We start from the raw sequence: 72,089 nt of genomic DNA on the forward strand, positions 1-72,089 counted from the left end.
ATACACTGCAGACCAAGTCAAGGATAGTATTACATATTTAACAGTTGTATCATGTATCAAACTCAAGTATCAGGGAAAGGTTTTCATAATTCCTTGTTGTAATGTTGTAAGATCTGAATGACGTGATCAGCTTTGTTTGAGGCTCTCATTGACGGACATGCTGCTCCCACGAATGACGACGTCATGCTGGAGATGAGGAAGGAGACGAAGACGAGCCTGAGGAGGTATCTGAGCAGACACTCGAAAGCCTAGCCGAGTTAATGCGAATGGCAAAGACCGGTTAGAGTTGTCCTATCTCTCTTCGGTTCTTTTATCACTGTCAGAGGTTTATAATCAATAATCAATTATTCAGAAGTTTAAACCTTCAATAAATACAATTCAGATACAAGTTGGTGAGGAAACCAGCACTGAGGTTCGGTCGCTGTCTCTTGTCTGTCCACAGATCTTCACTCTACTACTTCCGCGGTGCTCCTCCCTTGAGGGAGGGTGTAACGTCAAACCCTCTCTGTGTCGCCGCATTCATCACCTCCATCAGCGAACTGCACGGGATGTCCTGCATCATCATCATCATCATCAACCTATCGACAGAAAGGAGGTGAGCCTGCTTGTGTTTGTGTTACCGGTTTGCTCTGTTTTTAATATGTAGTACTTATAACTTTACAATTATGCTGCTCCTCATTGTGTTCATACGTCCCTTAACTGTCGTAGAATGTGGGTGTGCCCTCCGAGGGACAAGCCAATAAAAGTGCAGTAAAGTGAAGTGAAGTCCTACATCATCATCATCAACCTTCATCTTCAATCATCGTGTGTCTTGGTTAATCACCTGCTGACTTTGTGGATATGTGGCATTTATATGGAGCATTCCTGGTTTTATTGTTCCTCTGCACCTTTATCAGGTTGCGCTGGAGGACAAAGATAAATGATTGTGTGCCAGCATGACAAGCCACAAATCAGAATGGGTACCTACACACTGTACACACAAAAACAAACAAACAGTACAAATATACAAAAGTTATAGAAAAAGGAATAAAATAAAATAAAAACAAATATAGTAAAAAAATTAAAATTAAAAATAAGAAAGGAAAAGGCCAACCTCTACAGGCATACAACACCTTGATTTAAATTAAGTTAAGAAAATCAAAAAAGAAAATGATTGTCCCATCATACTATAATTATAGCGGTCTACAGAAATATACTTAATTTAGTCATCTTCCGCGTCTTCTGTTAAATTTAAATGTTCCACAAATTCTTGAAATGGCCCCCACACCACGCGCTGATGTATTTTAGTTACTCAAATAGTCTTTCGTTACACGATCTCGTCCTCCTACCAGCCGTGAGACGTGACATGAAGCAGCGCATTGCCGAAGCTGTCATAGCAACACGCTGTCAGGCTCACAGGCTCAGACTCAGCTGGAGTCTCTGAGCAGCCGTTCGTGGCTGAAGGACAGACACGTGGTCCCTGGAGGACCCTCAATCCTAAAAGAGATCCTTCTGAATAATAGCTGATGGTTGGGGGGAGGACTGATCCACCCCCCAAAGAGAGCAGCCTCATCCTCCTCTCTCAGACCTCGGCTGGAGCTCTGCTGTGAGCTGAAAGCCGAACTGGGCTTCTTATAGCCTGAAACAGCGCCACCACCAGTTAGGTAGAAAGACAGAGAAAGGGAGAAATCATGAAATGGACAAACAAGCATGAACTTCAGTAGCAATTCATAAAAGACAAAACGATGAATTTAAGATGCAATGTGTGTGAATCTTCAGCTGAACTGCATATTTGCTCAACGAGTCCTTCTTTACAACAGTTTGAGTATAGATTCATTTCAGGAGGCGACGGGGGGACGTGGGGGACGGGGGGACGGGGGGGATATGCGCCCTTTGCTGTGACAGTGTGGAGGGCAGGACTGCGAGTGTGGGGCAGCATTTCAAAGGTCTCATGTTTTACTTAAAGTTAATGCAGCTCTCAGACACTTATAAGAACTATCTGAGCCAGTCTCTGGTCAAAATAGCAAACAGATGCTGCAGGACAGCGTCCCTCATTTCTGTCTCAGACAGATGCTGCAGGACAGCGTCCCTCATTTCTGTCTCAAGCAGATGCTGCAGGACAGCGTCCCTCATTCATGTCTCAAACAGATGCTGCAGGACAGCGTCCCTCTTTTCTGTCTCAAACAGATGCTGCAGGACAGCGTCCCTCATTTCTGTCTCAAACAGATGCTGCAGGACAGCGTCCCTCTTTTCTGTCTCAAACAGATGCTGCAGGACAGCGTCCCTCATTCATGTCTCAAACAGATGCTGCAGGACAGCGTCCCTCATTTCTGTCTCAAACAGATGCTGCAGGACAGCGTCCCTCATTTCTGTCTCAAACAGATGCTGCAGGACAGCGTCCCTCATTTCTGTCTCAAGCAGATGCTGCAGGACAGCGTCCCTCATTTCTGTCTCAACCAGATGCTGCAGGACAGCGTCCCTCATTCCTGTCTCAACCAGATGCTGCAGGACAGCGTCCCTCATTTCTGTCTCACACAGATGCTGCAGGACAGCGTCCCTCATTTCTGTCTCACACAGATGCTGCAGGACAGCGTCCCTCATTTCTGTCTCAAACAGATGCTGCAGGACAGCGTCCCTCATTCCCGTCTCAAACAGATGCTGCAGGACAGCGTCCCTCATTCCTGTCTCAAACAGATGCTGCAGGACAGCGTCCCTCATTTCTGTCTCAAACAGATGCTGCAGGACAGCGTCCCTCATTCCTGTCTCAAACAGATGCTGCAGGACAGCGTCCCTCATTTCTGTCTCAAACAGATGCTGCAGGACAGCGTCCCTCATTTCTGTCTCAACCAGATGCTGCAGGACAGCGTCCCTCTTTTCTGTCTCAAACAGATGCTGCAGGACAGCGTCCCTCATTTCTGTCTCAAACAGATGCTGCAGGACAGCGTCCCTCGTTTCTGTCTCAAACAGATGCTGCAGGACAGCGTCCCTCATTTCTGTCTCAAACAGATGCTGCAGGACAGCGTCCCTCTTTTCTGTCTCAAACAGATGCTGCAGGACAGCGTCCCTCATGTCTGTCTCTATTCAGATGCTGCAGGACAGCGTCCCTCATTTCTGTCTCAAACAGATGCTGCAGGACAGCGTCCCTCATTTCTGTCTCACGTTCATAGCGAGCACGCTTCCATGGTAACCGTGAGGGACGCTTTACCACTTCTTCTGTCCTCTGAAGCCGGTAGCTGGAGTAAACATCGTTCAGCATTGCTCCTCTCTCCTGCAGAACAATTGATGCAGCGACCCAAACACGACCCACAGGAAGAGCGAGGACCCGCAGAGCAGAGACTCAGGGACGCCCGCACACATGTCATCGGTGATGGACGCCCAGGAATCTGAATGAGTGGACCCTCTCTTTTTTTTATATATATATTTTTTTACCTCGTCTGCATTCATGCTCCACAGTAACAACGTACATAACGTCAGTCTCTGCTAGAGTTCTATGCTTTTTATTCTTATAGTGATTGTGACCGTCACCTGCCCTCTTGTCAGACTAGCCTATTCATATTTTATTGATTTTATTACCTGCTTACCGCCGTAGAGGGCTGTGCACACTGCAGTGAACACACAACATGGACAAACACAAAGTGACAAATACACAGTGTTCTGAGGAGAGAGTGCAATGGATTTATTTGTGCTCCTTAATTCTTTTAGTGACACCCACAGCCACAACACTAGAGGGAGCTCAAACAACAACCTGATTACCCCCTCCTATAGGACTAACATGGGTAAATCATATTTTTACAATACTGCCCCCCAATGGTGGAACTGTTTGACTCCTGCCCTCAAAACATGCACCTCTTTGGCCTCCTTCAAAACGGCCCTAAAAATACACCTTTTAGGGGACAGAAACGGAGATAGTCATCACGACTCTCTCCGGATCAACCCCCCCCCCCCCCCTTTTTTTTTGTCCACCTACGTTGCACATATTAATTGCCTTAGTAATTTATTGTAATTTATGTAAGTTATTTATTGTCATTCATTGTCATTTTGCATCAGTGGTGTAATTTATTTTAGATTAATTGTTAGTTTGCACTGGCGGTGTAAAATCATTTTATTTTTGTTTTTCTAATGTTACGTTGCATCAATTGAGTAATTTAATATTGGTTTTATTTTTATTTGTATTGTTAAATTTGTATTGTTAAATGTGGATGATTTATGTACGAAGGACTTTCAACGGAAACAAGACCGCAAGGGCTTTTTAGAAATGCTCCTCTTAGACAGGATGTTTGACTGTACTTGTACTGTAATACATGCTACTGTGTGACTGTACTTGTACTCTAACATCCTATCTAATAAATATATACATCATCATCATCACCCCTTCCATCCAATCATCACCAAGAGTTGTCCCAATACACCAGGTTCACATCAGCCTCTAGAGGAAAGTCTGGATCACCAAGTTCTCAGGAGATCTGAGGAAAAAGAGAGAGAGCTTAGTGAGAGCCACAAACACTGAACCAGCAACCTCCACTGACTCAGAGATCTGTGGGCGGAGTTAACTCTCAGATCGAGTTTTGATTGGTGCTGGAGTGGTGGATCTGGCATGCGTGAAACCTCCACCTAAGAACGGGGCAGCCATCCCGGACCCAACAATGGCGACATGAGCCCCCAGATCACCCCAAGCAGCCACAGCAACCCAAGAACGACCACCATGGCCCCCCCAGAGCCACACGCAGAAGAACCAGCCCAGGGCCCGGGAGCGACCTACACCAACACAGCCGACAAAACCTAGGCCAGCGCAGCGGCACGGGGCACAGCGGGCCGGCCCGGCGTCCCACCAGCACCCAACACCACGCCCCCCACAACCACCTGTCCCTCTCGCAGCACCCTCCTGGTTCCTGTCAGAACCCGAGCTGCTGCATTCTGGATCAGCTGGAGATGTTTAATAGACCTTTTTGGGCAGCCGGACAGTAAGGAGTTGCAGTAGTCCCGTCTGGAAGTCACAAAAACATGGACTATTTTTTCTGCATCTTTTCGGGTTAGTAGGTGCCTGACCTGACAGTGCCTGACAGTTCCAGGGATCAGCCAAAGGTCAAAAACCGGGCAGGGGCAGGCACAGATACAGTTCCAGGGATCAGCCAAAGGTCAAAAACCGGGCAGGGGCAGGCACAGACAGTTCCAGGGATCAGCCAAAGGTCAAAAACCGGGCAGGGGCAGGCACAGATACAGTTCCAGGGATCAGCCAAAGGTCATAAACCGGGCAGGGGTGGGCACAGACAGTTCCAGGGATCAGCCAAAGGTCATAAACCGGGCAGGGGCAGACACAGACAGTTCCAGGGATCAGACAAAGGTCATAAACCGGGCAGGGGCAGGCACAGATACAGTTCCAGGGATCAGCCAAAGGTCATAAACCGGGCAGGGGTGGGCACAGACAGTTCCAGGGATCAGCCAAAGGTCAAAAACCGGGCAGGGGCAGGCACAGATACAGTTCCAGGGATCAGCCAAAGGTCATAAACCGGGCAGGGGCAGACACAGACAGTTCCAGGGATCAGCCAAAGGTCATAAACCGGGCAGGGGTGGGCACAGATACAGTTCCAGGGATCAGACAAAGGTCATGCACTGGGCAGTCAGTACGATCAGGCAGACAAATCTCAAGGAGCAGGCAAGTTGACAGAATCTTGGAATTAGACAGGGTCAATGCACGGGAGTTTGATCTGGAATGCTGGAAAGTAGGAATCATTGCTAACAATCTGACAGTGAGGTGTGGCATGAACAGAGACTAAATAGCGTAGAAGCAGATGAGAGATGAGTTGCAGGAGCACAGGTGACGGGAATGAACTGAATGCAGGAGTTGGATGCGAGAAGACAGGAGAAGTTAGTGTGGAAAGGACACAGGCTCAAGCTGTGACAGAAATGTCTTTTGAGTTTTCGATTGTTATGCTGAAAAGAGGGAAATATTTAAAAATGACTCGAAGCCACTATTCTTCCAGAAGATTCAGCTCGTTCCCTGGAAGGTTGCAGATGTGTTCAATTCATAAACGATGCTCTGCATAACAAATATTGCTAAAGGTAGACTTTCCTTCAAATTTCTGTTGTATTCTCCAAAATGTAAACGTGAGCTCTGCACCCTGAAACATATCATACCTTGATTCAGCACAGGGCTAAACGTGGCTGCTACTGAAACAAATTGATTTGACATTTCCCGCCTCACATTTTGAATTGATGATTCCCGTTACATCCTTCTCACATAGTTCAAATTACCTGCAGGAAAATGGTTTAGTCTCGACATTAGAGACTTCATCCAGAAAGATCACTTGCACCTTGAAGTAATATCTAGTATGCGGTTTGTACTTTTTTATGTATATAGTTGGTCCGAGCTGGTTCCAAGCTGATCTGAAGACAACATCTGAGTGCGGTTAGCGTGCACATATTTAACCCCCCGGTACACTGGTAGCTTTGATCAAACGTATACCTCAGCTATTTAGCCATGCTCGTTTTTCAATATTCATATTAAATGCGTCCAAAGATTAAAAATTGACAACGAATGATTGGAAACCTTCCCAGAAAGCTTTTATTATGTCCTCTGTGGTTTTACGGAATGTCGGTAACCTTGATCATTATAAGTCATTGTAAGGGTGTGTGTGTGAACGCTTGTTTGTCTTCGTGTGGCCCTGCAATGAACTGGCAGCCTGTCCAGGGTGTACCCTGGCCCGTTGACCGTGGGATTGGCTCCAGCACGGCCCGGTTACGGACCAAAGCGGTCAGGGAGATGAATGAATGAAGCAACAATATCAATTTACATACAACGTGTTCATTTATTTTGCATTTCTCAAGCAATCATAATCAAAGCATTTCAACTTGGATATCAATGTCTTATTTTCATCCATCCAACCGTCTTCTTCCCCTCTATCCACCTAAAGGGCCCCAGATGACTACGGGCAACAGGGTACACCCCAAATGTGTTGCCTTCAAAAATGCATGGACATTTTCAAGTATTTACTAACATCAACAACATCATCATTTATGGCAAGGTGATATGAAGAGATTTATTTTTTTTACCTCTTGTCTTGCCTACATTGTTCTTCTTGTCTCAACAGGAAATGCACAAACAGCTATTAAATAAAATGACTTCATTTTATTCTGCACAGCTGGAAACCGATGAGATACAGGTCTTTATACATTTTATTATTACAATACGATGTAATTTAGCTGTCATTACTAACAATAAATCACCAAGCTAATTAGTTTGGTTATGATAGAAATGTGTAGCTAATTATTCGAGGTTTGCTAAAGTAAAAAGGGTCAAACACATCTGTAAATAAGATGTCCCATTTTTAAAATGTTATATTTTGGGGGTTTTCCATCTTCATTTTCCGCAGAGGTGGACATCGTCAAAGGGCCACCGCCAGAATCGAACCCCCAGCTGCCGCTAGACGACTTGGCCTCCTCGCACTGCATCATATGGTAAAAAAGTACTAACGATTTAAAGTTATCCAGGAAAATGAGCGATTTCTTTTGCAAGGCAATTGTTTTGAAGGATCTGTCACACACTCATTTTGAAGTAAAGGGCCCCTTGAACGTCTGAACCTAGAAGCCCCCCCTCCTGATCCTGAATCCTTGACAACCACAGCCAGTTGTCTTTTGATGTTCACATTTAAGGTCAAAATCAGTGCCTCCCACCAATAGTGCCTGATGGACGTCTTCTAAAGTCAAGGCCACGTGTTATGGCGGGATGAGAAACCCTTTTTGTTTCTCTCGTCTAAAAGCCGGGTGTGACCTCTGCTCCTACAGTTTATTGTGATGTTTGCTGGCGTTGGCTTTCAAACACTCCCTCCTCGTCATGACAGACACCCTGTGAAGCTGAAGAGAAGGAATATTATGGGTTGCATGTTTGCATACTTGCGCCAGACGTAGCATCCATGTCAGTTTCGACACGCCGCTCCACATCAGAACCATGTGACAAATAGCATTCCGAGATATTTATGGTATCACATTTAACACAGGAGCGTTGTTTCGGGAACAATGGCGCTCCAGTTTCAACGACTGAACATCGCACGTGTCATGGCAGACAGTCGGGCTTCCCCTTCTGGTCGCTTTCTCTGCTGCGTGACAAACCTCGGCGCCCTCGCCCTCTGTCTGTGCGTGATGTCATCCAGATCTTGAGAAAGCTTGGACTCTTTTGGACTCTGGGCAAACTTGTGTGCCGGCGTCAGTCGCCATCGAGTCGCCATCGAGTCGCCATCGAGTCGTCATCGAGTCGTCATCGAGCTGGGCGACACACACATTCTGCTTTTAAATCACTGGAGAAATACTTTCATGCTTCCTTCATGCGACCCCCCCCCCCCCCCCCCCTTTCATCGAATGTTTTGAGGACGGCCATAAACGGCAGCTGTTTGTTGTTCCTCTCAAGCGCAGAGACGTTCATTGCTGACTCTGTGGATTAGTCTAAACCAAAAAACAAGCCCACAGACGAGCCACCGGAGACGTGGGTCCAGATAAACAGACGCATGAATACAAACACATGACTCCACTAGTCCATTGGAGCCCCGCCCACGCAGCCTACTGTCGTTTGCAGCTCTGCTCGTTTCGTTTCTACGCAGAGTGAATGAACTGGTGCTTATGTCACTGAGGAACTTCTATTGTGGGTTTAATCGGTCTGTCCTGATTGTAAAGACATGGGGAAACAAAACAAAGTCATGGGAAAGATTTTCTCCAGGCCTGGCACGAGATGTTTAATCACTTTAGCTATAAATGTATAAAACAAAGCTAAGACTTAATTGATTTTATGTAAGAAGTGAGTTTTAGTCAGAATTCAATTCACTGAAATGTGTGTGTGTGTGTGTGTGTGCGTGTGCGTGCCGGGACTGGGTATTTCATGTCAAATCGTGTGTGTCACTCTTCAACATATTCATTCCACTTGTCACCCTGTGCAGTTTTCCTGTTGCAAAAGAATTTCAGTCCAACACGTTTTGGTAATATATCCAAGCGGGACAAATACAAACAGTCCATCAAGAAGTAACGGACAAAAGCAGACAGAGAGGGGGGGGGGGGGGGGGGGAGAGACAGAGGGAGAGAGAGAGGGAGAGAGAGAGAAAGTCCTTCCTGGAGTTTAGTTTGACTTTTGATAGTCACTCTGTTCTCGAACCGGACCTCTGTGTGTGTGTGTTTCTCAGTGTGTGTGTTGCTCAGTGTGTGTGTTTCTCAGTGTGTTTGTTTCTCAGAGTGTTTGTTTCGAGAAAACAAATGTCTACAACATCTGAATTTATCCAAAGAAGTGGAAATAATGTAGAGAACGAACAAAGAGCTGCTCGGAATGAGACCCAGCCAGACGACAAGAAGGTGGAACTGGGCAAAAAGGTGACCCTCCTCAGAGGAGTGTCCATCATCATCGGCACCACCATCGGAGGAGGAATCTTCATCGCTCCGAAGGGCATCCTGAAGAACTCGGGCAGCATCGGGATGTCCCTGGTGATGTGGGTCGCCTGTGGCGTGCTGTCGCTCCTCGGTGAGTCGCTTGGGAAAGCTGCTGCAGATGTACTTTACAGAGAAAGTTTCCTTTCTATGTGCGCACGCACACACACACACACACACACATATATATAATACAGGAACGAATAATGAAACTGAATACAGCAGTAACAGTTTTAATCACAATAAACAGTCATTTTGTAAAACACGATAGAAAGGGTCGTTTCTGGCACTCGGCGTTGCTCGAGGATTCGCTTCTGCAGGAGGGATTTGAGCTTCTTTGTGATGCAGCAAATATGGTGGCCGTATCCTAAAAGCCCCCCCCCCCCCCCCCCCCCCAGTGTCTGTGCCGTCATTAATGTCACAAGTAAAATATCCTTTTCCTCAATCCATTTCCTGTTCCCATTCCACATCCCCTTAAATTGTCTGTAAAACGTTCCGCCTCGATCTTTCTCTTTGAAAGTGAGTCGAGACCCTGAAAGGCTCTCCTGGTGATATATCTGGGGGCCCATTGGGCCCTCAGAAGGACGATGTAACGCTACGGATGGGGCTGAGACAGTTTAACAGCCCAGAGACTGTTGTGTGTCTGCCAGAGCTAATGTGCCAACTCTGTCCCGGCAGGAGGCCTGTCCTACGCAGAGCTGGGGACGTGCATCAAGAAGTCCGGGGGACACTACACATATTTACTCGAAGCCTTTGGACCACAGATAGCTTTCATCAGGCTGTGGGCTGATCTTGTTGCAATAAGGTAATGTCTTCCTCTTGAAGTAAGCGGATTGGCCTCACCATAAAGCGCCATTACGCACTATTAGCACTAGGGCTACTCATTGTGATGGCATATCATTGTGTGTCTGAACCGTTCTGCACGGTGTGGCTGCCGGCCCAGAATATTAGCTGCCTGAAGCTGATCACTCATGTGTTGCAGCTTTCTGTTAGTATGGGACACGAGCCCAAAGACACGCCCCACGGCAGGGACACGTTCAATGGACTGTGTTTGCATTGTCACAAACAATCATCGTGCTTCACTACGTTAGCTAGCATTCACAGCGCTAGCATTCACCCACTCACTCAGACAGAGGCTAGCCAGGATGCCGTGCTATCGTCGTGCGCTCATAGCGGAGCCGCTTGGTACGTTATATTGGGCAATGTGGAGAAGAAGCCAGGGATCTTCTGAATCCAGTCTGTTAAAGGGCAAGCGTTAACAACACAGAGCATATCATGACATACTAATTATATCAAGAATCAAGAATCAAGAATCAAGAAATCTTTAATGTCATTCATACACTCTCATGCACGAACGAAAAACAGCACTCAGGTCCCAGCTCGAGGCACACAACACACATTCATTCAACTTAAAGTAAATATATACACAAAATTAAAAAGTGACAAAAGTGACAAGTGATTGCACGATCCCCGTTTGGGTCCAACACGGAAGCAGTGCATTTGGCCTCCGAGTTATCCACTGTTCACAACTCTCACAGCATCAGGGAAGAAACTGTTTTTGAACCTGGTGGTTCTGGCCCTGATGCTGCGCAGCCTCCTCCCTATATAGGCTGATAGATGCAACCATATCTATCACGTTTATTTAGGAGTAGCTGGACAAATACAATCTATTCTGATTAAAATACAGCATGTTCACAATACTAAAAACAAACACCCTGAACTCTCTCAAAGAGTTCCTCTCAGAAACCTAATGGAACTCTAAGGAACCCTAACTCTGTTCTCCATGCATGATTATGACCTGAGCGTGCTTAAGTCTATGTCCAAGTCAATGCTGCTTTATTCAGGACATTTCGGAGGTCGATAAAAACATTTCATGCTTTTGGAAATTCAATGTTTCCTTCCAAGTTTAAAAAAATGTCCAAAATGTCTTTTATTGATTCCGATTTTATTTAAACTGTTGAGAGCACAATTAGTTGGTTCAATGCTACCAATAGCAACTTCGTTGCTTGAGCTAATGCAGGGCTTCCATCATTGTTCTGTACACCAGCGAGGGAGCTTGATCTGAGCATCTGGACTTTCAGGGTAAAAAAAAAGTTCTCGAAGGTAATTAATTTAATGTGGACAGAAGGAGAACAGCAGACCTCGTAGAGAAAACGAGTGCAGGACGGGACCTGGACAGTCTCTAGTGCATGCCTGGATTTTCTGATTGTCCCGTGAGGGGTCTTCACAGACAACCCAGCCTTCTCCACTTCACCCTGTCCTTTGCATCGTCCTCCCCAACACCAGCCACTCTCATGTCCTCCCTCACTACGTCCATGTCTCTTCTCCTGGGTCGTCCTCTAGTCCTGTTCCCTGGCAGTTCCATCCTCAGCATCCTTCTACCGATATAGTCCCTGTCTCTCCTCTGGACATGTCCAAACCATCAAAGTTTGGTCTCTCTGACCTTGTCTCCAAAACGTCTAACCTTCACTGTCCCTCTTATTGTCTCATTTCTAATCCTGTCCAACCTGGTCACTCCCAAGGAGAACCTCAGCATCTTCATCTCCTCCACTTCTAGCTCCGCCTCCTGTCTTTTTCTCAGAGACACTGTCTCTAAGCCGTCCATCATGGCTGTCCTCACCACTGTCTCTAAGCCGTCCATCATGCTGTCCTCTCCACTGTCTCTGAGCCGTCCATCATGGCTGTCCTCACCACTGTCTCTCAGCCGTCCATCATGGCTGTCCTCACCACTGTCTCTAAGCCGTCCATCATGGCTGTCCTCACCACTGTCTCTAAGCCGTCCATCATGGCTGTCCTCACCACTGTCTTGTAGACCTGTCCCTTCGTCCTATCACAGAGACACCTGATACTTTCCTCCCCCGTTCCAGCCTGCCTGCACACGATTCTTCACTTCTTGTCTGGAGTGAACCACTTGAGTTAATGCAGATATTACTGGTTTTTGTTTGGAGTCTGTTGCTGCAGCCTAATTGTTTTAGGGTCTCCCACAGTTTTTGTGGGTTGCTTTTGTTTGCCTCAATGTTCTCATTTAAGAAATTCTTTTTGGCATTTTTTTATCATTTTGTTAACCTCATTGCGTAGTTTTCTGCGAAGTAGTTCCTCGTTGTTGGTTTTCCTGTACTCAGAGTAACATTTGTTTCTGAGTTTGATGGCATTCAATATTTCCCCCTTCATCCAAGGTTCTGTACGGGCTCTGACCCAAACAGCTGTTATGGGTGCTATCTTATCAATTACAGACAGAAATGCAGATTTAAAGGAAGACCAGGTCCCCTCGACAGAGGCGGAGTTTAAAGCATCAGACCAATCAGTTTCCTCCAGCGCTGTTGTTAGAGCTTCTGGGGAGTAATGCTTCATGGTTCTGCAGTTGATTGTATTTGCATGTATAAGTTTTATACATATACCGTATTTTCACGACCTTATGACGCACCTGGTGATTCGCCGCAGTCTCATTAACAGCTGATTTTTCGGTATTTCAAACGTACAAAGGACGCGCGGATCAAAAGGCGCCGGCATGATAGGTGCGTAAAATAAAGCAGGAGAAAAACTGAGTTTGGTACTCACATCTTTAATCGTCATCAATCAAACAAGCATACTAGTGCGCGTTTTCAAAAATAGAGCCGGAGCAAAACAGAGTCATTAATCAAACCCATCAAAGTCCTCATCCTCTGTTTCTGTAGTGAACAGCTGCGCTAGATCTCCGTCAAACATGCCGGCCTCTTTCTTCACTGTCAGAGTCTCTTTCCGTGCCGTGCCGTGCGGCGCCTCGGAAATGGAGCCGGCTTCACAGAACAACAATGCTAGCAGACAGTTAGCCGAAGCATCTACACTCCAGTCACAAACGGTGGCGCTGCGCTGCCTTCCACTCTGAGTGGAACTGTGTTCTCCTTCTGTCGTCCAGCGCTCCCACGCAGCTCGCAGTTTAACGTTGCGCGGTTGGAGTTCTTTGGTTAATCCACCGGGGATGATGATGATAAGCTAGTTTGCTAGTTAGCCCGTTAGCGCGTTAGCTAGCTTCACTCCGGTTTAGACCGTATCGGTGAGATCGCCGCGCATGGAGTCGCCGATCGCAGGAGCCGGGCTGCTGCAGGTCGTCTTGTTGCTTCCTCCGCTTCCTCCATTGATACATTAATGCTGGATTCTCTCTCCGCTGCTCTATTCCCGTGTTCTGCTGCGGGACCGGCAGCCTCGGCAGCCACTTCCGTCAACACGCCATAATAGTTTACTATGGTGAAGCGCGTCGGAGCGTATCACTCCGCGAGGCGCCTGACTGAGTCCGCCTTACAACAACAAGTAGGCACATTTTGAAAAAAATCTAAGACTTTTAGGCGCGTCCTATGGGTGTGAAAATACGGTACATATACAACTTGGATGTCTCATAATGGCTATGAGGCCCCCCACCTCTGTTGGTTAAGCCTGTTCAGGTCCTCCTTCATCAGTCTTTAACTTCCAGGCCCAAGATCTTCAGCTTCTTTGTCGTAATCGTGCCGCCGGTCTGGGATCCATTCAGAAGGACTGATTCATGTTGCTGAAGAATGGAAGGACGTGTGAAATGAGCGATTTGTCACCAGAGGAAAACGGCCGCCACGTGACGCACATCTCAGTACCAAACAACTGGAGCGTGACGTAAACTGGATACACGCTCGTGTCCATGAGCGCCATCAGGTCTCTAATGAATACCTCTTCAATGCTGTGAATCAAAATTGATTATTAATTGATTGTTATCCTCCCCGTTTCCATTTCTTCGCAGAGCTTGCAGGTATTTGTTATGCTGAATATGTAACTGTGTTTGGTTGATTAGCAGCAAGAGATGAGTCAGTGATGAAAATGTTTGATTGAGGAAGCTGCGTTCGATCAGGCAGGTTAGCGATCCGTGAGGCGGCGACCTTTTGGGCTGTGCAGACGTGCGTGCACAGCACGCTGGCGGCAGGCGAGTGCGGTTCAATGGAGACCATGGGAAATGAGCCAGAGGCATGAAAGCATGAAAACAAGAAAGAATGGGAGACAGAGAGATTTCCCCGGCTACCATGGCTCAGTGGCTGCCGTGGGAAATGAAGAGAGCGATGATGAGCCTGCGTGAGGCTGGCCAACCTGATTGGGTTTCACTGTAGATAGATGAGCTCTGCCCACCTCAGGAGGATTCTCAGATAGCAGCGGACATCTTGGATTCCTCTGGCTGTTCCATGAAATGAAGTTGGAGTTTGAATAAAAATGGATAAAACTGTTAGCTAGCTACATTTTAGTACAATTGCCACACTCAGTTTTAAGACGTGAAGACGGTTCGATATGCCTGGTCTGAAGCCGCATTCTGTACATGCACATTTCATTTCCCTCAAACTGCCTCGAAACATTTTGTGCCTTCAGTCGTTTGGAGACTTTGCGAATATTTGACACCTTAACTTTAGATTTTGACAAAAGTGGCTGTAAAATGGAAGATTATTATTATTTTAATCCAGTGAATTCATGCAGTTCAAGTAAAAGTACAAGTACAGTTTGCATGTTGAAGAATTAGTCGGACGTTTTCTTCATCTTTCATAGGAAGTGACTTCAGCAATGCTTGATCCAGATGTCCCCTATGTTGTCAACAAGGGCGATGTTTCATTTAACGTATTGTCTTTATGTCCGAGGTGAAGATAAACATAGTGACGCATAGTTCTACAGGACAACATGAAATAAAGAATGTTCTATTGTTCTACATTGTGTGTGTCTCAGGCCAGCAGCGATGGCAGTCATCTCTCTGGCGTTTGGTCAGTACATCCTGGAGCCTCTGTTCATGCCCTGTGATATCCCCCCGATGGCTGTGAAGCTGGCCACCGCCGTCGGTGTGAGTAAGTACACCGACACGATGACATGGAAACCAATGAGAGGGGGTGACACATGGATGTGTTTGTTTGACCCCTGCAGCAGCCTGTCCATGAACTACAAACTCATGTCCCAACATGAACAGGCATTAGAGAAAGCAATCTGGTTACGCAGAACACAATGCGCGAAAATCACATCATCCAAACGGAACAAGGGAAATCATCAGTAAGATAAAAAACACATTCATGGATCAATTTTAAGGTTTTGTTGGCTGAGTTGTGATGCATCACGTCTCAGTGTAACACACTGCAGATACAAAGTTATGTGCACATCCTGTTCCATAGTTACGCCTGATTTCATGGAACAAACCGACAAAAAGAAAATGAGGCTTGAAGTTCCAGAAGCTTCATGTGACTGCAGGGTTTCAATATGTTGAAACTTAAATGGGTGACTTGCATGCTACTGATAAAGATCAGCTGTGGATCATGAGATAGCATGCTATAAGAAAAAGAGCCCACCCACAGAGAGAAAGAACCCACCCCCAGCTTTAATCACACCTTGGATCTGGTTCTCACGTATGGTATTGATATTGATCAATTAATTGTATTTCCACTGAACCCTTTTTTATCAGACCACAAGTTCATCACTTTTACGTTTGTATTATTGGACTACGTTCCATCAAACAGAACAGCCTTGACTAGATGTCTGTCTGATGGTGCTATTGCTAAATTCAGAGAAGTGATCCCGTCAGCATTAAACTCTTTATCGAGCCTTAACATTACTGAGGAGTCGTGTGGTAACTTTAGCCCCTCCCACATAGATCATCTTTAGGTGGTGCTGGGGACTTGATGCGCACGACGCTTGACTCCATCGCCCCCTTAAGAATTAAAAAACGAAAGCCAAAAAGGAAAGCTCCGTGGTTCAATTCTGAAATTAGATTGTTAATGCAGAGACTTTGGTCAGGAATGTCATCCTGCGTAAAAATCAAACATGCGAATCAACGTCAATAACAAAGTCATAACGGATCGGTTGAGACCAACAACCGCCAGCAGCGTTGCTAACCCACGGGACGCTGCTGGAAGATGGATTACTGTGGGACGGAGACAGATGATGATGATGAATATATTTATTAGACAGAATGTTAGAGTACAAGTACAGTCACACAGTAGCATGTATTACAGTACAAGTACAGTCAAACATCCTGTCTAAGAGGAGCATTTCTAAAAAGCCCTTGCGGTCTTGTTTCCGTTGAAAGTCCTTCGTACATAAATCATTGACAATTAACAATACAAATAAAATAAAAATAAATGACTCCACAGATGCAAAATAACAATAAATTAAAAAGACACATAATATGTACAACGTAGGTGGATAAAAACAAAGGGGGGGGGGGGGTTGATCCGGAGAGAGTCGTGATGACTATCTCCGTTTCTGTCCCCCTAAAAGGTGTATTTTTAGGGCCGTTTTGAAGGAGGCCAAAGAGGTGCATGTTTTGAGGGCAGGAGTCAAACCGTTCCACCCTTGGGGGGCAGTATTGTAAAAAGATGATTTACCCATGTTAGTCCTATAGGAGGGGGTAATCAGGTTGTTGTTTGAGCTCCCTCTAGTGTTGTGGCTGTGGAGGTGTTTATTCAGGTATGCAGGGATTGAGGGGACTGAGGGCAGAGCTGCATTGACTATTTTAAATGCCAATCCCATTTTGAGTTGTTTAACCCTGTCTTCTACCCTGAGCCATTTTAGGCTAGCAAAATGTCCAGGAACAAGGTGGGTCATGGGCCCCAGATTGAGGAGTAGCCCAATCAGTTTGTTTTGGGAGGTTTGGAGCCTGGTTTTCAGGGACATGTGGAATACCAGGAGGTGCTAGCATAGTCAAAGAGGGGCTGAACGAGGCTCCAGCAAGAGTCCGGAGACAAAAGCAGACATTCTGCCCAAAAATCTTGTTCTCTGATTGACTTTTTTGATCACCTTAGTTGCCATACTATCACCAGACAGGTATTTGTCAAGAACACAGCCCAAATAGGTAATCTCTTCTTTGCTGGAGATTACTGTATTATCGACTGTGACCTTGAAATCATCAACATTTATCTCACTTAGAGAGTGTCTTGACCCAAAAAGAATAGATCCTGTTATAACGAAATATAACGCTGCTTGTCTGCATGAGGTGGGCGGGGCAGGACTACATTCACACACTACATTGTACCAATCTTTCTTTCTTATCTTGTAGCTTCTGTGATGTACCTCAACAGTATGAGTGTGACCTGGTCAGCAAGACTTCAAACTCTTCTCACCATCTGCAAGCTGCTGGCCATCCTTGCCATCATAGTTCCTGGAATGTACCAGCTGTTCAAAGGTAAGACGACCCCATGTCCATTACCGCTGACATTGTCCTCTCTAACGTCCTCCAACAGCTCATCGTCTAAAGGCCGTGTTTAGCTATTTATTTTTATTTACCTTTATTTTACCAGATAAATAATTGAGATTATGAATCTTTTACAATTGCGACATGGCCAAGAAGACAGCAAAGTTGCACATTAAATTGTACATGTATAAATAAGAAAACAAACAATACAATACAAGTACAACAAAACAAGAACTCATATCCTACAGTGTAGGCAACAAAAGCATAACAGTCTATACAATGTTACTAGAGAAGCTAGAAGTAATGATTTCTGAGATTTATTTTGCCTAAAATTGGTTAAAGAAATGATGGAGACTAATTTGAGTTGAGTCTGCAGCTTTAGGACTCAACATACAAGTTGTCCTGAGTCCTAAAGCCCAAATCTGAGATATATCTCAGTGCAGCATGGTAAAGAAGGTCAAGTTTGGCCAAGGTGGTGGGACAAGCAAATTGACAAACAGTATCTCCATAGTTGATCTGGGACAGGAAGAGGCCGGTTACCAGACGTTTATGTGACAAGATTTTGATTTATATAAGAAACCAAGTGTAAGCTTGAGTTTCCTCGTCAGATTAGCAATATGAACTTTAACATTTTGATTTTTGTCCAGCCAAAAGCCTAGATATTTATATGTATCAACAAACTCAATGGAAACACCTTTGATGGTTTTAATAGAGAGCAAGGAGGCCACAGAGTTACTGTGTACAAACGGCATTGCTTTAGTTTAGAACAGGGGTCGGGAACGTTTTTGACTAAGAGAGCCATGAAAGCAAAAGATTTGGAAATTTATTTCAGTGAGAGCCATATAATGACACATTTACAGTATATTTTACATCCGCGCCTTTAGCCGCATGCTAACGACCTTAGCTCCGTGGATATTTTACATCTGGTTCTGCTCTGGGATCAGACGCGCTGCGGCGTTAGCTTCTGCGCCGATCCCGCCTTTAGCCTCATGCTAACGACCTTAGCTCCCTGGATATTTTACATCTGGTTCTGCTCCTGCTCTGTCTTGCTATCACTTCCCTATCCATCTCCTTGTTTTTGACTCCTCTCTCTCTCTCTCTCTCTCTCAACCCAGCCGGCCAGACAGATGGCCGTCCACCATGAGCCTAGGTTCTGTCCAAGGTTTCTGCCCGTTAAAGGGAAGTTTTTCCTTGCCTCCGTTGCTCTTGTGGGTCAAGTTGGGTTCTGTGTTTCCCTGTTGATCCTGTAAAGTGCCTTGAGATGACTTTATGTTGTGATCTGGCGCTATAGAAATAAAACTGAATTGAATTGAATAATATATTTTAAACGGGAATTCAACTAAATGTCAGTATAATACGCCTCTGAATGTTACGGACTAACGTGAGCGGAGCCCAGAAAGCAGAGAACAGAGACAGTGCGATAGTTGAATTGATCATTTACTGATATAAATTCAACACAAAAAACAACCTGGAGCTGCACACAGGACGAGGGGCGGCTGGAGCCCAACGTAATATATATATAACCAAAATACTGTAACAGTTCACGTTCTGACAGTGTTCATAATTCCTACTCTGCAGAGAGTCAGTGAAGGCATCCAGGGAGGAGGGGTATGTGTGTGTGGGTGGGTGCTGTGAGGAGCGAGAGAGAGACAGAGGAGACGGAGTTGAGACGTTAGAACGCTAACAGTCGACTTCGTGACGTGGTCACGGTCAACAGCGACCATTTAATAAAAGCTTGTTGTGAGAACATCTCGTCCTTATTTCGGCAGCTGACGGACGCTACAGTACACAGCCGAGAGAAAAATCAAAAAGCAAGCTCTACTAACTAAGATCCAGCCACAAGTGAACAAGTTACTTACAACAACAAACACGACACACAACCTGGGAACACGAACAGCTGCGACCAGCACGGGCGAGGCGAGGATCAGAGATGGGGAGTGGCACAGGGACGTTCTGCACACCAGGACCAAAAACACACGACAGTCCGACCCGACGGGGCGCAGCGGGCGGAGCAGAGAGGATGCTCTCTCCACGAAGGCGAATTCTTTGGTCCGTTCGTCCTGAAATGTACGATACTCGTCATCTTTTTTTCTTTTCGCCATCTTCTTCGTCGAAGGGTTATCTTTGAACTTATGACCGAGCAGACTGATTCGAAAGGGGGCGTTTACCTGTTTTACCCAGCAACGGCCTACATAGGCCAGTATCATCCAATTAAAATAATGGACGATCGCTCCTGCAGCCCTGAACAGGAAGGACATGAGCAGTGAAAAATCGATGGATGGATTAAAACAAGTGAGAATGTTTTGTTTTATCGGCGCACGCGCCAGATGCGATCATCAAAAGAGCCACACCTGGCTCGCGAGCCATAGGTTCCCGACCCCTGGTTTAGAATCAACCAGGGCAGAGAGGTAAAACCTGCCTGGAGTTTGGTAATTGCTGCCTCCAAAGATGGAGCAGAGGAATACAAGATCGTATCATCTGCATACATATGATACAGGGAACATTTCGACTGATTACAAATACTGTTTCCATATAACAAAAAGAGTAAAGGCCCCAAAATGGAGCCTTGGGGCACCCCCTTGTCCAAAATAACAGGATTAGAGACAACAGTGCCCAACCTAAAAAATTGCATACGGTCTGACAAATAACTTTGGAACCAACCAATCACATTACAGTGCAAACCAACCTTTTGTAGGATGTTAGATAAGATGTGATGATCTACAGTATTGAAAGCCTTAGTTAGATCGATAAATAAGGCTACCCAGGCTGATTTACTGTCAAGAGCTACCTTTATGTTATTCAGGACTTTCAAACTGTGCTTAGATCTGAATCCAGACTGCATAGAATTAAGGATGCCATATGAGTCAAGGAATAATTTGAGCTGGTCAGGCACCAAGGATTCAAATATCTTTGCTAAAGCGGAGAGATTAGAAATGGGTCTGTAATTATTCAAATCAGAAGGGTCGCCGGCTTTTAATAAAGGTGTGACACAGGCTTGTTTCCACAAGACATGCATTTTTTGTAAAGCAATTGAAAGATTAGAAATATCAGTAACTGGTTGAGCTACCCCCAGTGCAGAAGTTTTTAAAAGAAAAGGATCAAGGCCATCAGGCCCGGCGGCCTTCTAAGAATCAATTTTCTGAAGGGCTTGCAAGACATCTGAGACCAAAAAAGCAGACAAATCAAAGTCAGCAAGTTGAGTGAGTTGGATTATCTGGTACAGGACTAGTACTGTTAGCACCTAACTGAGAATTATGACTTGATTCATCAAAGATGTGCCCAGCCTTTTTAAAATCAGCATTAAGTCAATTCAGTGGCGGGCGGTGCATTTTACTCCTAGGCCTTCAGTGAAGTCCTACTTAGTCCGACTTGAATAAATACCCCTCATACTACCATAATTTATGACACCACAGCTTTAGAAATAATGTACAAACACACACTTACGCACTACTGGGTGCTGCATCACCTCAATCGTGAACAACACAGGATATTTTATCCAGAGCATTTAAAAATCAATAAACTGCATCAGCAATTAAAACTTATACGTGGTACTATCAAAGTTATAAATAAAAGGGAATTTAACATTATTTGTCCAAAACGTTTTAAAGTCCACCATGAATATAGGCAAGCTTTAAATTGCAAACTTGCAGTTTAATATAAGAAAGACTGCAACACAACGGCCACATTTGTCTCGTTGTGTACTTCCACTACAATCACACAGCTGCACATTATTTACACACATTGCATTTACAGTATATCTGTGATTTTATTTCGTTATCATGTTAAATAAATAAAATGTTGGTACTCACCAAAACGGCTGTCCCCCAAAACAGTTATTTGAAAACAAAATCCATTCTCCTTTCTTAAAGTTCCTAAATACAGTGTTGCTCCAAACATTAAATCGATCCCTTGCAAACAAAAGGCATTCCCAGCAGAACAATTTGCAGCGACCCTCAGAAGCTGTAAGCCAAACGTTTGAAGCCTGGAAGTGGCGTACCAATCCTTTCCCCACCTGGGACAGGTTAGCTAGCTCCGGAGTTGGACGACTTCGGCTCACGAGAGCTAGCTTCTCTGTAAAGGTCCGTCTTGAAAATGGCCTTTCAAGAATATCCACAACCAAATTCACACTTTCCCCTCCTTCGGCCATTGTGGGTTAAAAACGCAGGAATAGTTGTGGTTTTATTTTCGGACGGTCGCGCCGTACCGGTGCGCAATAGTTGATGCATAGCGCTGCCCTCTCACACGGAGTATCCAATCACAGGCAGGAAGGCCTTACTTTCACCAACTCGTGATCTGATTGGCTATCGCAACTGTCTATCAACTCTAAGAGCCGATCACAGGACGCGTTATTGAGTTGTGACGTGAGACATGCAGGAAGGACTTGTTTCACCAACTCGTGATCTGATTGGCTATCGCAACTGTCTATCAACTCAACTCTACGAGCCCGTTCACTCACACAACACAGACGGCAAGCAGCGCTGATTCTGAAGGTCTCGGACGGATAGTACTTGTCACTGGTACTATGAAATCCGCCAGGCAACACAAGCTAGCTGAATTCTGATTGAATAAAAACTCTCACCTAAAAATACATCACTGGAATATAATATGACATGAATGTGAAGAATATATATATATATATACAGTAGTCCCTCGATATAATGCAGTTCATTTTCCACGACTTCGCTGCTTCGCGGAGTTTTTTAGTGCAATTTCAGATTTTATTTTTTTGCACTTGAACGCGCCTTGAAACGCACAAGACGAAGGGAGCGCGGTCGAAGGAACTGTGAAATACGCACGAGTTGCTATTAATAACTTCTCATGTGTTCAACCTCGTAGGTTGACCATTAAAATTAAATTTGTTATTTCTAAAAGCTATCATGTTTATTTGTTAAGCGTTTGTTTTATTTTCTGTGTAAAAAGAGGCTTTTATTTTGTAGGAGCATAAACGTGACGTCCCTTTTGGGTTTTGTTTCTTCCTGTTGCTACATGTAGCCGCTGCCGTTCCGCTGTGCTAAGCTATCCAATAAAGCAGCATGAGAGGCTAAAGACAGCACGAGTAGAATATTTGTTCTTCTGCACTCCAAGCGGCTCTTTCCTCGACCTGCACGCCTTAACATTATGAACAGGAAAACGTTTACTGTACGTACTATATATTTATATTTCTCAAACAAATGTTTAGTTCTGAAAAGGTTTTGATCTTTGGTTTCATTCTATAATACTGAAACAATCTATTTAGATTAATGCCTGACTGTTAAACGTGTATTAAGTGTGTGGTGAGGGGTTTTACAGCCTTAAAACATTTATGTACATGTATAATAACTAAAAAAAGATTACTACATTGTGGATTTTACTTATTGCGGGTTGTTTTTGGAACGTAACCCCCGCGGAAAATGAGGGACTACTGTATACATAAAATTAAATTGATTTTATCATAAATATGATCGTGTATTCTTGATTTCTGGTTATGTTAGGCCAGCAGAGAAGGCCTTGCAGGCCCTGACCTCCCGCCACTGAGTCAATTGGACATATTCTTTTTGTCAAAGACAAAATCATTGCCAACTTTAAATTTTTGTGGAAGACTGGCAGTCTTCTTCTTCTGCAGCCCTTTAATTGTTTTCCAGAACCTGGAATGGTCATTAGAACAGTGGTTAAAGACAGATCTGAGGTGTCTGAGGTTTATCTTGGCTAGTTCAATGGGCCCATGTCTTTGGACAAAGTAAAGAACCAGGAAAAGGCTTTCGTTAATTCTCTTAATTATGGTCGTGTCGTCCCTTTTCCGTCAACAGCCAGGTGTGGTTGCGTCGGCTGCTTTGGTCTTTCCATGCCAGCAGCCACAGTCGTCTCGATGCCCGGATCTTAAACTGAAGAACACGCCTCCTCATTCTCAGCTGTTTCGCAAATTAGACTGGCCAGGTCATTTAAAATGAGGGAATACAGATGGAGAAAAATATGTAATTACTGAGGAAACATTACTCACCAAGCAGATGATGCAAACATCCAAAAAAAGATTGCTTTTTAATCAGCAGGGCCCTAGAGTGCCAGCAATGCTCATGACTTGACCACATTTTAAGACCTATAGCCTCATTGGTGCTGGGACTAAAATGAGAAGCAGATAGAAGATGCTGTTCAGAAACACGCTCAGAGCCTCTGAGGCTGGGGCACGCAGCTGCTCTCAGCAAGCGACAGCTCAACATGTCCTCACAGCGGTGGTCCGAGTCATCCCACAGCTGCAGAGCGCCATTTAAAGCCTTGTTATTCCTGCAGGACGGGGACATTCTCACTTTCTCACCATAATTACCGTCGATACATTTGCTTACCAGCAGAAGTCCATAATGGTCCCATTCCCTCTGAATTTCAGCTGTTCATCCTGCAACTCAGCAGTTTAGGAAAGATAGCTGGGCAACATAAATTAGGACTCAGTTTAATTCAGGAGTTGTTGGTGCAGCTCAAAGGTGCCTTGCTCAAGCTAGTAGGGCCAAACCACACAGTCTATCCGCTTTTTCCTGTTGTCTCTCTGACTGACCTCCAACTGTCTCACCCAGCTGAGAAAACTCCTCACAAGTGAAAGGAAGCAAACGGAGCCCCCCCCCCCCCCCCCACATGGAACCGCTCTTAAAGCATGACTCAAAAGTCAGCTGTCTGCCTTTCATCAGCGCCATTGTTTTCAATGTCACGTTGTTGTTATTGATGTTCTTAGACAGCTGATACGGTGATTATAAAATGTATTACATGTTAAAAAACCAAAGTGTTAAACAATAAGAATATAAACAAAAGTTAAAGGGTCTTGAACGGATGTGAATCCGATCGTGTAGATACTGAGAAGCTTTAGCTTGAGAACTGGTCTGCCTTCTTTCTCTTTCTCTCTCTCTCTCAATAATAATCAATAAAAAAATAAAAATAAAATTCGAACGTTCTGTACCTAATGGCCCGCGACCCGGTGGTTGGGGGCCGCTGTGTTAGACTACAAAACCATCAATCGGCTATGCTATGTCAGTCTAAGGCACGTATGTCAAAGTCAAGGCCCGCGGGTCTTCTCGGGGGCCTGGGATGATATTGATTTATTATTGGAGCCTACTTAATTTCATTGCATCACTGTGTGAAATGATAATAAAGTGCTATTCTCTCTCTTTCTCTCTCTTCTCTCTCTATCTTATTGGAACCGTCCCGCAGATCTTTTACACACCCTAATACTACATTTCCCACAATGCAACGGTGACGCATTAGGCCACTTCATTTCAATATTTATTAGCGCAGCAGTCGTTAGCATAACAGTAAAGTTAGCTTTCAGATACGCAGCAGAACGGAAGGTGGACACTGAGAACCGGGGGTTTCAAGGTGGGGGTCGGAGTCCATGTTCATGGAGGTAGCTGGAGAACCTGTGTGTCTTCTGTGTGGAGGAAGTGTGGGGTACTGAAAGAGTATAATCTGAGACATTATGGAACGAAACACGGACAAAAACAAGAATACGGACACGGAACAAAGGCTACAGAAGGTTGAGGAATTAAAACGAGGCCTCAAATCTCAACAGGCTCTGTTCAGAAAAGCCAAATCACAAAGCAGGCTGTCGTCAAGGCCAGTTTTATTCTGGCAGAAGAGATCTCTAAATCAGCCCGGCCATTTACAGACGGGGATTTCATCAAAGACTGTCTGCTTAAAGTTTGTGACGAAGCTTGCCCGTTTCCCCCCCGAGTCCGACACAACGCCCCAGCTGCACATCCAGGCTGCTCAAGCGTCGTCTGTGTTTGGCAGCACATACCTGCGTGAACAACTATTTTCTTTGATGGAGATGAACAAAACATCACACAGAAGTCGACTTACTGCAGAACACCTTCACTCAATTCGGAGCATTTCCTCAGGTCAGAGCCTGACCCCGAATATTGATGAACTTGTAGAAAAGATGAGACACTACCAAGTGTCAGCCTCAGCCTCAAACAAGTGAACATTACTGTGCAATCGTATTTAGAGTTGTTACTCAGTTCAAGTTTAATATTTGTTTTCACTGCATGTTACTTCTCCTTGAAGAAAGTGTTGTTTTTGGTTAATAGATTTTTGCACTTTATTTTATTGTATTTCAATCCAATTATGTTTTAAAAATATTTCAATTGAGTGAATGATAGAAAATTGCTATTTTTTTTTTCTTTGAAGTAAATTTAGCCCACTTTTGCTGAAAGAGAAAATATGGACTACTGATGGTGCCTTGAACAATACAGGCTTCTTTCATTATATGTTCATGTTATGGGGATTTTTATATAAAGGAAATTTGTCTTTTGTGCCTGTTGAAAATTAAAGATTACTGAGAGAGCCGTAAGAAAATATTGCTTTATTTATCTGATCATATTGGAATATATTTGTTAGGTTTTCAGTAGGTTAAATTTGGTTCACTAGACTATATGCGGTCATTTAAATTTTTTCAATGAGCATTCGACCCTCGGCATGTAGCTAAATCCTTTATTTGGCCAGCTGTCCATTTGTCTTTGACGCCCCTGGTCTAAGGAAAAGCAAATTTGGTCAATCTTCCTTTTTCTTTAAAGATGCACACGAGTGGAATTCCATCCCAGTGACTGTCAGAAATCCAGAGACCTGTAATGGGTTTATATTTAAACTCAAGCAATGGCTCATTAGCACACAGTTCTGTCACCACTGAAAGACACTCTGTTGTTTACTTGTCACCGACTGCTGCTGTTTGGCTGCTCAATGTGTTTTATGGTTTTAGTTACTCTATAAATTGTCAGTCAGAAGACATCATGTTTTAGTGTGACTTGAAAATGTTTTATTTGATATAATTTTTAATTGTGTGGTTATATTTTATATGTCTTTTTATTTGTTATTTTATATACAGTATATATACTCCTAACATACAACCGTCATTAATCAGAGGGGCCACTCCCTCTACAGTCATTGCGACGGTGGCGCAGGCGGTTGAGCGGGTTGTCCTGTGATCGAGAGGTTGGCGGTTTGATTACCGGCTCCTGCACATGCGTCCAGTGTTGCTGTGAGCGAGTGAATGTCGGTGTCAGCTGCATCTGCCCCGGGGCTGCTGTGGCTAGTAGCTCACCACCAAGTATAGAGTGAATGAATAATGCACAATGTGAAGCATCTTGAGGTGCCTAGAAAAGCGCGCTATAAAACCAACGCATTATTGCTTTGATGATGATGATGACTACGATGGATTCTCAAATATTTACTCTTCAGGCAACGAGAAGGTGTCTTTTTTGTCTCAGCGGTTGTTGACGCCGTCTACGTGTGGAAGTGTTCAGCAGGACACTGAACCCAAATTTAAACGGAGTTCAATAAGATGTCCAATGGGGACTGTTTGTGTGGTGTGTGTGTGTGTGTGTGTGTGTGTGTGTGTTTACAGGAGAAACCTCTAACTTCCACAATGCTTTTGACATGAGCCATGCCCAGCTGTCTGGCCTGCCGCTTGCCTTCTACTCTGGGATGTATGCATACGCTGGATGGTCGGTTTGATCCTCACCATCCAAACACATGTTTGTTTTACCTCCACGCCTCGATTAGAGGTTCCACCAATAACTGTCTCCTTTTGCAGGTTCTATTTGAACTTTGTGACAGAGGAAGTGGAGAACCCTGAACGGTAAGGTCAGACACCATACAGCACCTAAGATCATTTCAGAAATGGATGGAAGACAAGGAATGTAAAACAGAAGCGAAACACGGGAAAATTAACTCGTATAATAAAAAGGAAATAACTGCCAAAACCCAGAATCCTGGCAAACCCAGTACGAGTCCAATCACCGACAAACATCCTTCAGTGATTCCTGGACATCTGGTACGATACATCTTCAGCTTCCAAACCGCGTTGTCCGTTAAAGGGTCACGCTGGAGTCCATCCCAGCAGTCATCGGGCGAGAGGCGGGGCACACCCTGGACAAGCCACCAGTTCATCGCAGGGCCACAAACACTCACTCCCATGGGCAATTTCGCGTAACCGATTCACCTAATTTGCATGTTTTTGGTGGTGGGAGGAAGCCGGAGAACCTGGAGGGAACCCGGAGAGAACCCACGCAGATGCGGGGAGAACGTGCAAAGTCCTCACAGAAAGGCCGCAAATTGGATTCAAACCCGGTGCCTTCTTGCAGTGAGGCAACAGCGCTTACCGCTGCGCCACCATGCTTTCCTTTAACATATACTGTATATTTATGTACAGGAAGTGTGATGTTTGAATGGTGGTAGTTTGACAGTGATCCTAGACAGAAGTAACATTAATAAGAATAATGTGACCAGACTTTATTCTGCTATGGTTGTACAAACTTCAATGAGTGCTTATAATGTTTACTTGTATTTGTTGGCCACTCGACATCAGGTCTCCCGAGATCTTCCTTGATGAGTACATTTGTGTCTGGCCGAGTGGCTTCAAACTGAGGGCAGAGGTCAAATACAAAGGTTCAAGGTGACATAAGTGTGCAGCTATTGTCCCCCTTTCTGTCAGGACTGTGCCATTAGCCATCTGCATCTCCATGGGGATTGTGACCTGTGGCTATGTGCTGATCAATGTGGCATACTACACTGTGATCTCAGCAGAGGAGCTCCTGGCCTCTCCGGCCGTCGCTGTGGTGAGTCGAGCATTTCAGTTAGAAACAAAAACCTAATGATTCATGGATTTTATGTCTAAGCAGAGAAAATCGTATTTTCTTATGAGGACGTGGTAATCAGTCGAACAGAAAGGCGGCCATATTGGATTGAAACTTTAAAACTGCCGAGTCAGCGTTAACGCTGACAGTGCATTTCAACAAACTCCTCCGTGTTACCATCTAGAGAGGTGGGGCATCAAAAGTTATTTTTATACATTTTACGGTTTCCGTGCGGCGAAGCTCCAAACTTGAGGTACAATTTTGGCAGTCTTCCAACTGCAGTTGCATTTAAGATTCTGTTTTCATATCCATACTTTCCGCTAGAGGCTGATGTGAACCTGGTGTATTGGGACAACTCTTGGTGATGATTGGATGGAAGGGGTAGAATTAAGGAGCACAAATAAATCCGTTGCACTCTCTCCTCAGAACACTGTGTATTTGTCACTTTTTGTTTGTCCATGTTGTGTGTTCACTGCGGTGTGCACAGCCCTCTACGGCGGTAAGCAGGTAATAAAACCAATAAAATATGAATAGGCTAGTCTGCCAAGAGGGCAGGTGACGGTCACAATCACTATAAGAATAAAAAGCATAGAACTCTAACAGAGACCGACGTTGTGTACGTCACTGTGGAGCACGAATGCATCCATCCATTCATCCATCTTCTTCCGCTTATCCGGGGGGGTCGCGGGGGCAGCAGCCTAAGCAGGGAAACCCAGACTTCCCTCTCCCCGGCCACTTCCTCTAGCTCTTCCGGGGGGATCCCGAGGCGTTCCCAGGCCAGCCGAGAGACATAGTCTCTCCAGCGTGTCCTGGGTCTTCCCCGTGGTCTCCTCCCGGTGGGACGTGCCCTGAACACCTCACCAGGGAGGCGTCCAGGAGGCATCCTGAATAGATGTCCGAGCCTCCTCATCTGGCTCCTCTCAATGCGGAGGAGCAGCGGCTCTACTCCGAGCTCCTCCCGGATGACTGAGCTTCTCACCCTATCTCTAAGGGAGAGCCCAGCCACCCTACGGAGGAAGCTCATTTCAGCCGCTTGTACCCGGGATCTCGTTCTTTCGGTCACTACCCAAAGCTCGTGACCATAGGTGAGGGTAGGAATGAAGATTGACCGGTAAATCGAGAGCTTCGCCTTTTGGCCCAGCTCTCTCTTCACCATGACGGATCTGTGCAGAGTCCGCAAAAAGCAGCAACCCAATCCTGAGGTCACCAAACCGAACCCCCTCAACGCCCTGGCTGCAACGAGAAATTCTGTCCGTAAAAGTTACGAACAGAATCTGTGACAAAGGGCAGCCCTGACGGAGTCCAACCCGCACTGGAAATAGGTCCGACTTACTGCCGGCAATGCGGACCAAGCTCTGGCACCGGTCATATAGGGAGCGGACGCCCCGTATGAGGGGGTCCAACACCCCATACTCCCGGAGCACCCCCCACAGGACTCCCCGAGGGACACGGTCGAATGCCTTCTCCAAATCCACAAAACACATGTGGACTGGTTGGGCAAACTCCCATGCACCCTCAAGGACCCTGCCGAGGGTGTAGAGCTGGTCCACAGTTCCACGGCCAGGACGAAAACCACATTGCTCCTCCTGAATCCGAGCTTTGACTATCCGGCGGACCCTCCTCTCCAGTACCCCTGAATAGACCTTACCGGGGAGGCTGAGGAGTGTGATCCCTCTGTAGTTGGAACACACCCTCCGGTCCCCCTTCTTATAAAGAGGGACCACCACCCCGGTCTGCCAATCCAGAGGCACTGCCCCCCGATGTCCATGCGATGTTGCAGAGTCGTGTCAACCATGACAGCCCTACAACATCCAGAGCCTTAAGGGACTCCGGGCGGATCTCATCCACCCCTGGGGCCCTGCCGCCGAGGAGCTTTTTAACTACCTCGGCAACCTCAGCCCCAGAGATAGAGGAGCTCACCCCCGAGTCCCCAGGCCCTGCTTCCTCACTGGAAGGCATGTCGGTGGGATTGAGGAGGTCTTTGAAGTAGTCCCTCCACCGATCTACGACGTCTCGAGTCGAGGTCAGCAGCGCACCATCCCCACCATACACAGTGTTGACCGTGCACTGCTTCCCCCTCCTGAGACGCCGGATGGTGGTCCAGAACTTCTTCGAAGCCGTCCGGAAGTTGTTTTCCATGGCCTCACCAAACTCCTCCCATGCCCGGGTTTTTGCCTTAGCAACTGCGGTAGCTGCGCCCCGCTTGGTCTGTCGGTACCTGTCTGCTGCCTCTGGAGTCCCACAGGCCAAAAAGGCCTGATAGGACTCCTTCTTCAGCTTGACGGCACGACAGGCACCGACCACCTTACGGCCACAGCACCGATCGGCCGCTTCAACAATGGAGGCACGAAACATGGTCCACTCAGACTCAATGTCCCCTGCCTCCCCCGGTACATGGTCAAAGCTCTCCCGGAGGTGGGAGTTAAAACTCCTTCTGACAGGAGATTCTGCTAGACGTTCCCAACAGACCCTCACAATACGTTTGGGCCTGCCAGGTCTGTCCGGCATCCTCCCCCACCATCGGAGTTGGCTCACCACCAGGTGATGGTCGGTTGACAGCTCCGCCCCTCTCTTCACCCGAGTGTCCAAGACATGCGGCCGCAAGTCCGGTGAGACGACTACAAAGTCGATCATCGAACTGCGGCCTAGGTGTCCTGGTGCCAAGTGCACATATGGACACCCTTATGCTTGAACATGGTGTTCGTTACGGACAATCTGTGACGAGCACAGAAGTCCAATAACAAAACACCACTCGGATTCCGATCAGGGGGCCCATTCCTCCCAATCACACCCCTCCAGGTCTCACTGTCATTGCCAACGAATGCAGACAAGGTAAAAAAAAGATTTAAAAAAAAAAAAAAAAAAAAAGATTCTGTTTTCATATCCGTCTGACTTGTTTTTTTCCCTCGGAGCAAGAGATGTTTTGTTCCAATTAGTCTCAGCAGTCTGAGCTTCCAGCAGCCACAGCCCAGCCCTTCAGGACCTTTAAAGCCAACAAACCTTACTCTGCTCCTCCAAAAGGTTAACCAGAGACAGACACAGGTAGAAAGAGAAATTGTGCACAATAGAATCTAGCAAACTTACATGGAATAGGGGAATAAAATCAACCTGTGTGGTAAAAGATTATGAAATATAGTAGAAGACAAAAGAGAAAGATGGATAACAGATATGTGACAGATGTCATGTTTAACATGACGGCAAGCCATCGTCAGTGTGGCAATGTGAAGCCAGAGGAAGACTTGGCAAGGACCAATGGGTACTACCATGGTACAAATATTCAGTTGAACAAATAATACCATTGTATGATAATATTATTTAAATAAAGAGTTGATTTAGATTTAGTTATGGGAATGTTTTCCCTTTAACGTTTTTTGTTTAGTTTTCATTAAGGCAAAGAGGCAGTGAGTTGAGACGTTCAGAATACTTTATGAATCCCAGTGGGACATTCTACCAGCAACAGGCCTCGTTTCTGTCCTGCAAGGTTTCCCTGACAAGCTGTTGGTTAATTAACACACAATCCATTTAGACTTGGCATAACACTCGTTAATGCATGCATTTAGCAAGCAGAATCTGAACAGCTTCAAGGTGACGTTCGACCCCTGGATTTTTATGACAAGAGTATATGTTAGCACTTTGATGATGTCCAACAGATTTTCTATCTGTAAGACGCCACCCTGGAAAACCGCTATCACAAGTCTCCGACACTGGTATTTCAAATCCTGAGGCGCTGCAGGTTGTTCATCACTGGCGTCCTTGTCGGCTTCATCGCAGACTACCTGCTCATCGGTGGTGAAATCTTTCTCTTTTTCAGGTGCCAAAGTCTCCCCTTGCATGATGCTGGCGGCCTCTGGTAGAGCTGGGGGGACAACCACTACTCTCTTTATGTCTTTTACTGCAAGGCTCACAAGGTCCTTTTCCTTTTGTTCTTGCTGAACCTGCACATTGAGAGCGTTCCCCATCATCTTGGTGAATATGTCCACCTCACCGGTGACTTCCTGCCTGATGTCCGGCCTTGTTCCATCATGAGGCAGACGGTGGTACACCAGGCTAGCCAGCTGCTTCACGACGTTTGAGTTAGGATCACTCAATTCTTCTGCTACTTTAGTGTAGATCCAGACCTCTTTGGTGCCCCCGGTCACGTCTTTTCATTTTTGGATTATGCCCTCAGCCACATATTCCACCGCTTCAAGTAATGAAGACAGTGGACTATGCAGCTCAGGCAATGACGTATCGTCAAACTATTTCTTCATTTTGTTCACAATTTTAAGGATTGACCCCCTAATAAATATATGAACAAAAACGGTCTTGAGATTTGCCATCACCTTCTCCCAAACGGTGTTTTTGCCTTCTGGTTCCAGGTCTTGCCCCTCCGCTATGATAGCTACAATCTGTTTAGCTATCACCTCTGTGTTGAAGGAGGGGATTGGTTGAATGCGTCTCTGCTCCTCTGCTGGCAGTTCCTCCATGCTGTCCAGAATGGTTTTGATGGCCTGGATGGCTGCGGAGAAGGTGCTGCTGCTCAGGGTAGGACCCTCTGCTGTATCCTGTTCAAAAGGAGTTACAGGTGTCTTAAATGACACCAGCGTACATTTTTGTGGGAAAACACTGCCTCAGACAAACAAACATGCTGCCGCCTTGATTGGTGAATGTGGTGAAAGGTTGTCGTCACGGCTTGTGTAACAGAAACCACCGCTATCCTGAACGACTTGGAGGGGGTGTACGCTTTATTCCCTTTCTGAAACCAACTGTGAGAAATGTCTGCGTTGGACCAAACTTTGTGGAAGACCAAGAATTCATCAAGTTTGCATCAACTAGAAATGGAACCCAAGTCACTTCCTATGAAACCCTCAAACTACAACCAATACATGTAAAGCTATGCGTAAAATGCATAATCCAAATACCTTATCCCAGTAATTTCTTTGGAGATGTGAGTTAAGATGTGTGCAAAGCGGTTCTATTCCTTAGACTTTGAACTGCTGTTCTCTGGGGCAGTGTTTCCCAACCTTTTTTGAGCTGCGGCACATTTTTTACATTTACAAAATCCTGCAGCACACCACCAACCAAAATGACACAAAATGACACTAACACAGTACATATTAGTACATATACCGTATTTTTTGGATTATACGTCGCTCCGGATTGTAGGTCGCACCAGCCAAAAAATGCATAATTAAGAAGAAAAAACCATATATAGGTCGCACTGGAGGATAAGTCGCATTTTTGGGGAAAATTTATTTGATAAAATCCAACACCAAACAACATATAGCACAAAGAACATGCTAACAAGTTTACCAAAATATCAGGTTTTACTCCGAATCACGAAATCCAAGGAAATCTTCATCCTCGGTGTCACTTTTGAACAACTCCCCCAACTCGGCAGGTAGACAAGACGCCGCTTCCTCTTCTACGTCGCTTACATCAGACTCGTCGTCAGTTGCAGTTCCAATTATTCCAGCCTTTCTGAATCCCGACAGGATGGTTGCGGTTGTCACTGAAGCCCATGCTTTGTCGATCCATTCAATGACTTCCAGGAAAGTTGCATGGCGCATTCTCCCGGTTGCCGTGAAGCTGTGCTCTCCATCCGTCATCCACTGCTCCCACAGGTTACGCAAAACTGACTTAAAGCTCCTATTCACGGAGATATCAAGTGGCTGGAGTATTTTGGTTAAGCCTCCAGGGATGATGGCAGGTATGGAGTTGAGAACTTTTAATTTATTTTTTAACTGTGGTGTGATGTGCGCTCTCATGCTATCCATCACAAGCAGAGCTTTGCGTGCTCTAAAGAAGCCATCCGGTCGCTTATTGTAGCACTTTGTAAGCCACAAGTTCATCATTTCTTGATCAATCCACCCTTTCGCGTTCACAGCGACTTCAACTGAGGAGGATTGGATTTTTGGCATGGTTTTTCGTTTGAAAATGACCATCGGTGGCAGTTTTGATCCGTCTCCACAACATGCCAGCACCACTGTGAAGTGTGATCTCTCATGACCAGTTGTAACGATATTCACACTTTTTGCCCTTTCTCTGCAACACTTCGGCCCATGGGGATGTCAAAAGTGAGGGGGACCTCGTCCATGTTAATAATATGATCCGGTGTCACGTTGTGATCACTTACATGCTTTTCAATGAACGCGCGGAAACTGTCAACCTTGGCTTGGAAGTCCGCTGGCAGTTTTTGGGACAGTGTCGTCCTAGCTCTGATAGAGAGGCGTTTGCGCTGCATGAAGCGGTAACACCAAGAAGGTCCTCCCGCAAAGCCGTTTATATTCACCTCCCTGGCAACCACCTGGGCGTGGAGACGCAACTGCACCGTTGACAAACCTCTCCCAGCAGCACGTTGTTCAAGCACCCATGCGTGAACTCGTTCCTCCAACTGCGGCCACCTAGCTTGTTGCCCGCGATTAGCTTTCTTTGTTTTCTTCATTTCAGTAAGCATAACCTCCGCTTTTTGCCAGTCCCTTACAAGTTTTTCGCTCACTCCAAACTTTCTTTCTGCTGCTCAATTGCCGTTTTCGGCTCCATATTTCACTATCTGAAGCTTGTAAGCCGCAGAATATGACTTTCTTTTTGGCGACATTTTCATTCAGCCCTTCTAATTGGTGTTTTTAGATAACAGGTGTGACAGATAACTCTGAACCTCCAGAAACCGCGACAGATTCTGACGGGTCACAAAGTTCCCTGTAACACCTGTTATAGAAATGTGTAGGCTACTGTCTCTGCGCTCACAGATTTTGTAAAAAAAGCATATATAAGTCGCTCCGATTTATAAGTCGCACCCCGACCAAAGTATGAAAAAAACCGCGACTTATAATCCGGAAAATACGGTAGTTAATAATATAGTTTTTTAATGTATTTATACTTAGTGGGAAACCTGGGGCTGTTTGGATGAACATAAAATGGATATTCTGGCAGTAATGGTAGAAAGACACACACGAAGCTCTTCTTCAACATTGTGTGGATAAGCGTGGATAAGCGGCTCCTCAAGATACGATCTTACTTTATTTTATTTTGCCTTTGTGTCAACCGCATTAAAATGTGTCCAGATTTCTACGTTTTCTATCGCTCGTTTTTTCCCTTACCCTTTCTAGCTCGTCGTTTGTCTCTAGTCCGTAAAGTTCTCTCTCTCCCTGCCTCCCCCTCGTTTCGTCCGCTCGGGGTGCTGCATGTGCGTAAACCCTCCCCTCCCCTCGCTCGTTGTGGACGCACAGACGCCCACACACATCTTGACCAATCTTGTTCGCGACCGACACATCACTAGTCTGAAGAGCGATCTACGGGAGGCACACACTTTATTACAGCACAGACACCCGACAATGATATTAGGAAATTTCCCACGGCACACCTGACGATATCTCACGGCACACTGGTTGGGAAACACTGCACTGGGGTACGGCAGGCACTGGACTGGAACTCAAGAGTTAATTGAGGGTTCCTCAAGGAGCTTTGGTATAATTTGTAATCAGCAAGAGACTCTCAACAGATGGTTTCAAAGGAGTCCAGGTGGACTCTTGAAAGTAAATATTCATGTAACAAACACAAAGTTATCTCAGAAGCTTTTTGCACGGATTCATGCAAATCATATTTTTTTATAAAAGGAGGTCTTAGAGTTGTTTCCACAAATTGAAAAAAACTCTTATTTCTCATCTCCTTACCAGTTGCCACATGCAAAATGTCTAAAACACAATTTTGAATATTTGTATTCACTGTACTACCGTATTTTCACGACCATAAGGCGCACCTACGACGTAGGAGAGGACACCATCAGAACGTTAAGGGGGGAAGTGGATTGTAGGAGCGTTACGGCTGCTGTAGTCAGGAGCCTCGCGGAGTGATACGTACCGATGCTGTCGAAAAAGTAAAGCGTAACCATGTCGTTATATTTACCGTGTTGCCGCGGCAATGGCCGGGATTCCACATGTTAATCGTATGCACCAACACAAAAAATCACCAATGTTCTGAAAATGACATATTAGCATGGAAACATCCAAAATTTGCCAAATACATTCTCACACACATGGTGGTCGAAAAAGTCAACGACACCCACACTGTATTTTTTGCACTGTTGCCATGGCAATGGCCAAAATGTCCCGTATTATCCCAATACAGATTTGACTAAACTGTGAGCAACTCAAATATAAACACTTGTGAAGTACTGAGGACAAAAGTAGCGTGCGGCGGCAGGTCAGCTCATCGGCCTGTCGGCCGGCGAGGGCCTTTGAGGCCATTTGCGGCTTTAATTTATTAGTGTTGATATTCTTGAAGTAAGAAGAAAATTATTATATGCATTGTCCACATCATTTTCACAACAGACGGAGCCCTAATCCTATAACATGAGGCTGTTATCAAAAGCAGCAATCGTTTCTTCTGTTCTTATACGTCTATAATTAACTTATATTTTCCTTGATTTGGATGAGCTCACAGTCATAAACAGTAAAAATATGTAAATGGTCAGTAATGTCACAAATGAGCAGGCCACTGAGTGCGTGATTCAACATGTTATTAACAAAAATGTTATCAATTATTGTAGCACTGTGAGAAGTGATTCTACTGGGTTTGGTATAGATGGGTAAAGTGACATACTGTACAGTAGTCCCTCGATATAATGCGGTTCATCTTCTGCGACTTCGCTGCTTCGTAGAGTTTTAATGCAATTTTTCAGATTTTATTTTTTTGCACTTGAACGCTCCTTGAAACGGTGCAAGACGAAGGGGCGCGGTCAGAGGAACTGAAATACCGCGAGTTGCTATTAATAACTTCTCATGTGTTCAACCTCGTAGGTTGATCATTAAAATTAAATTCGTTATTTCTAAAAGCTATCATGTTTATTTGTTAAGCGTTTGTTTAATAGCGCTCTTATTCTCGGTGTAAAAAGAGGCTTTTATTTTGTAGGAGCATAAACGTCACGTCCCTTTTGGGTTTTGTTTCTTCCTGTTGATACATGTAGCCGCTGCCGTTCCGCTGTGCTAAGCTATCCAATAAAGCAGCATGAGAGGCTAAAGACAGCACGAGTAGAATATTTGTTCTTCTGCACTCCAAGCGGCTCTTTCCTCGACCTGCACGCCTTAACATTATTAACAGGAAAACGTTTACTGTACGTACTATATATTTATATTCCTCAAACAAATGTTTAGTTCTGAAAAGGTTTTGATCTTTGGTTTCATTCTATAATACTGAAACAATCTATTTAGATTAATGCCTGACTGTTAAACGTGTATAAAGTGTGTGGTGAGGGGGTTTACAGCCTTAAAACATTTATTTACATGTATAATAATAAAAAAAATAAAAATTACTACATTGCAGGTTGTTTGTGGAACGTAACCCCCACGGAAAATGAGGGACTACTGTACATCGTGTGAAGAAATTAATCCGTTGTATTTTGCTTAGTTGGATTAAGTAGATCTATATTAAAATCTCCACAGATTAGTATATATTTTTTGTATACGGCAGAAAACAACTCCATCTAAGAAACAAAAATCCAGATACTCAGCTGAGTTCACGTACCAACGGCAGAGGACGGAACGCATCACAAACGAACGAGTGATTTATAGCAGTTGGGTAATTGGAGGATGGATGCCTGCTCTACTCTGCCGATCCATTCTCTGCCACGCCCACTGCAGAGAGAGGAAGAGAGGACAATGAATGAACAGAACTTAAACTAAGTAAAAAAAAACCCAACAGGTGGAAGTCTATCTTGAGTCACCTTGCTGAGGTCACTCATATTTGTCCAGCTCCTCCAGACTTCGTACCACCAAAACTTTAGCTTCCTCCGGAGTCCCATTTAGTTTAATGAAAATCTTGCAGTTTGTAACCCAGCTATGCTGAAAATCTTGCTTTTCGTGCGATATCGGCATTCTTCTTTGTTAAGTTATCGTTTAAGTAGACATTGGTCCCTTTTAGTTTTCAACCTTGTTTCAAGAGTGTCGCCTTGTCTTTTCTGTTAGTAAATCTCATGACTACGGCTGGCTTCTCCTTGTTTTTCCTGGGCAGCGGGTGGCAAGCCTCGATGTTCTCCAAATTTAAATCTATCCCCTTACTCTGGAGCAAGGAGGCCACCTGTTGCTCCACAGACTGCACATCCTGCTCGCTGGGCTCCCCACTGCCCGACACCACCGCGCGCGCGTACGTGCGCGGCTTGATTTGCACCCCAGTTATGATCACATCGTTTACACGAGAATACTGCTCCAAGTGGTCCACTCGGTGCTCGAGATCAGCAATGCGCCGGTCCTTTTCCGCATTCTGGAGGCGCAGCGTCTTTAACTCACCCACCCACTCATCCAGAAGCTCTTTCTGCTGCACTCTTACAGCACTCACCTCAGATAAGAAGTCAAGTGACTTTTGTATATCATCTACCTCCTCAGTCGCTGGGTATTTTCTTGGTGGCACACTGGCACAAGCAATGATCTGCTCGCTAGCTCGAACAGCTGTTAGATCCACCCGTTGACTTTTTAAGCTCTTTATTGTTTACCGTAATCCATTAGTTGCACACTGTCTTAAGAACACGCTCGCTCAGGAGTGTTTGTTTTCATCGTTGATCCTTGTTTTGTTTATGGCAGCTCTCTTTTCTCCCATCAAGCAGGATTAGTTGCAGGTGGCAACTCTCCCTGCCTACAGCTGCAGGTAATGGGAGTCTTGACTCAGCAGAAAAATGGGGAAACCAAACAATGCTGTAAAGATTAAACGTTTTCCTTCCATAGTCTCCCCATGTAGAGTTCTTGTTGTCATGCCAACTGTGGACTTCTTTTTAATGCTGCAAGGTAGAGATGTTATGTGCTGGGGCGGCTGTGGCTCAGCTGGTAGAGTGGGTCGTCCGGCGATCAGAGAGTCGGTGGTTCGAATCCCAGCTCTGACTATCGGCATGTTGAAGTGTCCTCAGGCAAGGCACCGAACCCCAAACTGCTGGTGGGTCTGGCAGCACCAGTGTGAGTGTGAGGCCTAAGGTGAAGCGCTTTATAAGTGCTTTACGAGAGGTTACACCAACTGAGCAACGATAGTGCTAAAATATTAGCATTCAGCTTAATTGCAAAAAACTTTGAACATGTTGCATTCACAAAATTAAAGAAACGAGTAGATAGAAAAATAAATAGATACTTTACCATCCCAAAGGAAATTATGCAAGTGACAGCTCCTCCGTGATTAGTTGAACCCATGAGTCAATGCCACATCTCTGAAAATGAAACTGAAACTAAATTCACTGCGTGCACACAATGAATGTCCATGCATGTGCACATTCGCCCAGCCAGCCTACGGAGGAAGCTCATTTCAGCCGCTTGTACCCGTGACCTTGTTCTTTCGGTCTCTACCCAAAGCTCGTGACCTCAGGTGAGGGTATGAATGGAGATCTACCGGTAAATGGAGAGCTTCTCGTTGCCGTGACGGTGAAGAGAGCGCAGACACAGGGACGTCCAATCACGCATGTGCACGCACGTCTTGTGCACATTTGCCCGCTGTGACGTCACAGCCGGCTCGATTTCTTCCAGACGTGTTTCAGGAGGTGATTACAGACCGACCAAACTATGAAGGATTGACCGGATGATTTATTTTGCCGTTTTAGGTTGATAAAGAACCAAACGCACCAGAATAGTGTAGAAACATGGGAAAATGATTTTTTTCAGGTTGCAGTCTGAGAGAAATTGCCTCTGCCCAGAATGTAGTCAACGTCTCACCTCTAATGTTCTGTCTTAATGCGAGTGCTGCAGTTACCTTCCTGCACTTAACGTGTCCTTATTACTGAAGGGTCTCTGACAGCTCAGACTTCCAGTGGCTGTGAATCTAATTGTTTCAGTCCAGCCCTGTTAATGTATATCGCATTAGAGCTACCTCCTTATTAGACCAACAACGGCTCTCAGAGCTACTGTAAGCGTAAAACTCAGGAAGAGTCATTCACTAACAGAGTCATGATGTTTTCTAACGCAATTAGCTCTATTACCTCGTGAGAAAAGATTGATGGAAGTGCAGTAAGAACGGTGCTAAGAGCATTTATCTTTTCTCAGAAGGCTGTGATTTGTTTGAAGAATAGCAAAGGTTAAGATCTTAAACTTAATTACAGAGTTTAACTTATGGCTCTAACATTTCTTGAGGGATTTGACAACAAGACATGGTTATCAGACCCCAGTTTAAAGCAGCATATTTTAGAAGCAATAACGCAATGATATGAATGGCAAGCGTTGTAGAGACTGAACAGTTGCACAACATTATCGACACCCAACACAAAACTGCACACAGCAACGACAGTGTCTTGGTTACTTCCTGCTCCAGCAGCGAGCTCGGCTGTGCCCGTGTGCTGGTTTCATGGTCAGGTGGTCACTGACTTCTGGCACATTGCTGAGAGCATCTGTTGCTCCAACTAGACTCTATCTCAGGGGTGGGCAAACGCTTTGACTCGCGGGCCGCAATGGGTTCTAAAATTTGGTAGAGGGGCCGGGCCAGGAAAAGACGGATGAGTTTTTGTGTGAACGAATATAAATAACATTATTAAAGCATTCATGGATTAGGCCTTTTACAGGTAGCAAAGCATGAATATGCAAGTCTCATTGTACAAATTACAGGAAAAAGGTCAAATGAATGAGGTTTAATTCTAATAAAATGTAATTTAATGATATAATTTGGACAAGTTTGGCGGGCCGGATTAAATAGCCCAACGGGCCGCATATGGCCCGCGGGCCTTAGTTTGCCCATGCCTGCTCTATCCGTTGGTTCTATGATACAGAAGGACACATTGTTGATCTGACACGTGAAAGCAAGGATTTGTTTCTTCGGGAGGGAACGACTTGTTGGAAGTTGAATGCCTCTTTGTGCTCCTCAGACCTTTGCAGAGAAGCTGTTTGGGAAGTTCTCCATAGCAGTGCCTGTGTTTGTGGCCTTATCCTGCTATGGCTCCATGAACGGCTCCACCTTTGCATTGTCAAGGTAGAGATACTTCTTCTGGAATTTTCAAATCATGTGACAGAACACTTGTATTTCACCCAGAATAAGATGCTGCCTGTGTCTGATTTATTGAGCTGTAGTTGAACTACTGCAATTGATTATTTTATATATACAGTCGGTTCCTTTTGTCATTCTGGTTTTGTCTGTGTGTTTTCACCAGAACCTTCTATGTGGCGTCGCGTGAAGGACACCTACCTCGGGTTCTATCTATGATCCATATTCACAGACACACTCCCCTGGCTGCTGTCTTCATACTGGTTAGTGACAATCATTACCATTGATCAAGAGCTGTCTGTCAGAGGTCATGATGGGCTTATTGAATAACGACCAGAAGCTAATTTCATTCTTCGCATAGCATGCTAATATGGTGCAAAGCTTACCGCTGGCAAAGCAACGTTTTAGCAGTTTCACAAGGATCCATAAATACATTCATAATCTGATTTTGAATTAAGGTGTGATTTAATCAAAAGGCACTGTCTGCTTTGGCAAAAGTATGCACTCTATTTAATAAAATGATTTGAAACAACTTTTTCTGTGCAGCTTTAGCAAAGCCAACCCGATCCCAGAGAGACATCTTCCACCAGGAAGTGACGTCTCATTTACAAACTAATATTGTAATTTTAGCTGCATATCATTTATTATCTTTAGGCAGGATGGACTGGTGTTACACAATTAACAAGAACAAACAGAGGCCATAACCTCTGCCAAGACTGAGCATTCTTTAAATCAGGGGTCTCAAACTCAAATTACCTGGGGGGCCGCAGGAGGCAAAGTCTGGGCACAGTGGCGTAGTGGGTAGCGCTGTCGCCTCACAACAAGAAGGTGCAAAGTTGGAATCCTATCTGCAGTTTGATATGTTCTCCCTGTTTCCGTGGGGGTTTTCTCCGGGCCAAAATTGTCATCGCGATTATTTTTGTTTTAATGGTCAAAATATTTTTATTGCACTTTAACATTTGAATCAACAGAGTGTTACACACGTCAAGACAAAGGCACGGCCTTTAGTGTAACTGGTGAATCTTTATTCTGCAAACACATAAAAAGTACTTTAGTAACGGCTCTGTCTGACTCAGACGGAGCACTAACTGCGCAGGCATCGGCTGAGCTGCGTCGTCCGCTGGTGCGCCATTACTGCCACTTACTGGTGGAAACTGGGAAAACGCTAGAATGTACTGTTGTCAGTCAGTCTACTCTACATGCACAATGCAATAAAAAACAATAAAATAAAAAGATTGTCGGGGGGTGCCTTTTATAACTGAAATACTCATGGGTGCCACAAGAGCACTGCTTCCTCATCCGTGTTGTGCTACATTCTTGCTAATATTCAAATATTTGCATCAAAATAAGAGTTAAAATTCAGTGCATCTCTTAGAGCCAAAATATAAAGTCAGCAATGTACTTGCACAAAATCTTTGCCGTTGAGGAGGGGGTGGCATCACTTTCATCTTAATTTTCTCGTTTTGACAATTTAACACCAGCCAAAAGTCTTCTGCTGCTGCTCAACAGCATGTTCAACAATTGAATAGCGCCTCACTGTCACCAAGTGGCGGTAAGATGCAGTGCGGACCAGCGGCCGACAGGCGTAGAACTGAAGGTTTTTCCCCGGCCCAGAAGATGGCGCTCGTGGGCGCTCGTGAGAATGACTTCCACCAAAACATCTCGATCGCCCCTGCTGTTTGGTGTTTAGTCTAGGAAGCATTTGAAATATAGTGAAGTATTTCTATGAGCGGAGCATGCATTTAAATGTCAAATATGGCGACGATTATACTCATTTAATTGCGGGAGGCCAAAATTGTGATTGTGATTAATATTCGATTAATTGTGCAGTCCTAATCCAAAGTGTACTCCGCTTCTCACTCGTAGCCAGCTGGTATAGGCTGAAAAGCGGCTGGAGATGGATGTTACAAGGTAAACAAACAAACAAACAGACATGCAAATCAATCTGATCGTGTGCAATAAAAATAAAAGTTATTAACATAATAATACCAATAATACACGTAAGAAAATAATCTACAAATGCTCTGGGATTTTTGTAAAGTTTTTTATACGATTGTTTTGTATTCAGTAGCTTCAGTCATTTTGAGTACAATTTAGTTAACGAGACAAAACACACAACAGACTCATTTATTCATTCATTTTCTTCAACCACTTATCCGATTCCGGTCATGGGTTTTGCAGTGGAACCTATCCCCACTGACATAAGGTGGGAAGCAGGGAACACTGTGGACAAGTCGCTCGTCAATCGCAAGGCCACACAAAGAGAATAACAAAACTCATGCACACAGTCACGCCAGAGGTCAATTTAGCGTGTCCAATTCATCTAAGCCAGGAAGCCAGAGAACCCGGAGAACACAGAGACAACCCACGCGGACTGGGAGGAGGTGAAAACTGCACAGAAAGACCCCAGGTGGGGAGGCGGAGGCGTCACAAAATATATTTGACGAATTGTGGAAAGAGGCCTGTATAGCGGCACACCAGACTACAAATTCAAATACATGAATGAATGAATGATTCGTTTATTTAACAGGGACAGCGCACATTAATAAACATTTCTGTCAATGTGCCAGAATTAGCCAAAAGGCTATTTTTCGTCTGTTGTCCCTGGACAGAAATTCCATGGCCCCAAAATATAAATACATATGAAATAAAATTAATAAAAATACAGATATACAATAACCACATAATTAAAAACTATATCAACTAAAACAATTTCAAGTAACAGTAAAACTTAATGTCTATTAACTAAAATTTTATAAAGCAACTAAAATCATAAAAACAGGTGACATTATAAAACAACAAATTAAACAGCAGTTTCTCTCAGTGACGACACAACTGTGTGCTAATGAGCCATTCCTTAAGTTTAAATTTAAACGCATTACAGCTCTCAAGATTTCTGACGATAACTGGGATAGAATTCCACTCATGTGCAGCTTTAAAGGAAAAGGCAGATTGACCAAACGAGCTTTTCCTGAGTGGGATAACGCAGTCCCCTCTTGCAGCACCTCTAGAAACTCGATGTGTGGCAGTTCTTACATCCACAAACTGTCCGAGCGGAGGAGACGTTAAACCATTAATAATTTTATACATCAGACATGAATTTATATATTTAATCAAATTTTCCCAGTTTAACAATTTGTATTTATTTAATATTGGGCAGTGATGAAAATATGCTGGTTTTTTGTCCAGTATTTTAAGCGTTTGTTTGTACAGAGACTGCAGAGGTATTAGAGTAGTGATACTGGCCTGCGACCAGGTTGTTAAGCAGTAAGTGATATGAGAAAGAATCATTGAATGCATATACATCAACGACGCCCCTGTCGACATGTAATCCCGAGTGAATCTAAAGTTTGAGAGACTGAATTTAACTCTATTACAGACCTTTTTAACCTGTTTTTTGAAATTAAGTTGTGAATCTATAAGGACTCCAAGGTACTTGTATTCGGAAACAATCTGCAGCCTTTCCCCCAAAACAAAGACATCTGGGTCAGCACCAGAGCACTTTGTCTTTGAGAAAAACATGCAGACCGTTTTTGATAGATTTAATTGCAAACAGCACTGCTTCAGCCAAGTTGTTACATGAACCATGATGTCTGTGAGTTCTTCAGCAACTTGTGTAGTACTGCTACCAAAAACATAGATAACCGTATCGTCAGCATACATTTGTAAGTCGATGTCAGGACAAACAGAAGGTAAATCATTAACATATAAAGAGAACAGCAATGGTCCCAGGACAGAACCTTGAGGAACACCTGTAGACTGACCTAGAACAGCTGATTGATGGTTTTGTAGTTGAACACACTGAGAACGGTGTAATAGATATGATTCTAACCATCCAAGTGTGCGCAGTGAAAAATTAAAGGTAGACAGTTTAGACAGGAGGATTCTGTGATTGACAGTATCAAACGCCTTTTTCAGGTCAAGAAATATCGCTCCGACAACACCACTTTTATCCATTAAAGATTTGATCCTTTCAACAAAAAAACAGTTTGCCGTTTCAGTCGAGTGTTTGGCCCTAAAGCCAAATTGCATTGGATGCAGAGAAAACGGGCCAGTATTCAGATAGCAAGTTATTTGTTCTGCTACCAATTTCTCTACCACTTTTGACAGTGTCGGGATTATAATAATAGGCCTATAGTTGCTAGGCAGCAGAGGATTTCCACCTTTAAATATAGGAGTCACAACTGCCTTTTTCCAAACACTTGGAAATTTTCCCTGGGAGATTGAAAGGTTAATAATTTTGGTTAATGGATAAAGTATGAATGAATGAATGAATATATTTATTAGATAGAATGTTAGAGTACAGGTACAGTAGCATGTATTACAGTACAAGTACAGTCAAACATCCTGTCTAAGAGGAGCATTTCTAAAAAGCCCTTGCGGTCTTGTTTCCGTTGAAAGTCCTTCGTACATAAATCATCCACAATTAACAATACAAATAAAAATAAAACCAATATTAAATTACTAACTTGATGCAAAATAACAATACATTAAAAATAAATTACTCCACAGATATAAAATAACAATAAATTCAAAATAAACTTTGTTGAGGGTTGAGGCAACTTGTCGTCTTCTGCGTTGCAAAAGCAATAGCCCATTACGCCTAGGATAGGCGCTCGGGCCTAAATAGGCTACAAAAGCTCTTTTAACTTATTAGTGTGTGTCTGTGTCTGTGTGTGCATGTGTTTGTGTGTGCGTGTGTTTGTGTGTGCGTGTGCAGTACCCTATGACTTTGCTCCAGCTTTTTGTGGGAGATATCTACAGCCTGTTGAACTTCATGAGCTTCCTGCGGTGGCTGTTCATTGGTCTTGTGGTTCTGGGATTAATCTACCTCCGATTTACAAAGCCTGACCTCCCCCGCCCATTTAAGGTCAGTATTTCCACACCTGCACACAGCTGGAGTTGTATGCTATACACAACTACAGTACAAAGACAAGGGTATTTCATGCTTTCAGCTCCTCTTCATGAGGAAGGCTGTTGTCTGAAGTCCTGGTTTACTGATTGGGCTTCGTGACTAGCTCCACTTACTGACTTCAAATAGTCAACTGTACCAATGCCATAGCAACATGATACAATAGTCTGTCTATGGTGGACCATGACTAGGGATGGGAGTTGATAAGATTTATATGAATACAATTCCATTTTCAATTCCGTGAAATGATTTGGTTCTTTATCGAAGTTTCGTGCCTCCATTGTTGAAGCGGCCGATCGGTGCTGTGGCCGTAAGGTGGTCGGTGCCTGTCATGGCGGCAATTCCCGAACCTCTTGGTGGACACCGGTCGTGAGGGATGCCGTCAAGCTGAAGAAGGAGTCCTATCAGGCCCTTTTGGCCTGTGGGACTCCGGAGGCAGCAGACAGGTACCGACAGTCCAAGCGGAGTGCAGCTACTGCAGTTGCTGAGGCAAAAACCCGGGCATGGGAGGAGTTTGGTGAGGCCATGGAAAACGACTTCGGGACAGCTTCGAAGAGGTTCTGGACGACCATCCGGCATCTCAGGAGGGGGAAGCAGTGCACGGTCAACACTGTGTATGGTGGGGATGGTGCGCTGCTGACCTCGACTCGAGACGTCGTAGATCGGTGGAGGGACTACTTCGAAGACCTCCTCAATCCCACCGTCCTCAATCCCAACGACATGCCTTGCAGTGAGGAAGCAGGGCCTGGGGACTCATGGGCAAGCTCCTCCATCTTTGGGACTGAGGTTGCCGAGGTAGTTAAAAAGCCCCTCGGTGGCAAGGCCCCAGGGGTGGATGAGATCCGCCCAGAGTTCCTCAAGGCTCTGGATGTTGTAGGGCTGTCATGGTTGACACGACTCGCATGGACATCGCATGGACATCAGGGGCAGTGCCTTTGGATTGGCAGACCGGGGTGGTGGTCCCTCTTTATAAGAAGGGGGACCGGAGGGTGTGTTCCAACTACAGAGGGATCACACTCCTCAGCCTCCCCGGTAAGGTAAATTCAGGGGTACTGGAGAGGAGGATCCACCGGATAGTCGAACCTCGGATTCAGGAGGAGCAATGTGGTTTTCGTCCTGGCCGTGGAACTGTGGACCAGCTCTACACCCTCGGCAGGGTCCTGGAGGGTGCATGGGAGTTTGCCCAACCAGTCCACATGTGTTTTGTGGATTTGGAGAAGGCATTCGACCGTGTCCCTCGGGGAGTCCTGTGGGGGGTGCTCCGGGAGTATGGGGTGTCGGACCCCCTCATACGGGGTGTCCGCTCCCTATATGACCGGTGCCAGAGCTTGGTCCGCATTGCTGGCCATAAGTCAGACCTATTTCCAGTGCGGGTTGGACTCCGTCAGGGCTGCCCTTTGTCACCGATTCTGTTCATAACTTTTATGGACAGAATTTCTAGGTGCAGTCAGGGCGTTGAGGGGGTTCGGTTTGGTGACCTCAGGATTGGGTCGCTGCTTTTTGCAAACGACGTGATCCTGTTGGCTTCATCAGGCCGTGCCCTCCAGCTCTCACTGGATCGGTTCGCAGCCGCATGTGAAGCGGCCGGGATGAGAATCAGCACCTCTAAATCCAAGGCCATGGTTCTCAGCCGGAAAAGGGTGGAGTGCACCCTCCAGGTCCGGGATGAGTTCAAGTACCTCGGGGTCTTGTTCACGAGTGAGGGAAGGATGGAGCGGGAGATCGACAGACGGATCGGTGCAGCGTCTGCAGTGATGCGGACTCTGCACAGATCCGTCATGGTGAAGAGAGAGCTGAGCCGAAAGGTGAAGCTCTCGATTTACCGGTCGATCTTTGTTCCTACCCTCACCTATGGTCACGAGCTTTGGGTAGTGACCTAAAGAACGAGATCGCGGGTACAAGCGGCTGAAATGAGCTTCCTCCGTAGGGTGGCTGGGCTCTCCCTTAGAGATAGGGTGAGAAGTTCAGTCATCTGGGAGGAGCTCGGAGTAGAGCCGCTGCTCCTCCCCGTTGAGAGGAGCCAGATGAGGTGGCTCGGGCACCTATTCAGGATGCCTCCTGAACGCCTCCCTGGTGAGGTGTTCAGGGCACGTCCCACGGGGAGGAGGACAAGGGGAAGAACCAGGACACGCTGGAGAGACTATGTCTCTCGGCTGGCCTGGGAACGCCTCGGGATCCCCCCGGAAGAGCTAGAGGAAGTGGCCGGGGAGAGGGAAGTCTGGGCTTCCCTGCTTAGGCTGCTGCCCTTGCGACCCGGACCCGGATAAGCGGAAGATGGATGGATGGATTCTCATTGACGTTAACTTAGTTTTTTATCTTCTATCTTAAGTCATGTAACATAATTTTCAGTTCCATGACCTTACAAACCCAACAGTTGAGGGGTAAATACATAAATATCAATAAATACATAAATATTCTTCTATAGAAATTAACAAAATACAACAAATTATTCTGTGGGAATTACAGAAGAATGTCTCTGTATCTGTATAGCGTCTCAGTCATTCAGGTCGAGGTAAATCACGAAGAGCAAAAACGTAGAATCAATTGGACTTGTTCAAGTTTGATTGAAGATGTTTCAACTCCTCATTCAAGAGTCCTGTTGGATCAGAAAACAAAGAAAGGACCGAAACCACCACGGCAATAAGACTCCCCAGGAGTCAACAGCATTCGCCTTATGAATGCTGATCAGTCACCGGGAGTCATTAAAACCTGATTTATGAATCCTCAGGAGTCATTAGCATCCATTAATTGAAGGGTTGTTCCTCCCACCCACCCTCTGGTGAGTTGTTTGGTTGAGCTGCACCCTGGGGTGTTGCTTGGGGTTATGGGTTTTGGGTACAGAGGTCAAGAGTGCATCATATGTTGCTGATAGATGGTTTCTTCATCCTGCTGGTCTGTAAAGGCCTCTACTTCTTGGGTTCTGACTTGATAGATGACATCTGGTAAAAAATCTATTCCGTGGATTGTAACAAGTTCACACGTGGACAACCCCCTTCCTTCCTTGGACTGTGCTGTGCCCCTAGAAATGGACGGAAACCTCAACATGGAGGTGTACAGACCCCCCCCCCCCCCCACCACCACACACACACACACCCCCACACCCACACCGACCAGTATCTTATCTTTGATTCCCACTGCAGCACAAGTTAGCAGTCATCGGAACCCTGAACCACCTGATCCAAAACATCTCCACCACAACACATCCGGAACACTCCTAAGACATGTGGCTGTCCAAACATTTGTCAAGGCCAACAACTGTAACACCCGTTGTCACCCCCTACATTGCTGCTGTGGATGATTTATGTACTAAGAACTTTCAACAGAAACAAGACCGCAAGCGCTTTTTTGAAACGCTCTTCTTTGACAGGATGTTTGACTGTACTTGTACTAAATACTAAATACTTTTTATTGATTTGTCCCTTGGAGGGCAATTTGGTTTACAGCAGTTACAACTGTAGTCTGGTGCTGGTCGCCGCGCCATGCGCACGCGGCAACCAGCCCACTCGGAGTATTTTTTGGGTTAGGTGTCTTGCCCACTTCGACACACGGACAGCCGGCAGTGGGATTCGAACACCCAACGTAGCGGTAACTGGATGAACAGCTCTACCCACTTGTACGGCTATGCCGCCCGATTGTACTGTAATACATGCTACTGTTTGACTGTACTTGTACTGTAATGCATACTATTGTTTGACTGTACTTGTACTGTAATACATGCTACTCTTTGACTGTACTTGTACTCTAAAATTCTATCTAATAAATATATTCATCATCATCATCGTTTCTGAAAGATTCAAGATCATTTGCAGTAAATTACAGCCACCTGGACATTGGGGAGACCAAAGAACCGCTCCACAAGCGTATGGCTCAAAACAGGAGAGACAATTCCTTAGGACAAGACTCAGCAGCCCACCTGCACCTGAAAGACACAGGACAGTAATGTCCAGGTGTTAGCCAGGGCAGTCAGGTGGTTTGACAGATAAGTTAAAGAAGACATTTCTGTCAAATTGGAGAAACCATCCCTGAACAGAGGAGGAGGATTAAGCCACCATCTATCAGCAACACACAATGCTGGGGCAACGATGAATCAGTGGCAGAGACTTATCAGAAGTTTGTGGTTTGACCTCCCACCTCCACAGCCCACCCCACAGCCCACATTGGGATCATTCCTTGGGCAAAATACTGAACCCCTAATTGTTCCCTGTGGCTGTTTCACAGATGTGTGAATGGTTTCTGGCACATTGCATGACTGCTGGCTAGCGTCGTATAGCCCTTTGAGTAGTCAGAGCAGAGATGCATGATATGAGTACAGTTCATTTATCATTTTATAGTGATGATAAAAAAGGAACATGAGCAAAAATAAATCCATGATCCTGAAACTTGCTGACATTTCTCCAGGTTCCGCTCTTCATCCCAGTGACCTTCTGCTTGACATGCTTCACCATGGTCTTCATGTCTCTCTACTCGGACCCAGTCAACACAGGGATTGGATTTGCAATTTCCCTCACTGGCATTCCTGCCTATTATATCTTCATTTTCTTTGACCAGAGACCAAAATGGCTGCAGAGGGCTTTAGGTGAGTCGTAACTGTATAATAGTTACTAATACAGTCCAACATAATAATAATATCAGAAAATGCAGGTAAATGTAACAGAAAATTCAAGTAGGATTTAAAGTGATCAGTGCATGCAGTGAGAGAAATACAGTACATTAGTTATTGCACATAGTGAGTTGTTGTCCTGTTTAGTCCTGATTGTTGTTCAGAGCTCTGATGGCTCTCGGTATAAAACTGTCCCTGAGTCTGTTGGTCCTGCTCTTGTTCAACCTGTAGCGCCACCCGGAGGGCAACAGGTTTTAACAAGTTGTGTCCAGGGTGGGAGGAGTCTCTGACGATGTTTGTAGCTCTGCTGAGGTAGCGAGAGCCGGAGATACAGTCCAGGGGGGCAGAGAGCAGCCGGAGATACAGTCCAGGGGGGGCAGGGAGCAGCCGGTGATACAGTCCAGGGGGGGGCAGAGAGCAGCCGGTGATACAGTCCAGGGGGGGCAGAGAGCAGCCGGCGATACAGTCCAGGGGGGGCAGAGAGCAGCCGGTGATCTTCTGGGCTGTGTTGATCACTCTCTGCAGGGTTTTCCTCTCCGCTGCTGTGCACGCGGCGTACCACACCGTGATGCAGTACCCAGGATGCTCTCCACAGTGGCTCTGTAGAAGGCCACCAGCAGCTTCTCCTCCAGGTGGTTCCTCCTGAGCACCCTCAGGAAGTGGAGTCGCTGCTGGGCTTTCTTCACAACCGGCGTGGACAAGGACAGGTCGTCAGTGATATGGACGCCCAGGAATTTAAATGAGTGGACCCTCTCCACGCAGCCCCCCATGATGATCAGTGGAGCCAGGTCTGGGCTGCGCTTCCAGAAGTCCAGGATGAGTTCCTTAGTTTTTGTGGCGTTCATTGAAAGGTTATTCACCGAGCACCACGCCACCAGTTTACCAACCTCATCTCTGTACGCCGACTCGTCTCCGCCCGAGATGAGCCCGCCCACGGTGGTGTCATCAGCGAACTTGATGATGGCGTTGGAGGGATGGGTTGGCGTGCAGTCGTAGGTGTACAGAGAGTACAGGAGCGGACTCAGTACACAGTACAGGAGCAGACTCAGTACACAGTGCAGGAGCGGACTCAGTACACAGTACAGGAGCGGACTCAGTACACAGTGCAGGAGCGGACTCAGTACACAGTGCAGGAGCGGACTCAGTACACAGTGCAGGAGCAGACTCAGTACACAGTGCAGGAGCGGACTCAGTACACAGTACAGGAGCGGACTCGGTACACAGTGCAGGAGCGGACTCGGTACACAGTGCAGGAGCGGACTCGGTACACAGTACAGGAGCGGACTCGGTACACAGTACAGGAGCGGACTTGGTACACAGTACAGGAGCAGACTCAGTACACAGTACAGGAGCGGACTCAGTACACAGTACAGGAGCGGACTCAGTACACAGTACAGGAGCGGACTCAGTACACATCCTTGAGGGGAGCCGGCGTTGAGGGTGACGGTGGGGGAGAGGTGGGAGCCGAGTCTGACCCTTTGTGTGCGGTCAGACAGGAAGTCCTTAATCCAGGTGCAGATGGAGGTGGAGAGTCCAAGGTGATGATGATGACGAATATATTTATTAGATAGTATGTTAGAGTACAAGTACAGTCAAACAGTAGCATGTATTATAGTACAAGTACAGTCAAACATCCTGTCTAAGAGGAGCATTTCAAAAAAGCCCTTGCGTTTTTGTTTCCGTTGAAAGTCCTTAGTACATAAATCATCGACATTTAACAATACCAATAAAACTAATATTAAATTACTCAATTGATGCAATATAACAATAACAGATGCAAAATGACAATAAATAAAAAAGACACATAATATGTACAACGTAGGTGGACTAAAAATGGGGGGGGGGGGGGGGGGGGGGGATTGATTTCTGTCCCCCTAAAAGGTGTATTTTTATGGCCGTTTTGAAGGAGGCCAAAGAGGTGCATGTTTTGAGGGCAGGAGTCAAACAGTTCCACCTTTAGGGGGCAGTATTGTAAAAAGATGATTTACCCATGTTTGTCTTTGTTTGAGGGTGTAATCAGGTTGTTGTTTGAGCTCCCTCTAGTGTTGTGGCTGTGGGTGTCACTAAATCTGTGGAGGTGTTTATTCAGGTATGCAGGGATTGAGGGGACTGAGGGCAGAGCTGCATTGACTATTTTAAATGGCAATCCCATTTTGAGTTGTTTAACCCTGTCTTCTACCCTGAGCCATTTTAGGCTAGCAAAATGTCCAGGAAGAAGGTGGGTCATGGGCCCCAGATTGAGGAGTAGCCGAATGAGTTTGTTTTGGGAGGTTTGGAGCCTGGTTTTCAGGGACATTTTGATGTTGGAATACCAGGAGGTGCTAGCATAGTCAAAAAGGGGCTGAACGAGGCTCCAGCAAGAGTCCGGAGAGCACTTTTGTTGACAAAAGTAGACATTCTGCCCAAAAATCTTGTTCTCTGATTGACTCTTTTGATCACCTTAGTTGCCATACTATCACCAGACAGGTATTTGTCAAGAACACAGCCCAAATGGGTAATCTCTTCTTTGCTGGAGATTACTGTATTATCGACTGTGACCTTGAAATCATTAACATTTATCTCACTTAGAGAGTGTCTTGACCCAAAAAGAATAGATTCTGTTTTACCAAGGTGTAGTGACAGTTTGTTATCGGTAAGCTACGGATTTTGGTGACCTCAGAGCGGAGAGCTTCCTCAACCTGCACTTTGTCCTCTCCCGAAATCAGGAGTGCTGAGTCATCAGCAAACAAGAAGAATTTGCAGTTACAGGCAGCACTTATGTCGTTAATGTATTGGAGGAACAGTAACGGTCCTAGAATGCTGCCTTGAGGAACCCCACAGCTCACCGGGAGGGACGAGGACAAGGTTCCGTTTATGTCCACCATTTGTTCTCGTCCCTCAAGGTATGATTTCATCCAGTTTGTTGTTGTGCTATCAAAACCAATCGCCCCTAGTTTATTCAATAGGATTGAATGGTTAACGGTGTCAAAGGCCTTCTGGAGGTCCAGCATAACCATGCCGCAGTATTTGCCCGAGTCTACTTCACGCTTGACGTAGTCGGTCAGATATACGAGGCATGTGTCAGTGGAGTGGGATGTTCTGAAGCCTGATTGGAATTCAAAGAGCAGTCGATGCTCGGCGAGATAGCGGTTGATTTGCTCCTGGATTATTCTCTCCATAACCTTTGAGATGGAACAAAGGATGGAAACAGGGCGGTAGTTGCCAGGTTCTAATTTGTTTCCTTTTTTATACAGAGGGATAACCCGCGCCGTCTTGAATTCCTGTGGGACGTGGCACTGATTGATGGATAAATTTATCAGATGGGTTACTACGGCGATAGAGACAGCTGCGTCTCTGAGGAACCGGGTGGGTATGTGGTCGAGGCCTGTGGCCTTGTTAGGTTGAAGGGCGATTCGTTTTTTTAGCACATTAACGGTATTTACAGGTGTGAAAGAGAACGTGTCCTTTTTAGCACCTAGCTTCTCATAGTGAGTTTGGATGTGGTCAGAACCGTACAGACCTGAATGCGGGGGGAGTTTGCTGACCAACAGGGGGCAATAGTGGTGAAAAAGCTGTTTAAACAATTAGCTAGCGCCAACCTGTCGGAAACGGAGCATTCCGTTTCCGGAATGGCGGCGCGTACACACGCTGCGGCCCGAGGCTCCCGGCTTTTCGTGCTTGTTTTTGTATTTTTGTTTATATTTGCGCCTATTCTTAGGATCCAGGCCCTCATCCAGTATGGAAGCACTGAATTGTGGGAATTGGGGAAAAACCAGGTTGGATTACCGTCTATTTTGGATTTTATCCCTCCCGAGCTCCAGCGAACATCGGAGCCCCCCACTATCCCACCGCTGTGGCCGAGGAGGCGAAGAAGATACCGTAAACAAAAGCGTGGTAAGCGTGGCGGCGTGCGGGCTAGGCTACGTGCTAACCCACACAGGCCAGCGCTACCCAGCATCTTCCTCGCCAACGCCAGGTCGCTCGTCAACAAGATGGACGAGATACGGCTGAGGATCGTCTCAAAGCGGACCGATAGCTGCGTGGCGATCTTCACCGAGACCTGGCTGGACGCCAACATCCCCGACGCAGCGGTGGAGCTAGCGGGCCGCTCGCTGCTCCGCGCCGACCGGACTGCAGCTTCAGGCAAGGCCAAAGGCGGAGGTTTGGCGCTGTACGTTCACAACTCGTGGTGTTCTGCTACGAACGTGATCGGAACATTCTGCTCCCCCGACCTGGAATATCTTGCAGTGAAATGCCGACCGTTTAAACCGGCTAGAGAACTCAGCTCCACTGTGATCATAGCGGCCTACATACCACTGCGTGCTAATGCTAAGCTAGCGCTGGAGGAGCTGTACTGCCTGGTTAGCAGCCAGATGGACGCTAATCCAGAGGCCGCTGTGATTGTAGCTGGAGACTTTAACCACATGGAACTAAAAGCTGTGCTCCCCAAACTCCACAAATTCATCACCTTCCCCACCAGAGAACACAACATTCTGGATCAGGTCTACTGCAACATCCCGGGGGCCTACAAGGCTGTAGCAGCCCCCCACCTGGGTATGTCTGACCACATCTCAGTGAACCTGATCCCTGCATATAAACCACTGATTTGCAGGACTAAACCCACCACCAGGACCGTGCAGGTCTGGACTGAGGAGGCTTCCTCAGCCCTGCAGGACTGTTTTGTTCACACGGACTGGGAGGTATTCAAAGAGGATGCAGATTTTGAGGAGTACACGTCATCTGTGCTTTCCTATGTTCACTTCTGCACTGATGCTGTCCTTCCCACAAAGACGATCACGGTTTTTCCTAACCAGAAACCGTGGGTGGACAGCACGGTGCGGCTTCTGCTGAGGGCCCGGGATGCAGCCTACAGAGCAGGAGACCGGCTGGCCTATAGCAGGGCACGGAGTGAGCTAAAAAGAGGCATCAAGCAGGCAAAGCACAGATACAAGCAGCGCATTGAGGAGCACTTTGAGAACAATAACCCACGTGACATGTGGAAAGGCATCAGGGCTGTGACGGACTACAAACGCAGGGAGCAGCACGCCAGCCACGACTCCACCCTGCCTGACACCCTGAACAGATTCTTCTCACGCTTTGACTCTCCGAGCAGCAGAAGGTCTGTGGATCTGCCCCAGCCTGAGGTGCAGCATCAGCCGCTCGTCCTGCAGCTGCACCAGGTCTCCTCAGCCCTGAGGAGGATCAACATCAACAGCTGCCGGACCAGATGGCGTGTCAGGCCGGACACTGAAGACGTGTGCTGACCAACTGGCCGGGGTTTTCCTGGACATCTTCAACCTGTCCCTGCAGCTGTCCACCGTCCCTGCCTGCCTTAAGTCCTCCATCATTGTGCCTGTACCCAAGAAATCATCCATCGCCTGCCTCAACGATTACCGCCCTGTTGCTCTGACTCCCGTCGTGATGAAGTGCTTCGAGAGGATCCTCCTTAAACACATCAAAGACGCCATCCCTGCTGGCTTGGACAGCCTGCAGTTCGCCTACAGGGGGAACCGCTCCACGGAGGACGCCGTCTCGCTGACACTTCACTCGGCCCAGACTCACCTGGAGCAGCCTAACACCTACGTCAGGATGCTGTTTGTGGACTTCAGTTCAGCTTTTAACAACGTCCCACCGGACATGCTGGCTCTGAAGCTCCACAGCCTGGGACTGTCTCCACCGCTCTGCTCCTGGGTCAGGGACTTCCTCAGCAACCGGCCCCAGGTGGTGAGGATAGGAGACACCACATCCTCCCCTCTGATCCTGAACACTGGGACCCCCCAGGGTTGCGTTCTCAGCCCTGCTCTCTTCACCCTCTTCACCCACGACTGCTCTGCATCCACTCCACAAACCTGGTTGTGAAGTTTGCTGACGACACCACTGTGGTGGGTCACATCTCCAACAACGATGAGACCCACTACAGAGAGGAGGTCCAGAACCTGATGCTGTGGTGCTCGAGTAACAGCCTTGTTCTGAACACCAGCAAGACCAAGGAGGTCATAGTGGACTACAGGAGGTCCAGGAAGACTGAACACGCCCCCCTGTGCATACGAGGGGAAGCAGTGGAGCGTGTAGAGAACATTAAATTCCTGGGCATCCACATCTCCTCTGACCTCTCCTGGACACTCAACACCAGACACCTGGTGAAGAAGGCCCAGCAACGGCTCTTCTTCCTCAGGAAGCTGAAGCGGGCTGGACTCTCCTCTGTGCTGCTTGAAGACTTCTACCGGGCCACGATAGAGAGCATCCTGTGTCTCAGTGCGACCGTGTGGGACGGCAGCTTCACGGCGCAGGACAGGAAGGACCTATCCCGGGTGGTGAGGACAGCTCAGGGGATTGTGGGTCACCGTCTGCCTGATTTGGACTCTGTTTACACCTCCAGAGTCCAGAGGAGGGCCAGACGCATCGCCACAGACCCCACCCACCCGGGCCACAGACTGTTTGTCCCGCCCCCATCAGGGAGGCGGTTCAGGACAATAAGAAGCAGCACAGCGAGGCTCAGGAACAGCTTCTTCCCCCGAGCTGTGAAAGCAGTCGTTCCCTTGTAGCGATCTGGGACTCTTTATGCCGGTCCTGTTGCTGCTGTTGCTATTTTACACTACTGCCTGTGATTCTCACTCTCTCTGTGTGTATATATATTCTTTCTTAAGAGAGAGAATTTAGTTTGTTATGATGTGTGCCTTAAGCCGTGGGCCTTCTCACGATTTTATTATGCTCGCATAATGACAATAAAGTATCTTGAATCTTGAATATTGAATCTTGAATCTTGGAGTGAACCACTTGAGTTAATGCAGAAATTTCTGGTTTTTGTTTGGAGTCTGTTGCTGCAGCCTAATTGTTTTAGGGTCTCCCACAGTTTTTGTGGGTTGCTTTTGTTTGCCTCAATGTTCTCATTTAAGAAATTCTTTTTGGCATTTTTTATCATTTTGTTGACCTCATTGCGTAGTTTTCTGCTTTTTTCAAGTAGTTCCTTGTTGTTGGTTTTTCTGTACTCAGAGTAACATTTGTTTCTGAGCTTGATGGCATTCAATATTTCCCCCTTCATCCAAGGTTCTGTACGGGCTCTGACCCAAACAGCAGTTATGGGTGCTATCTTATCAATTACAGACAGAAATGCAGATTTAAAGGAAGACCAGGTCCCCTCGACAGAGGCGGAGTTTAAAGCATCAGACCAATCAGTTTCCTCCAGCGCTGTTGTTAGAGCTTCTGGGGAGTAATGCTTCATGGTTCTGCAGTTTATTGTGGTGTGACAATGAGCTGCAGGTCTATGAATTTTTCGAGTGCAGAAGATCATGTTGTGATCACTTAGACTGCACTCGATGACACCACTGTTTCTGATTCTAGATTTGTCCGATGTCAGGATTAGGTCTATGATGGTTCTAGAGGTGGTGCTTACCCTTGTAAATTGCTGAATCAGCTGGGTAAAGTTATGCAGATTACAGAAGCTGCTGAAGGATTTGAAAGTGGGAGTGTCTTTCCGAAGGACATTGGTGTTACAATCTCCTATCAGAATGACCTCCGAGCTTCCCAAGCCGATCACATGCTTCTCCAACAAATCATAGAATGAATTTTGGTCTGGGGGTCTGTACACTGCGCCAATGACCAGAGGTTTAGCTCTGGGATAAATGATCTTTACCCAGACAGACTCTGTGTCTGTTCCTAGTTCTGGTAGAACGGTGAAGTTGAGGTCTGATCTAACGTAGATGCAGACCCCGCCCCCATGACGGTCCCTGTCCTTCCTGATAACAGTGTATCCCTTAATCTCAATCTCAGTGTCTTTACAAGAATCATCCAGTTTGATTTCAGAAAAGGAGAGAATTCCAACCTTACCGTTGCCAAACATCGATGTTAACTCGGACATCTTGGATTTGCATGTTAAGCTGTTCACGTTGAGATGAATAATGTGAAGACCTCTCCCCGAAATCTTCCGTGGAGTAGAAGCCTTTGTCATTCACTGTCTCTGGGGGGACGCTGGGGGGAGGAGGGGGTATTGGTGAGGGGTTATTGTCCACATGTACTCCAGTTCGGTCCTTTACCGGAGTGGGTGTCGTTGAGGGGTTGTTGTCCACAGGTTCTCCAATTAATGGGACCGGTGATTGGGGTAGGGAGGGGTGGGTGGGGAGGAGGGGGGTTCGGCGGCGGGCGATGCGGTGTTTGGCTGGGTTGTCTGCGGGATGGGCATGATGTCCTCGGTACGCGTCTTCCACGTGTCGCTGCTCCAGATGTTTTGAGCGACGACGAAGGCTGAGTCGAACGGCGTCTGCGTAAACGTAGAATTCGCGTCTCCAGGTCCCGGGTTTGGGTGTATATTTCCAGACAGAAGTAAACTCAAACAAATGATTTTCCTTACTGTCCTGCCATCCAGCTGGTGCGCGTTTCTGCTCCTGGAGTGAAACCGCTTCAACTCGCCCAGAGTTTTAAAATGCGCTGAAGTAGCGGCGCACGGAAAAGGTCCATTTTTGTCTGATATCCTTGGTAAATGTACTTCCTGGCACTCGATGAAAATTAATCCCTGTAAAGTTGCCGCATAAATCAGCACGAAATAGATAATTATTGTTAGGATGGTTTTTAGACGAAGATGTTGCTTTCTCTTGTGATCGAGGTAGAATGCAGGAGCTCACCTGCAGAGCAACCGCTCTCACCGGCCATCTCAGAACCAGAACCAGATCCATAGGAACTCATGGAATGCAGGTAGCTTCTTAACCAAGTATGCGTGAATCATGTCGGAACCTGGAACTATCTAGCCCCTCAAGTCACATGTGATGGGAACAGAATTGTTCTTAGCGGGAGCAGTGATGCTGCGTTTGGACTGACATGGCAGTTCTGTTGTTACTTTGGTGGTTGAGATGTTGAGACAGCTGTCAGTGGTTTTGATTCTCAACCTGATTTATTCAACGTTTGCTCACATGTATATTTTGAGCTGAACAGACTCATCATTATTGTCATTCTCCCCCTTGAATTGACACCTTATCATCGTGGGGGAGTTTGAGTGCCTGAAGGATCCCATGAGTTATGTTGTTGGGGAATTTATGCGCCTCGTATGGTCTCCCATGGAAAACAGCTGATGGGTCAAGCAAAGAGAAGTTCAAAAGCCCTTATGAGAAAAAATAAAACGAGGACCATGACATCGCCCGATATAGTGAAACCAGGGCTTGCCTATAGTTGCACAGCTCAGCGGCCATGTGTTGGAGTTTACCCCAATAAATTAGAGGGTTGCTTCCCTGTGCCTTCGGTTCAGAGACAAGTATCACACTGTTTTTTGCCCGAATGGCAGTGCAGAGTACCTGAACTTCTTGGAGTCTTCGAGTGTACTGGATACAGCTCTGAATGGACACTCCATTGTTCTTCTGGGAGATTCCAACGCTCATGTGGCCAGTGGCAGTGAGACTTGGAGGGGCGGGGGGGGGTTGGGATAAACACGAGTGGTGTTCTGTTATTGGACTTTTGTGCTAGTCACATGTCTTGAACACGTGGGTGAAGAGAGGGGCAGTGAGCTGAGCCAAAAGAGGAAGCTCTCAATTTACCCGTCAACCTGTGTTCCTACTCTCACCTCTGGGATGAGCTTTGGGTCATGACCAAAAGGACGAGATCCCAGCTCGATCAAGTAAACGTTTTGTGTTTAGGCTCATATTCCATTATATTTTTATAATTTGCTGCAGACCAGGTGAACTGCAGCCCGTAGTTTGGACACCCCTGATCTAAATACTGTGATTATCTTTAACTAAGATTGTTAAGATAAATATGTTGTTGTGGAGGTGAGTGATACCACCTGCAGCGTGAGGCTGTTGCATATGCCCCAAATACATATTTTTGTTAAAGACATCTCATTTATATTATTTGTGCTAATAATGTGCACATTCCAGGGAGGGTACACACATAAGGTTTACTGATACATTTGAAGCATACTTAAATATTTGATCACCAATATTCTCCTTACTCTCCTAATTATTTCCTGACGTATATCGCGATGTTTTGTTTGTGTCCTCAGATTCCTTTAACAGGACCTTGCAGATCATCCTGATGGTTATCCCTGGGGAATAGCAGCACTGTCTCCACACCTTACATTACATGTTGGGTTTGACCTGTTCTACTCATTTTCTCTGCTAACATACGTTTACATAAGATGTGTTACTAAAGAATTTGGTGAAATAATTGACAACAATTTTGTGTATAAATGGCATTGTTTATGTAAACACTGTAATTATTTATGAAATAGTAAATGCTTGATTATGATGCTAATGCTAACATCCCAGATGAACAGTTTGTCTGTGATTGTGTTGAATGTGATCATTGAGGAATGGCTTGTCCCATGTCCATGCTCTCATTTGCAGGGGACAGGGACCGACAATGCTGGAACCTTCAAATGAGATCATTTTATGTTCATGCCACACATTGGAACTCTAAGTCCATTAAACAAATGTAAATAAACCAAAGGGTCAGGGTTATTTGTGTCTTTGTTCACATCTTTTAAATGTATTTTAAAAAACTGGCCTCCATTTTCAAACATTTATAAGAACGATTTTGCTGTGAAACTACAGGCAAGTTCTCTGGAGTTAGAGAGTATCCACATTCTTCATCCTCTTCATCGCTTTTCTAACTTCACTCGTTCTAATCTTTGCGACTTCCTGGTCCACAACATGAACATCCTTCCTGTCTCTACTCTTCATCACTCTAACATGCTGAACATCCTTCCTGTCTCTACTCTTCATCACTAACATGCTGAACATCCTTCCTGTCTCTACTCTTCATCACTCTAACATGCTGAACATCCTTCCTGTCTCTACTCTTCATCACTCTAACATTCTGAACATCCTTCCTGTCTCTACTCTTCATCACTCTAACATGCTGAACATCCTTCCTGTCTCTACTCTTCATCACTAACATGCTGAACATCCTTCCTGTCTCTACTCTTCATCACTCTAACATGCTGAACATCCTTCCTGTCTCTACTCTTCATCACTAACATGCTGAACATCCTTCCTGTCTCTACTCTTCATCACTCTAACATGCTGAACATCCTTCCTGTCTCTACTCTTCATCACTAACATGCTGAACATCCTTCCTGTCTCTACTCTTCATCACTCTAACATGCTGAACATCCTTCCTGTCTCTACTCTTCATCACTCTAACATGCTGAACATACTTCCTGTCTCTACTCTTCATCACTCTAACATGCTGAACATCCTTCCTGTCTCTACTCTTCATCACTCTAACGTGCTGAACATCCTTCCTGTCTCTACTCTTCATCACTCTAACATGCTGAACATCCTTCCTGTCTCTACTCTTCATCACTAACATGCTGAACATCCTTCCTGTCTCTACTCTTCATCACTCTAACATGCTGAACATCCTTCCTGTCTCTACTCTTCATCACTCTAACGTGCTGAACATCCTTCCTGTCTCTACTCTTCATCACTCTAACGTGCTGAACATCCTTCCTGTCTCTACTCTTCATCACTCTAACATGCTGAACATCCTTCCTGTCTCTACTCTTCATCACTAACATGCTGAACATCCTTTCTGTCTCTACTCTTCATCACTCTAACATGCTGAACATCCTTCCTGTCTCTCCTCTTCATCACTCTAACATGCTGAACATCCTTCCTGTCTCTCCTCTTCATCACTCTAACATGCTGAACATCCTTCCTGTCTCTACTCTTCATCACTAACATGCTGAACATCCTTCCTGTCTCTACTCTTCATCACTCTAACATGCTGAACATCCTTCCTGTCTCTACTCTTCATCACTCTAACATGCTGAACATCCTTCCTGTCTCTCCTCTTCATCACTCTAACATGCTGAACATCCTTCCTGTCTCTACTCTTCATCACTCTAACATGCTGAACATCCTTCCTGTCTCTACTCTTCATCACTCTAACATTCTGAACATCCTTCCTGTCTCTACTCTTCATCACTAACATGCTGAACATCCTTCCTGTCTCTACTCTTCATCACTCTAACATGCTGAACATCCTTCCTGTCTCTACTCTTCATCACTCTAACATGCTGAACATCCTTCCTGTCTCTACTCTTCATCACTAACATGCTGAACATCCTTCCTGTCTCTACTCTTCATCAATAACATGCTGAACATCCTTCCTGTCTCTACTCTTCATCACTCTAACATGCTGAACATCCTTCCTGTCTCTACTCTTCATCACTCTAACATGCTGAACATCCTTCCTGTCTCTACTCTTCATCACTAACATGCTGAACATCCTTCCTGTCTCTACTCTTCATCAATAACATGCTGAACATCCTTCCTGTCTCTACTCTTCATCACTCTAACATGCTGAACATCCTTCCTGTCTCTACTCTTCATCACTCTAACATTCTGAACATCCTTCCTGTCTCTACTCTTCATCACTAACATGCTGAACATCCTTCCTGTCTCTACTCTTCATCACTCTAACATGCTGAACATCCTTCCTGTCTCTACTCTTCATCACTCTAACATGCTGAACATCCTTCCTGTCTCTACTCTTCATCACTAACATGCTGAACATCCTTCCTGTCTCTACTCTTCATCAATAACATGCTGAACATCCTTCCTGTCTCTACTCTTCATCACTCTAACATGCTGAACATCCTTCCTGTCTCTACTCTTCATCACTCTAACATGCTGAACATCCTTCCTGTCTCTACTCTTCATCACTAACATGCTGAACATCCTTCCTGTCTCTACTCTTCATCAATAACATGCTGAACATCCTTCCTGTCTCTACTCTTCATCACTCTAACATGCTGAACATCCTTCCTGTCTCTGTCTCTCTGTCTGTCCAGCCTGTTCAGATCCTTCTCTCCTTCTTCACTATCTAACCTTCATACAGGTCATCAAATGACCTCTGTTTGACCTTTGACCTCTACCTTTACCTTGCGTCTCCTCTCCCTGTCCTCCTGTTTACTCTCTTCTGTCCTCTCAATGTCTCACTTCTTCTTAGCTAACCTCTTTTCCTGTATACAATTCTGCACTTCCTGGTTCCTCCACCAGGTCTCCTTGTCTCCTGTCCTCCTCCAGAAGACACACCCAGTCCTCTCCTACCTGTCTCCCTGATCACCTGAGCTGTTGTATTCCAGTCTTCTGGAAGCCTCTCTTGTCCACCCAGAGCCTGTCTCACCTCGTCCCTGAAAGCCACACGACACTCTTCATTCTTCAGCCTCCACCACTTTGTTTTCTGGTGTTTAATATATTTATTAATTTCACAGAGAATAACAAACAGAAATACAGACAATACAAAAAATGAAAATAGAAGTAAAGAAAACAAATAAAAAAAAATAAAAAAAAATAAAAATAATGTCAATAAATCCCACCCAAACCCACCCCTGTTCCCTGTCAATCAAACAACATATTACATTTCACATCAATACAAAATAAGACCTTTTGTACTTGAGTCAGCACAAATATGCTCGATCAAACAAATGGTCACTCCTGGACCTGAGTAGAAGGTTGGTCAAAAAATATTAGAAAAGGCTTCCATACTTTATAAAATTCTTTTTCAGAACCCCTCAAAACAAATCTGATCTTCTCTAGTTTGAGATGAAATAATACATCTTTAATCCACTGTGACACAGTGGGTGGAGCTGCATCCTTCCACTTCAAAAGAATAAACGTCGTGCCAACAATGTAGAGAAGGCGATTCGTTTCTGACCCCCTGCCGGTAGTGCCAAGCCTTCAGTATCAACCCCAAACAAAAATAATAATGGATTATGTGTTATCCTGATGCTAAATATGGAAGAAAATATATCACAGACACCCCCCCAAAATTGTTCTATCCTGGGACAGAACCAAAACATATGGATCAAAGTGGCATCTGCCGATTTACATCTTTCACAAGTTGGGTCGATTTGAGGGTACATCTTAACCAGTTTTGCTTTGCTAAGATGTGCCCTGTGTACCACTTTAAACGGAATAAGGCAATGTCTTACACACATGGAGGATGAATGAATGTTCCTTAAGATCTTTTCCCAGTCTACGTCAGAAATACCTTTTTGGAGATCCTGTTCCCAGGACCGCTTGATACCAGCCATTGATGTGGAACTCAAGCGTGAAATCAAAACAAGCATTGCAGAAACAGCCTTTTTCTTGATCGGGTTAAAACACATGATCTCATCAAGTGTATCATTTAGAGGTTTAGTAGGGAACCCTGAAATGGAGCCTGAAACAAAATTTCGAATCTGTAAATATCTGAAAAAATGAGAGGCGGGTAAATTATATTTATTGGTCAACTGTTCAAAAGAGGCAAATGTGTTTTCAATGAATAAGTCTTTTAAAATTATCAGCCCTCGTCTCTGCCAGCCATGAAATGTAGCATCATGCAATGAAGGTGAAAAACAATAATTAAATGCAATTGGGCTTTCTAAACTCATCTTCAAAAGACCAAAATGTTTTCGGAACTGAAAGCAAATTTTGATAGAATTATGGACTATGATTGTCAGACTTCCAGCTGCTTGATAATGGAATTAATGCACCAGCAACAGACGACAACAAAAAAGAACCAAAAGAAAGCTTTTCCATTTCTACCCATGCAGGTCCGTTGTCGTCATATTGATGGTGCATCCAGAAAGACAAACAATATAAATTTGAAGACCAGTAATAGTTCTGAAAATTTGGCAACGATAGGCCTCCATCTTGTTTTGATTTCTGCAAATGTTCTTTACGCAAGCGTGGCTTCTTACGGTTCCAAAGAAATGATGAAATTATAGAGTCCAGTTTCTTGAAATAGGTATTAGGAATGTATACAGGAAGGCTTTGAAACAAGTAGAGATATCTGGGTAATACGGACATCTTAATCACGTTCACTCTCCCAACTACCGACAGGGGGAGAGGTAGCCATTTCGACAGATCTTGTTGCGTGTTAAATTGTAGTTTGGAAAAGTTTTCTTTAAAGAGATCACAACATTTTTTAGTCACAGTTATGCCAAGATAAACAAAACTGTGTACAGCAATCTTAAAAGGAACTGTGATTGTGGCTAGTTTAGAGTCAGACATATTTAAAGACAGTAGTTCACTTTTGTAGAGATTTAGTTTATAGCCTGACACAGGACCAAATGTATTTAGAAGTTTCAGAATGGAGGGAATTGTTACCTCCGCCCTCGATACGAACAGCAGGAGATCATCGGCATATAGAGATAGTTTATGTTCAATACCAAAGCGTGAAATGCCATGAATAGATTGATGATTCCTAATAGCTATCGCCAAGGGCTTGATAGCTAGCACAAAAAGGAGAGGGCTGAGTGGACAGCCCTGACGAGTTCCACGGTGAAGGTTGAATGGTTTTGAATAATGATTATTAGTAAGCACCATGGCTGTGGGGCAGGCATATAATAATTTCACCCAGGACAGGAATGAAGGTCCAACTCCAAACCTACGCAAGGTCTCAAACAGGTAATCCCACTCTACTCTATCGAAGGCCTTCTCCGCGTCCATAGAGAGAAGACACTCGGAGTCTGCCTGGCTAGGTGTATACAGTATATTAAAGAGACGGCGAATACTAAAAAAAGAACGTCTATTCTTAACAAAACCAGTCTGATCAGGGGAAACAATGTTAGGCAGAACTCTTTCCAGTCGATTGGCTAAAACCTTTGCTAATATTTTATAGTCCGAGTTTAAAAGGGAGATCGGCCTATATGACCCGCATTCTAGAAGATTCTTATCCTTTTTGGGAAGGAGTGTTATGCAAGCTTGATTTAGACTATTGGGAAGAATACCTTTATCAAGTGAATCTGTATATAGTGTAGCTAAAACAGGGGTTAATTTTTCAGCAAATGTGGCATAAAACTCACTCGGCAGGCCATCAGGGCCTGGTGAACGGCGAGATTGCAATGATTTAATTGCTGTCATGATCTCCTGCTGTTGTAAAGGTGCATCCAAGGCAGAAATCCCACCCGCTGACATTGTCGGCATTTTTAGGTCTCTGAAAAAATCAGAAATAAGATTAGGATCATTGGCACTATCAGAGCTATACAAATTATTATAGTAACATTGGAAGACATCAATGATCCCTTGCTGGTCCATAACAGTCTCCCCATCTTGGGATGTAACCCCCTTAATAGTTTGTTTGGCCCTTGCACATTTCAACTGTCTTGCCAGAGCTTCCCCAGCTTTGTCTCCATGCTCATAAGTGTCACTTCGGTTCTTTAACAGTAAATACTCTATAGAATGTGAAGTTAACCTGTCATATTCTGCACTAAGCTTTAAACGTTCTTTATACAAGTCCTGGGAAGGGTTCTGAGAGAACCTGATATCTAGATCTGCTATTTGTTTTTCTAAATCCTTTCGTTTCAAAATAGAGACACGTTTCTTATTAGCGGCAAAGGATATCACCTGGCCACAAAGATAAGCCTTAAGAGCTTCCCATACTGTTGAAACTGAAACATCAGGTGTCATATTAATTTCTAAAAATAAGGAGATTTGTTCAGAAATAAAATCTATAAAATTTTCATTGCTCAACAAAAGAGAGTTAAATCTCCAAAGTCTTCGTGGAAACGTCACACCAGGTATGTTCAACGTCAGCAACAGGGGTGCATGGTCAGATATAACAATAGGTTGGTAATCACATAACTTGACATGAGAAGTTAATTTGTTGTCAGTAAAGAAATAATCAATTCTGCTATAGGTTTGATGGGGATTTGAAAAAAAAGAATACCGTCTATCCTGTGGGTGCAAGAAACGCCAGATATCTGAAATGCCATAAGTCGAAAGAAAAGACTGCAAACATGAGGCCGATTTTGTAATTGAATATCCCGTTCTTACAGATGACCTATCCATCCCAGGGTCTAAACATAAGTTAAAATCACCCCCCATAATTAACAAGTGAGAACTCAGACTTGGCAGAAGACCAAAAACGCGTGAAAAAAAGTTGGGGTCATCACAATTTGGGGCATATATGTTAGCCAATATGACTTTAAAATTAAAAAGTGAAGCAGTTACTATAATATATCGGCCATTAGGGTCAGCTATGGTTGATGAGGGATTGAAATGGACCTTCTTGTTAACCAGTATTGCAACACCTCTAGCTTTCCCTGCAAAAGTTGAATGGAAGAGCTGCCCCACCCAACCGCATTTCAAACGGGTATTATCTGCAGTTTTAAGATGAGTTTCTTGAATACTTGCACTCATATTTTTCAGGTGAGTGAGAACCTTTTTTCTTTTAACAGGATGGTTCAGGCCTTTAACATTCCAGGTGACCAGATCAACGGAGGTAGCCATTGTGATGTACAATAGAGAATATAGTTTTAATATTTGGACAAAGGCTCTCCAAAGCAGTATTTGTCATCTCAGTTCGTGACTGACTGCTCCAATAGGATAAAATAAAGCAAAACATTGGTCTCATAGCAATGACAGTTGAACACAAAAACCCTCTAAACCCCCAGGCGACACTAGCTGTCAAAACAAACAGCACACCTACCACTTTGTTTTCTGCTCTGCCTTCATCCTCTTCCTCTTCCTCACCTCCAGCCTATGCTGGCTGGCTACACTCTCTCCTACCACGACCTTAAGGTCACCGACCTCCTTTAAACTGCTCCGTCTACACAAGATGTCCACCTGGTGCTCCTCCCTCCACTCTTGTAGGTCACTCTATGTTCTAGTCTCTTCTGGAAATAACTGTTAACTTCTGCCATGTCTCTCCTTTTGGTAAAGTCCACCAGCATCTGTCCTTCCAGGTTCCTGTCCTGAACACCAAACTTACCATCACTTCTTCATCTCCTCTATTTCCTTCACCAACACGCCCATTGAGGTCTGCTCCAATCAGAACTCTCTCTCTGCTAGGATGCTCTGAAGCACTTCATCCAAGTCACGCCCGGGTTATTTATTCATCACGACGTGGCAGATCTCTCTCTGAGTGCTTTTCTATCGTTGGATTTGTCAGTATAAATAACATTTTGACATTAATATAAATTAATGGATGGATGGAATAACATGTTCTGGATCCAGATTATATTGGTCCTGTCTAAACCCAGGTAGAAAAGCTAATCAGACTGTGTGACAGGTTTGGCATGCATATTGTATAACTGCTACGTGAGGACCTTTGCATTTCAGTTGAATAATTCTTGTAACTTCGCAGCAGCTGCCTGACCTCGTTTGAACATTGCCCTCCTGGGCCACTGACACGTCACATAATCCAGTCGGATATAATCATGAGCAAGATCTTCTTTCCTGCGTCACAAATAAAATGGCTTCATGGTGTGGTTAGGGTCTTTCTCATCGATCTGTGTTTGTGACATGCAGTTTGCTTATGTGGCTGCTCTCCATATCCCTGGGTTTGATTTGCAGGTAATCCATCCGTCTAACGGCTGCCCTGCGGCACACTGCATATATAAATGCTGATGAGATAATGCAGAATGGAGAGCAAATGCTTCACTTCAGCACTGACCCATACACAACTGGCTTAAATTGAGCTAGCATTAGCCTCTGTGTCAGCCACACCGCAGGCACCGGAAACCTTTTACCACATTGCTCATGATTCACTGGCTGCCGCTGGAAGGCTGGAGCGTTACATTCATATTTATTCAAATGATGAGCCATAATTAAAACATGACAGAGAGCCCTTTTCATATTGTCTTATATAGTCCACCTCACATTGGAGAGCAGCACTCTACTGCGGAGACAAAACCACAGTGGAGTAACGAGTAAAAGAACACACAATGAATGGGAGAAAATAATTGTTTTACTCTGTCTGAAAATAAGGTGGTTTAAGTATCAAACATTTTCTCCGTCACACTATCCTTGTGTGTCTCATCTACACATCCAGATGTAACACTTGCATATAAGAATGTTTAAACAGACAGGTTATTTGTTTTGGTCTGTCTCTCAGGAGGAAGATAAAAAGTGCTTCATCAAACACAAACAGGCATGTGGGTGCTACCAGTGGTTTGTTTAGCACGGTAGCAGTACGGTACCATATATACAGTTTAAATTTCAGAATGAGTCCACTTCTACTCAGAGAGTCCGGTTCCACATAGAGTCCTTGGATTCTGTGACAAAGTGAGTCCCACTCATAGAACAGGAAGACAGGAATGGATCCTTCAAACAATTAGGACACACGGGCCTAACATCTGTTAGTCTGTCCATCACCATGGCTAACACAAAGGGGCTCAGAGCTGATCCCTGGTGCATCCCACCGCTCCACTAAACTCTCCTGTTACTCCTACTGCACACGTCACTGCTGTCCTACATGTCCTGAACTACTCTGACATACTTCTCTGCCATTCCAGATGTCCTCATGCAGTACCACAGTACCTCATACAGTACCACAGTTCCTCAAGCAGTACTACAGTACCTCATGCAGTACCACAGTACCTCTCTGTACACCCTGTCCTAGACTTTCTCTAGATCTACAAAGACACAATGCAGCTCCTTCTGACCTTCCCTGTACTTCTCCATTGCTAGCCTCAATGCTAACATTGTGTCTGTGGTACTCTTACTCGGCATAAAGACATACTGCTGCTCACAAATACTCACTTCTGTCCTTAGTCTAGCCTCAAACACCTTTTCCCATAACTTCATCGTATCTCATCAGCTTTATCCTCTGTAGTTTCTACAACTCTGTTTGTCTCCCTTCTTCTTTGAAATGGACACCAGAACTCTTCTCCTCCGTTCCTCTTCATCTTCTTCCTCTAGGATTGTATTAAACAACCCGTTAAACTCTGCAGCTTCCTCTCCTAGATACTTCCACACCTCCACAGGTATGTAATCTGGTCCAACTGCATTCCCATTCTTCATCCTCTTCATGTTCCTCTACTCACCTTTGTTCTCTCTCATTTTCCTCATTCATTCATTGAATTCATACATGTTGGTTTGCATTTAACCCCCCCCCCCCCCACTCCGCCACCATACAATTCATTTCATGCAAGCATTGAGGTGACGTTCCTTTGACAGACACATGGGGCTGCTGCAGTACTTCATAACACTTTTTTCCCCTTTTGAACAACAATTTGAAGCAGAGAACAGGACCGTGCAAGAACAAACACCACCATCGAACGCCTCAAAGAAAACATCAACACGCTGAGCAGAGATATTATTCAGTTATTCTCATTGCTTCAGAGGAGCAGGACTCTAAAGCAATGAAGAGAAAGGGACCTAAAAATAGACGCAGATGTTCCATCTTAACACTTGATATATGTGAGTAAATCAGCAGTCGAGGGAAACACAGCTGACATTTAGAACGCCTTGCTCCAAGGGAAATAGTGACCTGGAACACTTTAGGATTACGTTTGAAGCGGCTGCAGCGTTGGCAGGGAGCTTCAGTCATCAGACGATGAAGGAACATTTTAAAGATTCAGTACTCCAGCTCAGAAGTGGCCCCAGACTGTTCAAAATCCAAGCTGCGTAGATTTTGTAAGAATGAATTAGTCAAGCAAAAGTAATGCTGAGAGTAAAATGAGACAGGGAGAAAGCCCCCCCCAGCATCACATTTAAACCGAGATCTGCTCATAGTAAGTAATTATTTAAAATGCAGCACGCCTAGGATCAATCTAGAGTCAACAGTTCACCTCCTCTGAGTGTTCATGCTGGTGGTTCAGTGGGTTGGAAGTCCACCGCTTCCCCGGTTTGAGTCCCAGCTCTGGCGGAATGTGGAGTGTGGGCTGGTGACTGAAGAGGGGCCAGTCTACCCTTGAGCAAGGCGCCGTCCCTGCTAACGGCTCCAGGTGCGCCTTCACCCTCCTCCCTCTCCGTGTGCTGGGGCCCTTTGATGCACGTATTAGTGTGTGGTTGTTTCAAGGGGCCCGTTGTTCTAAGGTGAAAACGCGAGTTCATTGTGTGTCAGGACAGATCATGATTTCATTTCAAATACCTGGGGGGGGGGAATTGATCAGAATCACTTTACGCCTTTGTCAATGAGGGCTCACAGACGAGGAATGCAGCCGTAGAGGCACGCTCTTGATCTGCAGACACTGAGGTAACGACTCTATGCCACGTGCCGTCCTCTCTGCAGATGTTTCCGAGGATGTGAAAGATCGACTGACATTCACATTTTGTTCACAGAAGATTTTAACATATTGAACATTTTTAAAATGCTCTGCAGGACACATGTTCAATGCTTTCTCAGGGAAAAAAAGTGATGGAATTCCTTCAATCTGTAATTCCTTGACCTTAAAAAATACAGTTTGATAGCGTGCGCTGCACGCCCCTGCACATCAGTGGTGTCTCCAATAAAGGGAAGCTCATTGATGGCCTCCAGCAAAAGAATGTCAGTTTAGTTATTCGGAAATTGCGTCCTCTGTTCCTTTTCAAGCAGAATAGAATAGAATAGAATAGCACTTTATTGTCATTTCACACAGTGATGCAATGAAATTAAGTCGGCTCCGCACAAGTACAATAAATAGTGAAGGTGAATAACAATACACAGGACAGAGCAGGCATGGAGTTATTATGGTAAACATAAACAAACAGCATTAATGGCAGTAGATGCTGTGAATATGATTGTTTTAAGTGTTATTCAGTGGGAAGAAGCTGTTTGATCGTCTGGTGGTGTGGGACTTGATTGACCTGAAGCGCCGTCCAGAGGGCAGCAGGTCAAAGAGGTGATGGGCGGGGTGTGAGGGGTCTCCCGTGA

The 72,089-nt window shown here is 45.3% G+C and overlaps 1 protein-coding gene across 1 annotated transcript; it reads left to right on the forward strand.

Moving 5' to 3' along the window:
• The first annotated feature begins 9,213 nt into the window (after positions 1-9,213).
• Positions 9,214-60,572, forward strand: slc7a11 (solute carrier family 7 member 11). Its single transcript, XM_068740125.1, has 12 exons — positions 9,214-9,475; positions 10,060-10,186; positions 15,088-15,203; positions 17,402-17,527; positions 26,895-26,994; positions 27,084-27,128; positions 27,984-28,107; positions 40,928-41,031; positions 41,210-41,306; positions 45,764-45,913; positions 50,354-50,531; positions 60,520-60,572. The coding sequence occupies exons 1-12, from the start codon at positions 9,214-9,216 to the stop codon at positions 60,570-60,572; spliced, it is 1,482 nt and encodes a 493-aa protein (XP_068596226.1).
• The last annotated feature ends 11,517 nt before the right edge of the window (positions 60,573-72,089 follow it).

This window comes from Brachionichthys hirsutus, chromosome 6 (assembly GCF_040956055.1).
Source record: "Brachionichthys hirsutus isolate HB-005 chromosome 6, CSIRO-AGI_Bhir_v1, whole genome shotgun sequence".
In the NCBI taxonomy this organism is placed as follows: domain Eukaryota; kingdom Metazoa; phylum Chordata; class Actinopteri; order Lophiiformes; family Brachionichthyidae; genus Brachionichthys; species Brachionichthys hirsutus.

Coding starts and splice junctions, on each gene's coding strand:
- slc7a11 (XM_068740125.1), top strand. CDS start 9,214: ATGTCTACAACATCTGAATTTATCCAAAGAAGTGGAAATAATGTAGAG. Junction 15,204..17,401: donor GGCCACCGCCGTCGGTGTGA/GTAAGTACACCG, acceptor CTTATCTTGTAG/CTTCTGTGATGTACCTCAAC. Junction 50,532..60,519: donor ATGGCTGCAGAGGGCTTTAG/GTGAGTCGTAAC, acceptor TTGTGTCCTCAG/ATTCCTTTAACAGGACCTTG.